Below are 56,115 nucleotides of genomic sequence, written 5' to 3' on the forward strand. Positions count from 1 at the left end.
TCCATTCTTAGCAAGGGAAACAGACTAGTCCTTCTCTCTCTGCCCAGCCTACCTGACAAGGTTGTTGTGAAAGGAAGGCAGGATGTAAATCTAAATGAGAGAGTCTCTGCAGTGCACTGGGGAAGGTGCTGGATTAGGAGTGGGGAGCTTCTGGTACCCCCTCGGCCACCAAACTCCCTGGGGGACTTTGGCCCAGCCCCTCCCTCTAATAGGACCTCTCCCAAGGTAGTTGTGAGAAAACATATAGGAAAGGAAATGCATTACATACTGCCTTGAGCTCCTGGAATATCCATCTAACAAATCAATAATAATAATAATAATAATAATAATAATAATAATAATAATAATAATAGTAAGGCATTCCATTATTCCTGAATTTGGGGGCAAAGATTAGCATCAAACCAGGGGTGTCCTTGGGGGATGGAGTCAAAAAAACCAGGGTGGTGGCTGTCAATGTACATTGCGCACATAAAAATGTGGTGGCCCTTTGATTGCATAGCGGCGGCAGCCATCTTGACCTTTTTGACCATGGACCTCCTGGCCTTCCAGCCACCTCCCCAGGGGCATGGCGCTTCCTTGCAACCTTGTCTTCCAAAACCTGAACGATGTTTAAACTCAGCTCTGAAGTTAAACCGTTTCGAAATGTTCTGTTTTCCTCCATCTTTAGCAAGATGGATGAAGCACCACCCTAGTACGGGCGACACGGTCTGTCATTCATGAGACACTCCCTCATATGGCCATTAGGGGTTACCATGCAAAACCTTTGCAAAGGCTTCACTTTTTTGCAATTGAATCTCTGCAATAGCCAAGCGCCCGCCTCGTACCCTTGCCAAGAACATTTCGTGCCCCCCTCCCCCAATTTCCATCAGAAACGGCACCGCTCCTCTCCCTGGGCGCCAGGCCTCCCATCGCCCTCTCGGTCTGAGAAATGCAAAGCCTCCCGTGAAGTGGCAGGGCTGTGCGAGGCGTCTGCGCTCCTCTTTATTGGAGGCAAATATTTCCATAGTTCAGCAAACACCGTCTCCTGACCGGCTGTGTTGACAGATGGCTATTCAGCGGCAGAAGAAAGGGGGACCGTTGGGAGAGAAAGTGTTTCCTCGTCCAGCCGTGAGCACCAAAGTCCCCGGATCACGCACTCAGATCTGCGATGTGTGAAGCTGAGTCTTTCACACAACGCTTGGGGACCGGTGTTGTTATTATTATGGTTAGGCAAACTGCGATGCTTATCTCTGATGGCAACTGCTGGAGACGGAGGCGCTGATTCGATGGGTCCCTTGGAGGCACGCAGGGACCTTGGTGGGTTTCAAAGGGGGCTGGAGGTTATTCCTGAGGGTCCACTGCACGGTCCAACTGAGGGCTTGGTTGTCACCTGGAATAGGAGGGCGACCGAGGCCTTGGATCAGATCACACCCATGAGCCCTCTTGACTTTTTTGGATCCTGTCACTCTCCATGGTTTATAGAAGGCCAGAGGGAGATGAAGAGGATTAAGAGACACCTGGAGCACCACTGGTGGAGAATGAAGAATGAACTCGACCAAACACAGGTGCGAGCCGCTATAAAGGCCTACCTTGTGGAGGTAACGCAGTGAAGCATCAGTAGTTCTCTGCCCTTATTGTGCCCATGAATAGTTCTCTGCCCTTATTGTGACCAGTGGCCCTGTTTCAGGTGACCAGAGCCTTCTTGGGTAGAGGGGACTCTGGGATACATCTCCAGGGCCACGCAGAGAAGTTTGCAGAGCATCTGTTGGGCAAAATCGCTCAGATTCATTCCCAGCCAGATGCCAGTCTTGGTACAGGTCCTGTGGAGATGCCTGAGGCAACGTCTTGCCATGTTATCTGGGAAGAGTTTGAACCTGTCAGGCCTGGAAGCGGACAGTGAGCTTGGCCACCTGTTTATGAGATCCATGCCCTTCTTGGTTGGCAAAAGCTTCCAGGGAGAGAACATGTGGCTGGGTTTCAGCCATGGTAAATTCTTCTCTGGGGAGGGTGCCAGCACCCTTTAAAGAGGCGTTGGTCCACCCTCTCCTCAAGAAGCCATCACTGGACCCAACCATTCTGGACAATTTTCATCCAGTATCCAATCTTCCCTAAAATGTTGAGAAGGTGATCTCATCACAGCTTCTGAGGGTCCTGGATGAAGTGGATGATCTGGACCCCTTTCAGTCAGGTTTCAGGCCTGGGTATGGGACTGAGACAGCATTGCTTATGCTTTTTGATGACCCCTGGCAAGAGCGGGATGGGAGTAGTGTGTCCATCCTTGCTCTTCTTGACCCCTCAGTGGCCTTTGATACCATCGACCATGGTATCCTTCTGGACCAGCCATGGGGTTGGGAGTGGGTGGCCCTGTGTTGAGCTGGTTCTCTTCCTTCCTCGGTGGCCGGTTTTAGTCAGTGTTGTTTGGGGGCAAGAGGTCCCATCCTCAGCCCCTAAATTGTGGGGTTCCACGGGGTTCAGTACTCTCTCCGCTCCTGTTTAACACCTACATGAAGCCACTGGGTGAGGTCATGGGGTGAGGTATCATCAATATGCTGATAATACCCAATTGTACATCTCTGTCCCTGGTGAATTAAGCGATGTGGTGGACATTTATCCCGGTGTCTGGAGGCTGTGAGGGTCTGGGTGGGGAACAACAGGCTTCAACTGAACCCTGGTAAGACTGAGGGGCTTTGGGTTTGGGGGCCTGCTGGTTCAAGGACTATACCTTGATTCTCAACCTTTTTGAAGCTGCCGCCCCCCTAAGGAGCGGAAAATTTTTCAACGCCCCCTCCTTTGTGAAAATCCTGTAATTTAGGGTATGGGGAGGGGGGGGGAGTTACTGAATTATAAAAGGCAAAAATTTTAAGTAATTTTTTTCAGTAGACTTACACACCAGATTTGTTCGATTTAACTCGATACTTTTGCCCTGGAAGGTAATTGCATTCCTTTTATTAAAATTAAAATGACTAATGCAAAAAAAATGAACCGAACGAAAAGCAACTCAAGAAACATGGGTCAAATCAAACATTCATATTGAAAGGATGCTCAATGCACGCGCTGCGATTAACCGCGCGGGAAAACAGCTGACGCATGCGCCGTGCTGGTTGGGATCGGAGAAGAATCGTAGTGTCGAGTTCTTCAAGGTCAGACGAAATACAAATTCGTCTCACCATTCTTAGAAGTGCGTGAGGGCAGCCGTCGCGTAAGTTTGTTTTATTGCTGGTACAAATGGTGTAAACCGGATAATCGATTTAATAAATTTTGGGGGGAGTTTAAAATTAAGTTCGAATGCCAAAACATGCTCATCGCCCCTCTACCGCCCAAAACATGCCCACCGCCCCTCAGCATCCTCCCACCGCCCCCGTTGAGAACCAATGGACTATACCATCTTGGGTTCTGGATGGGGCTGCGCTTCCCCAGAGAGATCCAGTGCGCAACCTGGGGGTCCTCCTGGACTCATGACTCTTGCTTGAGGAGCAGGTGGCAGTCGTGGCCAGGAGGGCCTTTGCACAGCTTCGAGTTGTGCACCAGTTGTGCCCATTCCTAGATCAGGAGGCTCTACACTCAGTCACTCATGCCCTGGTCACCTCCCACATGGATTACTGTAATGCGCTCTACGTGGGGCTGCCCTTGAAGAGTATCTGGAAACTTCAGTTGGTGCAAAATGTAGTGGTGCAGGCAGCTATGTGCACGCCTAGATCTGTGCACGTTACACCTCCGCTCCAGAAGCTGCATTGGCTCCCAGTGTGCTTCCGGGTCCAGTTCAAGGTGCTGGTGATAACCTATAAACCCCTACATGGCATGGGGCCAGGTTATTTGAGGGGTCGCCTCTCCCCAGTGACATCTACCCGTCCCATTGGGGCCCGACCTTGACGACCTTCCAGAAGGGCCTGGAGCCCATACAATGGCTGGACAGTTCTTGAATGGCTGTGCTCTCCCAGTGATTGCCCTGTGTGGTTTTTAATTGTTTAATTGTTTTTAAATGCTTGCATCATCTGTATGGCTGTTTTATGTTTTTGATTCTTTGGTACTGTCGATGTTTTAATTGTCGGCTGCCCAGAGCCATGAACGTGAGAAGGGCAGCTATATAAATTGAATGAATGAATGAATGAATGAATGAATGAATGAATGAATGAATGGATGGATGGATGGATGGATGGATGGATGGATGAAGATTCACAGGTCAAATGCTCTCATCCAGTCCTGGTGGGGGCCCCCAATTTTTCCTTATTTATTGAGGCTAATCCCACCTTTATGGAAAGTGTTGTGGCTGAACCACTGAACCTGTTTCATCCCCCGTTTTTTAAACGTTGCGGAGGATTTGTTTACACTCTATTTGCGCTAATTGTTAGCATTCTGTATTTCCTAAATTTCTCTCAGGACGACTAGCCTGGGGGAGACAGGGTGTAAGGTGGCCTATTCACTAACGCTCTCCTCCCTTGAAAGTTCAGTTTGCATCAAGTTTCTAGTCCCTTTGATTTCTGAAGATCTGACCAAGAGCACCAAGCAGTGTTCTACCCAGTTTCTCCTTGCAAAGTAATACTGTTAAATATCTTGAAGGATATTGATTTTCATATTTTGTTGTTTAAGGGTGAACTTGACTTCCACTGCCTCACCACAAAACATCTGAGGGGAACATCTGGTTTCACTGTCTTCCCAAAGACTCTTAATGTCTTTGGGAACTGCAAAGTAATTGTGTTTTGTCTACAGGTCATGTGCAGGGAAATGCCTGTGGTGAGCGCTCACACACCCACCAATTTAACACACTACAGCTGTTTGCACACATTTTGCAGTGCTGCAAACATGTTGCCTGTGATCATGCAACACGCGATGCCATGCCCACATGCACACAAAATTAACCACAGTTAGCACAACCAAATTGATCCTGTGTGAACGAGTGGAAATTCATGCACATTGTGAATGTCTTCAAATAGATGTACTTTTAGAGTGTGTTGTTTTCTAAAACGTGCATATTTGCAAGCAATTTCCCGTGATGCATTTTAAATGTCTATCTACCGCTACACAGTTTTGTGGCTACCTTAAGGGCAAACACCCTGGGGTAACTTAAACATAATAAATATAATAAAAGGCATTCAATCGTTAAAATATTCCAAATGTTAAAACACTCCCCTAAAATACTACAACTTCTATTCCATCCAGAATCCCAGGAATCAGACTAAATCAGGGGAAAACCCCAAAGCCATATACTTCCTCCTAATTTTTTTTTTTTTTAGCACATGTTTCGAATCGTAGAGTGCCTCTCCAAATCTGGACTCATGCACTGTCAAGGGTAGGTGAGGTTTTTCTTCCTGCATTGATTTGAAGATCCAGACTGGGAATAAAATTGCACTTGAATGTTTTTCTCCGTGGATGACAAAACATCGACAGTGCTTAATGGGTGGGGGCCTTGCATTTGACCTAACAAAATATTTGGACAGGGAACAGCTCAGATGTTGTCATCAATGGTTAAGTAACTTTACAGATCTAGTAAAACCAGACTCCAGTGGAGATATCAACAAGGTTGGTATTTATCTTCATTGGCAAAACAAACTGGTTAAGTGTCATGCTCAGTCCCTTTACTGATTCAAACGTTTCGCAAGGGGAGACTTGCTTTCCAGACCAATTCATGGAAATCCATTCTTTTAAATGAAATTGTAACATGAAAGCGGGGGGGGGGGGGAGCTTGTTGTTGTTTAGTCGTTAAGTCGTGTCCGACTCTTCGTGACCCCATGAACCATATTGCGCCAGGCCTTCCTGTCCTTCACTGCCTCCCTGAGTTTGCTCAGTTTCGTGCTCATTGCTTCAGTGATGCCATCTAACCATCTCATCCTCTGCCGTCCTCTTCTCCTTTTGCCTTCAATCTTTCCCAGCATCAGGGTCTTCTCCAAAGAGATCTCTCTTCGCATTAGGTGGCCAAAATATCTGAGCTTGAGCTTCATTATCGATCCTTCCAATGAGCAATCAGGGTTGGAATCCTGTCATCTCCACTAGCTTTGTTGTTAGCAATGCTTCCTAAGGCCCACTTGACTTCACTCTCTAGGATGTCTGGCTCAAGGTCAGTGATCACACCAGCGTGGACATCAGGGACATTAAGATCTTTCTTGTATAGTTCTTCTGTGTATTCTTGCCACCTCTTCTTAATCTCTTCTGCTTCTGTTAGGTCCCTGCCTTTTTTGTCCTTTATCATGCCCATCTTTGCACTAAACGTTCCTTTCATATCTCCAATTTTCTTGTAGAGATCTCTAGTCTTCCCCATTCTATTGTTTTCCTCAATTTCTTTGCATTGTTCATTTAAGAAGGCCTTCTTATCTCTCCTGGCTATTCTCTGGAAATCTGCATTCAGTTGCTTATATCTTTCCCTTTCACCCTTGCTTTTTGCATTCCTTCTTTCCACAACTATTTGTAAAGCCTCATCAGACAGCCATTTTGCTTTCTTGCATTTCTTTTTCTTTGGGATGGTTTTAGTTGCTGCCTCCTGTACAATGTTACGGACCTCCGTCCATAGTTCTTCAGGCACTCTGTCTACCAAATCTAATCCTCTAAATCTATTCATCACCTTCACTGTGTAGGGGGGGGAGCAAAAGGCAATAATTTAAAATCCCTTTGAACAGGAGCCGTAAAGGAAAACTGCCACCAGTCACTGAATATTTACTAAGGATTAGGCAGTCACAAATAATAAATTGGCATCTGGCAATATTTAATGGAGAAATCAATGGGCGTGCCAACCCAAATCTGAAACGTCGGTGAGTTCAACAGGACAGGAGCCCTGCAGTCACAACCATGGTTGCAAATGGAGGGGGTTGTTTCTCGATATTTTAAAACTGTAAGTCCTAAAATAGACAATGTAGTAGGAGAAAACAGAACTCTGAAATCTCAGAAAAATACCCCACAGAATGCTGGCCCTGCTCATGTGGCATTATACCTTGGCCACTGCAATGCCAGGCTACCCCAACGTGTGCAGAAAGCCCCCAATAAAGGCAGCCCAACCCTCTGCTCCATATTAAAGCTTCCCAAGAATTATTTATTACATTTTAATTTGCTGATCCAAGGAAGCCCAAACCTCTCCAATTTACTGGTCTCCAGGAAGCTCGCCTGCAGGGCACAAAGCCAGTGACCTGCTTGTTGCCCCACCTGTTCAGATAATGTAATGGCATGTGGGAATGACCTCGGGAGACGGGGCCAAGAGGCACTGCCAAGGGAATGGTCAGATAAGAGGGGGCATAGCCCGCAGCTGCATAGTGGACAGGGCAAGAGGCTCAGAAGGGACCCTCCCTAATTTCTCGGCTGCAAAGGAAACAGCGGGAGATTTATACTTTCAGACTTGCTAGATTCTGCTAATGTAGCTTTATAATAAAGCAGAATTAGCTCATCTGGTCATGTTTCCTGTCTAGTCTATCTGGTAAGGCTAACATCAATCTGCCCTAGTTTCTCAGGCTGTAAAGGAGACGGTGGGAGATTTGTACTTTCAGACTCGCAAGATTGATGTCTACCAAGGTCTTTCCCACAAATCATTACAGATAAACTCTCCTTGCTGGTTCTTCAGCCCAGTGTTTCTCAGCCTCAGCAATTTTAAGACACGCTGGCTAGGGAATTCTGGGAGTTGAAGTCCACAGATCTTAAAGTTGCTGAGATTGAGAAACGCTGCTTTAGACTGGGTTGGCGTCTTCGTAGCTCAGTAATACGCAACACCTGCCCAACGGGAAAGATCCAACTCTGCTCAGAATGTCCATTTTACCTGTTTCATTTGCAAAAGCAATAAAGGGACTTAGGGCACATTAATGACAGACATGCTTATTAAATAAAGTCCCCTTCAAGTGGCCCTTGACTCCTGGGGACTCCACCGACAACAGTACTTTCGTGGAACCACAGAACTATAGAGTTGGAAGGGACCCCAAGGTCTAGGCCTAGGCCACCCCCTGCCATGTGCAGGAAAGCCTATTAAACCATCCATGAGAGGTGGTGGTCCAGCCTGTTCTTTAGCCTTTAAAGAGATGGAGAACCCAAAATCTCCATAGGTAGTCCAGTGGGACTAATCTTACTATGAGTTAAGGTTAGCTACAACTTGTACCAGTGCACTGTTAGAAGATCTGAAAGACCAGGTTAGGGACAGATCGTCATGGGGAACATCTGTTTATGTAGTTGCTAAGAGTTGACAACAACTCAATGGCACATAATCAATCAATCAATCAACAACTTGTACCCATTACTTCCGAGCCTAGTTCCTTTGATTGTGGAAAACTGTTTTTGACCATCTTCTCTTTATGTACCCAAACATGGCTAGCATCTCCCTTCTAGGTCTTCTCTTCTCCAGACTGAGCCTCCCCAGTTCCTTCAGCCTGTCCTTGTAGGACATGTTCTTCCATCCATTGGTGGCCCTCCTCTGAACCTTCTCTAACCTGTCAACATCCTTCTGGAAATGTGGTGCCCAGAATTGCACCCAGCACTCCAGGTGTGGTGGTCTCACCAGTGCAGACTGGGGGGAAGAAGGATTTTGATGCTTCTTCTGATGCAACCCAGAACTGCCTTAGTCCTTCTAGTGAGTATCTCAAGACAGCTTTCTTGGTGATAGAGATCTGGTTTGCCTTCTTCCAGGACTTTCTTTAAACTTTAGTTATAACCCTGGATTTCCTGCTTATCTCCATCCAAATACTAACCAGATCAGCATCCCAGCATTAGATGATGTTACGATAATAAATAGCAACAAGTGAAAAGTCAACCTTTAAGGTGGCCAATGCAACATATTCTCTCAATATATTCTGCGCAATCTATTCTCTTTTCCTGTAATGTGCAAATGTTTCCTCTTCCTTCCCCCACCCCCACCCCGACTCTATGGGAGAAAACTGGGGTGATTTGAAAGCAGGGGGGAAAATGAATTTTGCCTCCTTGGCTGACACTGGAAATACTTGTGTTGGTGACTTCTAGCAAGGCACATTTAATTCTCCTGATCTCTCTTAAAAAGAGATTTAATCCTCTCTTTGCTCCTTTACATTTTCTCTCTGAAAGGAACTCGTTTGTATTAACTGGAGCAAATATGTAAGATGAGGGTTTATAATAATATGGATATGAATAACAAACTGCAGCAAACTTTTCCTTGGACTCAAACAGAACAGCTCCAGCAAAGATGAAAGCAGAACTTCAGTCTCTTTCCCTTTTTTTGAGTCTGAAAATTTGGGGGAAATGAAAGATCTTTAATCAGCTCTCTGGGAAGAAGCAAACTTATTTTAGCAGTTATGCATCCTACCTCAAACTATAGCCAGATCAAAAGGAGGGCTGCAGAGGACTGTAAAATGAGCTGCTGCAGAAGTAGGTGCTCTGTTAGGGTATCTACAAAGGGGTCAAAAAAGTCAAGATGGGTGCTGCCCCATCCTCTTAACTTTTTGATCTCCTTGCAGATGACCCTAGGCCACAAAAAAACGTTTGGGAGATGCATGGGGCAGGGCTCCATGGCTGCACATCCAAGACTGAATTGGCCCCTTCCGATTGTATAATTCTATAGAAATAAGAGTTATAAATAATACATCTCCTTTCAGCTGGATCCAGATTTTCATTGAATGAAATGAGGGTCAGAGCGGTGCATCAGTAGGGTTTAATTTTTCAAGCAGGCCTGCAACGTCAATGGGAGGGGGATTATTCCTCCCACCTTATGCTCGCCACACGCGTGTTGATGAGGACTTGAGTCACATCAGTTTACATCCTGCTCCGCTGTTCTAAGTCAATGGCTTGTAGCTGACGTGGATGCCCAGCGCGGTCCAAAGTCAACACAAGCTCTCATTTTCAGGAAGAATTGAGAAATGCTGCTTTTGTCCCCAGCTCGCTTCCCAGCAGGACTTTGATCCATCAGATCACTTTTTAAAAAGTTGCTTAGCTTTTGGCTGGGATGACTCCTTGGTTTTGGATAAGGAAGATCAGAGACACAGTTCAAAGCCCCATATTTCCTCTCAAGGAAGCAAAAGAAGCCGAGGTTGAATTGTGGCAAGACAGAGGTGTTGTTTGTGCAGAGACAACAACAGTCCCTGGGTGTCTCTACCTTAGCTCAAGATGTGATGGCATGCTTCCCAACTGAGGAGGACCACAAAGGTGGGAGGGCTCCTGGACTTACCGTTCCACCCAGATCAACAGGTGGAGCTGTGACCAGACCTGAAGCCCTTTTTTGGAGCAGGAGGCTTTCGCTATGGTGACTCAGGTTCTCATTACCCATAGATTGCTGCAGTGTGGAGTCCTTGGTGCTCTCTGAGCTTGATGGCTGCCTTTCAGACATGTCATTACCCAACTAGGGAACATCATCAACAACATCATCGCCAGTCACCCAGCTCAGGAGCACCAAGAACTCCGCAGTTCAACCCTGAGCTACAGAGATTATCTTCTAGTGTTACTCCAATGTGCTCTACTAGGGGCTGCCCTTGAAGACTGCCCAGCAACTGCCTGGTGGGCAGTGGTTTAGCAGGACCGCACCTCTATGGGCTGCCGAGGACCATTCAAGGTGATCCTTTTAAGCCACAAAGCCCTTCAAGCTGGGGGTCCAGGATTTCTATCAGGTTGTCTTCTCCAAGATGATTTTGGTTGGCCGGCTTGTTCTACTCACAAGAAGATGCTCTGAGTACTGTATCCTCTGTCTGGGAGGTGAAGGGGAGGGCGGTCACAGAAGAATTCTTCTCCAGGATCATGGGGGTGTGTGTGGGTGTGTGTGACTGCATTCATGCAATTGAAGCCTTGCCTCTTTAGTAGGTGCTTCATGGAGCTTTGATTTTGTGGTCATGGCTGTCATTGGACTTTTCACACACACACACACATACACACACCCCAACAGTCTTGCAGCTGACACTGAAATATGTCTCAGAGTACCGACCTGGCAGATGAATCTTCTTTAAGACAAAACTAGTCCAGATCAGCCCCTGCCCCCTGCTCCCCCCCACCGCCACCAGGCCAGGGCTGCTGTTACTTAGAAGAAGAAATAATGGCCAGTTTAAGACTTTTCCCCTTCTTGATTGGTAGGGAAAGGATTCTGTTCTCTTCCTCGCAAATCCAAGTTCTCATCAAATGGAAGGCTTTTGCCAAAGGAAAAATTACATCCAAGCGTGCCAAACTCTGGGTTCTGATGAAAAAAAGATAATTAAAATTATGGCTGGTGAAGAAACATTCAGTAAACACAGCTCCTTTCTCAAGCAATTATCTTTTAAGAAATGACCTTAAATGCATAGTGGGGATCTAAGCTTGTAGACGAGGGAGAATGTTATTTGCTTCTAGAGGTTTGGTTAAAAAAAATGGGCAGGGTGAGGGAAGAAAAATCAGTCTAATGTATAATGCAAGAGGCAGGGGTTTTTTTTCAGGGGTTTTGGCTTTAAAATGCTGTGGGTTCCTACAGTTTTGCAATTCCGTACCAACGATTGAGGAAGTCTGCTACTTGTAAAATTTGGCAACTGGAACAAATGGAGGTAAGTAATTTGCACACACTTTGCACTAATCTTGGGGGGAGTTAAAAGGAGGCTGAATGCCCCACCATACCCAGGAGAAATCTACTTTACTGCCTGGTATTGACCGATTGATGGTTTATATGCCATCACATCTTAGCACCCACATCTTCTCCATGATTTTCTGTCCCCAACCTGGCCCTTCAAGCCTTCCAATGGTGCACCCATCGCTGCTGTAACTGACTTCACCCTCTTTGCTGCTGGTCATCCTCTTCTTCTCTTTCCTTCACCTTTTCCCAGCATTATAGATTTCTCCAGGGAGCTGGGTCTACGTTGATTGATTGATTACCTGCCATCAGGTCACTGTTGACTCTTAGCAACCACATAGAACATGAAGATCTGCCCCTAACCTGGTCCTTCAAGTCTTCCGATGGCGCTCCCACCCGCATCGCTACTGTGATTCCTCCACCTGTTGGCCACTCTCTTCTCTTTCCCTCCACCTTTCCCAGCACCAGGACCTTCTCTAGGGAGCTGGGTCTTCACATCATGTGTCCAAATTGGATAATTTGAGCCTGGTCATTTGTGCCTCAAGGGAGAACTCTGGGTTGATTTGTTTGATGATCCAATCTTTTCCAGCCTGTCCACAGCAAGAAATATATAAAGGGACATTATGCAAAAGCTTCAGAAGATGACTTTGGAGAGGGTAGCTATGGAATGGATGAAGTTTGTAAAATTACGAATTCCTTGATGCTGCCCTTTGATTGACGATACGAAGCACATCATCAGCCAGTGTGCTAATGGAGTTCCCTGCCAATGTTGTGGGCGAGAGAATGAGATCCAGTCACAGAGCAGAGGGAGAAGAAACAGGATACTGGTTAGATGGACCTTGGATCAGAGCTAGCACGTCCCTTCATATCTTCTTCTGTTCTTAAATGTTATCTGTGCTGCATTTAAAAAAAAGCAGAAATTGGCAAGCTGAATCCAAACAGCCCACCAGAGTTGGGTCATCAGAAATCGGTCAGAAGTGAATCACCAGAGGTTGTTCCCACCTCACCCTGGATCTGGAGACCTTCCTTTTTGGGGCTGTTTCAGCCAAACCACCCACCTGACCTCCATCTTTCTGAATGGCCATGAGATGGTGTTGGATAACCACAGCCCTGATTCAGGGACCCGACAGGATGTGGCTGAACACGTTGCTCCAAAAAATCTGAGCGGTTTGCTTTTTTTTCAGGGTCTGGAGAAGCTCAACTTTTTCTTGTTTTTCCCAAAAGGGAAGGAGCACAAGAGAGCAGCTTTGTACTTCAGAGCTGCAGTGGTTTCTGCACAGACAGAAGGCTGATTAACACAATTCGTGGTGTTCATCCAATAAACTTAACCCGTTTCCTGAAAAAAAAAACACATCTGGATTCAGGCAGGACAATGAAACAGAAGGGAACCCAAAGGCTACGTGTTCCCAACAGGCTAAGCCACAACTAAGCTAATGCAGACAGTAGGTTTGTAGCAACCATGGTGAAGCGAGTGTGTTAAGCATGGCCTGTGGATGGAGGGGAAAAGCCACCGATTATTTTCTCTTAATGGGTGTAGGAAGGGGCTGTTCAGCCACTCTCAGGTCTCCCCAACTAACAGGTTGCACCTAGGACATTTCAGTCAAGCTATTTCTGAACACGGGTCTAGTGCTCTTTTGAAAGCATGCTAAACATGTCCAAAAATTGTCTGGCTCACTGTTTCTCAACCTTGGCAACTTTAAGATGTATGGACTTCAACTCCCAGAATTCCCATACTGGCTGGGGAATTCTGGGAGTTGAAGTACATACATCTTAAAGTTGCCACGGTTGAGAAACACTGGTCTGGCTGATAGGTCACAGGTCCGGAAGAACAGCATGGGGCGAAGCAGGAGGGAGCCCCCCACTGCCCTGAGAACCCCACGAAGAATGTCCAATTCTCACTTTTGCCTTTATAATCACCCAATCTTGGGGGCCGTAAAGGGTTGCAAAGGGGTGTTGAGGGGCCACACGCAGCCCAGACTAGTAGGTTCTCCACCCCCAGCTTAGATTCTGTGAATTTGGGCTTGACGAAGAATTTAGCCTCCTCCAACTGCCTTTTTCTATTCCCGGTGATCTATCCCAGCCAACAGCTGCAAAGGATTGGAGGGCAATAAGATTGGCTCTGCTTCATCAGTTTAGGCTTGTGTTACTCTGTCTGGTTAGTTGCTGAGAGGCTGAAGAGGAGAATCTTTTGTCCTGCAGCATCAAATGCTCTGAAAAAGGTTGAGCGGGGCAAGGACTGGAACACGCGGCCCCCGGATTCTCTTGTGCGGCCCCAGCAGTCGGTGCTGAAAATCCCCAAGGCTGTTTCTTGTGACAAATAACATTGTGGGGGTCCTGAAGGAGAAAGCCTAAATTCAGCCATGACTCTCCCCAATTCCTCTGGGGAAAAAAATGGAGAACAGGGAGGAGGGGCTGGATTTATTCTCCATGTAACCAAGGACAGGACAAGAGCCAGCCGGTGGAACCTTTGCAAAGAGAGACCCACCCTCAAAATAAGGAGGAAATTCCTGACCACGGCAGATATGGACCAATGGATCAGCTTGCCTCCAGGAGTCATGGAAGAGTTGCAGGGGTTGGACTAGGTGACCTCCAAGAACCCTTCCAACTCTATGGTTCAGCTTTGCCCCTGCATGTAACATGATTTCACCCCTTTGGGTCACTCCCTCTGCCTCTGACATCTCTACTCCCCCAAAAGGGATCCACCCCCAATGTTGCTTACTGTAACATCGCTTTTCCCCTTGAAATAAGCTTCACAGTGACTGCATTCACACAACTGGGTCAGCAAAGGAGGTAGAGGCTGCATTCGCACGTGTGAACCTTGGTTAGTGTTAACTTGGTTTATTTTTTGTAACTGTGTTGGGCAAACCTAGCCTGTTTGCTTAGTTTATCATTCAGTGCATTGTGGAAATCCAGGGTGAATTCACTACAGGTCATCCTAGTTTAGCAACCACAATTGGGACCAGAAACTTGGTCTTTAAGCAAAGTGGTCGCTAAGTGAAACTGCCACTGCGCTTATGACCTTACTTCAGCTTTCCTTTGCTTTACACACCTGCGAAGGTTGTAAATGTGAGGATTGGTCATAAAGTTACTTTTTCATCACTGTAGTAACTGTGAATGGTTGCTAAATGAGGCAGTTGGTAAACAAGGACTACCTGTAACCTGATTTAATGTGTTGTGTGAACACAGTCAGAGTTAGGACACCATTCATGCACTATGTCATTTAGTTCCTCCCTGATGTTCCTGCAAAAATAGGAAGACTGTTACTCTGAATTTTGTTTGATTTCTACTCTTAGATTTTATCATGTTTTTAACGTTTTTATGTAGGACATCCAGATAGTATTGAACATTACTAATTTTGATTGCATAAGCAAAGCAGCTGCTGCTGCTGTTTTGGTGGTCCTCCTGCATCTGGAAGATTGGAAGTCATGTGTGGAAGAGGTTGGCTGCCCTCATCTCACCAAGGTTGTTGAAGCTGCTGAGAAATGCCAGCTGGGCCAAGCAAACTGACTCCCTCTGCTTGTGGACTGGCCTTAAATTGAGCCCACCAAGGCCAGCTGCGCTTTCAGGAGTTTGGCAAACAGCTTTTCTGGTTTGCAAGACAGACTCAGTTTCATGTTCACCTGGTTGGGATGCTGGGATGGGAAAGAAGCATTTCCTCCGGCAACAGACAGTTGAGGCTGGCTTAGTCCCTCCCTTCCTTGTTTCCTCCCTCCCTCTTTTCCTTCTTCTCTCCTTTCCCTCTTCCCTTCCCTTCCCTTCCCTTCCCCTTCCTTCCTTCCTCTGCTCCTCCTCTCCTCTCCTCTTCCCCGCCTTTCCATAAGACGCGAAAGCCCACCGCGGACCCCGGAAGGGCGCCGGCGAGCGCTCGAGAGGGCTCCTCGCCCCGAGAGAAGCGCCGGGCCTTGCCGGGGCCTCAGGGCCGGGGCGAGGGGCGCCTTCCTCCTCCTCCCCGCGCTGGGGTCCGGCTGCCGCCTCCGCTGCGGGAGCCGCGCGGCCTCGTGGAGCGCGGAGATGCTCGAGCCGCGGAGATGCTCGGGCGGCCGGGCGGCGCGGGCTGGACCTGCCGCAGGACGCGGAGGGAGACCCGCCCGGGCGGCTCCGGCGCCGCCGCCGCCGCCTGCCCGACCCCCGGCCCTCTGCGCGCGCCCGGTCGAAGCAGCCCCTTTCGTGCCTTCGCGGCTTCTGCCAGTCCGCGGGGAGCCGCTCATCGACCCCGCCGCCGCAGCCCCCCCCGCCCCTGCGCTCGAGGCTTCCTTCAGCGCAAGTGCGGGGCCCCCGCGCACGGGGCCCCTCGAAGGACCCGGTTCAAGTCCCCAAGTTTGCTGGGCCAGAAAACGGCGGGGGGGGGGTGCGGGGAGAAAACAGATCGTCACCATCATCGCCGCCCCCACCACCATCTTCGTCACGTTGGCGTTCGCGGTCTCCAGATTTCTTCGCAGGGGGGAGGAACGGCGTTTCCCGCGGATTCAGCGCAGTTTCTGGCATGATCAGCGCCTCCCGCCTGTCCGTGGAACTGGAGAGGAGATTTAGGAAGCGCCGGCCTTTTCCGATCTCCTGGGCGCCTCTTTCGGCGTCATTATGACGCTTTCCATAAACATCTGATGAAGAGGAGAACCTCCTGGTGTGCCTGGACCGGTGATGCTAAAAGCGTCGTCTGAGTCGGTTTGCACGTGTACGTGCTCCATACAAGCAGGGCGGTCTATAGGGCAATAAGGCGTCAAAAAAGATCAAGTTGGCTGCTGCAACTGTGTAATTGAAGTCTTCCTCCTCTTTTACCTGTGTATGTCTTTTTAACATTGTACACACCCAGGATTGTTTTGAACTGAACGGCTTTACAAATTCAATACATCAAATTAAATTAAACTAAGAATGGAATTAATTTTATATTAATAGTATACAGATCCTTTTTTCTGTTTTTCCTTAATCTTTTCCTTATGCTTAATTTAATCACTGAAACGTGTGTTGTTTTTTAAATTGTATAATGATTTATTGATGTGTTATTTTTTTATTGCGTGTTACACTTCACTACTTAAAAAAAATCTATGAATAGCAAAACTTGAAGCCTCATTATTACTTCATTCAGAAGCCAGAGCAAAAAGGGTATTTCAGTTTAATGTCATTATTGGTCCAGAAAGGTCTGCTCAGGTCTCTGTTACACTGCATTTTTATCATCTCATGGTGAGTGCCAAGAGGTGACTTGCACATATGAACATTATGCAAAATGTACTAAATTAGATATGTTCTTGGTTTCTGTTTTTATATTTAAAAGGTTGAAGTCATTTTAAAAATAAAGAGGACATATCTTGAATCTGCTCTTTAACAACAGGTGTTTTTCCATCTATGTAAAATAATCCTCTTTGCCAACTTTTCTGCATGCGGCAGAAACTTATCAGCAGTGGTGTGTAAAAAACAGGTAGCTTCTTTCCTAAAAATCTCTTCTAGTTGCTTTCATGCCAATGGCTGGGGAATTCTGGGAGCTGAAGTCCACACATCTTAAAGCTGCCAAGGTTGAGAAACCCTGGTCTTGTGGTGAAGGCCCCAGGCTAGAAAGCAGGAGGCGGTGAGTTCCAGTCCTGCCTTAGGCATGAAAGCTGTCTGGGTGATTTTGGGCCAGTCCCTCTCTCTCAGCCCAACTTACCTCACAGGGTTGTTGTTGTGGGGAAATAGGAGGAGGGAGTATGATGTATGTTCACCACCTTGAGTTATTTATAAAAAAATAATAAAGGTGGGATAAAAAAACCTTTAAAAAAAGCTCCTGATCTCACCCTTGTTCTTCTGGCCTGTTGACAGGAAGCAACTTCTAATATTTTGTGATCCAATGTTGGAGGCCATTCTGTGAAATTTTATTCTGAACACAACATCAGTGTGGGGTTTGTTTCTTTCTTTTGTGCCAGCCTGGGCAAAAACCTGATCAAGATCCCTGGGTGTACTTTGGGAACCCTGACTCGTGCGAAAGCCACCTTGTTCCCATCAGCCGAAAAGGTCTTGCTGATGGCATCAGATGGCATATTCTGCTAGTGAGGCTGGTCCAAGCAAACGAGGCGTGAGAAAACACACACTTTCCAAGCGGGAGGCATGGCCTTTCCAGGCTGGCGGGCATGGATCACATGGCCTGGGTTTCATTTATTTAGTTATTCATTCCTTTGGATTAATTAGCTGCCCAACTCCAATGGGTTATGGCTAAGCAGGCAGGTGGGCAATCTTTGTGGCAAGGACATGGGGGAGAAGTGACTGACGTTGGCTCCGATCAGGAGTGCAAATGAGACAGGAGCAAAGCTTGAATGGTTTCTGGATTCTTCTGGATCACCAGTAGAAGAAATCTTATTCCTTTCAATATGTTGTGGGTCACGCTGCAATTCAGCCCAAAATGTGGGCTATGCAGCAGGTTACAAATACTAGACTATTATTAATAAAAGATTAGGTTCCCTGTAGGAGCAATAGTCATACTCTTCTGGAAAGGCTTTGTTGCTTTTTGAGGGGTGACTTCAGGGAAGGGGTCAAAAAAGTCAAGATGGAGCCCACAACCATGAGGTTGAAGCTCCGCCCCCTTTTTTAACATGCATCACCGTGCATGTAAAAGGAGGGGGTGAAACTATCTATATACATCCCATATTAATCAAACATTGAACAAATCTCTACATTAAGAAAGAATAATGTTTAAGAATGATTCTCTAATGTTACAAGATATCATAAAATCTATGCCATCGAAGAACATATTGAGTCATTTTGGATTAGCCGATAAAATTGCCTTTTCAAAAATGGATACCTTACACATATCTTGAATCCAGTTCTTAATAACAGGAATATCATTTTTTATCATCCTTTTTTAATGTAGATGGGGAAATGGGTTTGACATTTGATTAATATGTGACCTATATAGATAGGTTCCCCCTTTTCTACCTATTATTTTGTTTTTTGTTAACTTGGGTGCCTGGGTTTTTTTGTAGTTTTTCATGTATTTCTTTTTCTGTTTTTTGTGTATTGTATTCTTTTGTATTCTTTTTCTGTTTTTTTGCATAAAACTTGTTAAATATATATATTTTTTAAAAAGTGAAAGGGGTGGGGCTTTGACCCATGTTGCGGCCCAACATCTTGACTTTTTTGACCCCCCGCGCACATCCCACTTCAATTGAAAATTGAATGGGACAAAGCTGGCTATTTCCTATCACGGAAGGTCCTTAATGGTTAGAATCGAGTTTATGTATTCTTTTTTTCTGGCTTAGCGCGTAATGTGAACACAGATCAGTAGGTTAGTTTATGATCTACCGTGTTTGTTCTGTAAACTTCCCCCAACGGTTTAATTCCATAACCAGGTTAAACATGTTGTGTGAATAAATGCAATGAACGCTTTCCACTGAAAAGCTGAACAGTTTGATTTTCAAAGTTTCTTGCAAAGATGTCAAAGCAAGGTGTAGAGAGTGCAATGCTTTTCTTTTTAGGCAAGAACGTAAGAAACCTTTCGCCACCCCGATCTACTCTGCTGAATGGAACAGAGAAGATACTATGCAGAAGGGAGAATATTTTCATCTGTTGTTCTAATGAAGGGTGGGGTTTTTTGGTCTTGAATTTTGTTTTTCCTTGCTGCCACCTTGTGGTGAATCTGGACTCTAAACTCTGAAAAGCGAGTGGATTTATATTGCTAAAATGCTGGTTGCTTCCTCAATCCTTCCGTTTAACATACAGGTGAAACTCAAAAAATTAGAATATCGTGCAAATGTTCATTTATGTCAGTAAGGCAACTCAAAAGGTGAAACCAATATATGAGATAGACGCATTACATGCAAAGCGAGATATGTCAAGCCTTACTTTGGTATAATTGGGATGATTATGGCGTACAGCTTATGAAAACCCCAAATTCACAATCTCAGAAAATTAGAATATTACATGACATCAATAACACAAGGATTGGAAATAGAACAATATCGGACCTCTGCAAAGTATAAGCATGCATATGTACTCAGTACTTGGTTTGGGCCCCTTCTGCAGCAATGACTGCCGCAATGCGGCGTGGCATGGATGCTATCAGCCTGTGGCACTGCTGAGGTGTTATGGAAGACCAGGATGCTTCAATAGCGGCCTTCAGCTCTGCTGCATTGTTCGGTCTCATGTCCCTCATCTTTCTCTTGGCAATGCCCCATAGATTCTCTATGGGGTTCAGGTCAGGCAAGTTTGCTGGCCAATCAAGCACAGTCATCCCATGGTCACTGAACCAGGTGTTGGTACTTTTGGCAGTGTGGGCAGGTGCCAAGTCCTGCTGGAAAATGAAGCCAGCATCCCCATAAAGCTCGTCTGCGGAAGGAAGCATGAAGTGCTCCAAAACCTCCTGGTAGACGGCTGCGTTGACCCTGGACTTAATGAAGCACAGTGGACCAACACCAGCAGATGACATGGCTCCCCAAATCAACACAGACTGTGGAAACTTCACACTGGACTTCAAGCATTGTGCATTGTGCGCCTCTCCATTCTTCCTCCAGACTCTGGGTCCTTGGTTCCCAAATGAGATGCAAAAGTTGCTCTCATCCGAAAAGAGGACTTTGGACCACTGGGCAACAGACCAGTTCTTTTTTTCTGTAGCCCAGGTAAGACGCTTCTGACGTTTGTTGTTCAGGAGCGGCTTGACAAGAGGAATACGACATTTGAAGCCCATGTCCAGGATCCGTCTGTGTGTGGTGGCTCTTGATGCACTAACTCCAGCCTCAGCCCACTCCTTGTGAAAGTCCCCAACACTTTTGAATGGCCTTTTCCTGACAATCCTCTCCAGGCTGCGGTCATCCCTGCTGCTTGTGGACCTTTTTCTACCACACTTTTCCCTTCCACATAACCTTCTATTGCACTTTGGGAACATCCAACTTCTTTTGCAATTACCTTTTGGGGCTTTCCCTCCTTATGGAGGGTGTCAATGATGGTTTTCTGCACAACTGTCAGGTCAGCAGTCTTTCCCACGCTTGTGATTCCTACTGAACCAGCCGGAGAGACCATTTAAAGGCTCAGGAACCCTTTGCAAGTGTTATGGATTCATTAGCTGATTAGAGTGGGACGCTTTGAGCCTAGAATATTGAACCTTTTCACACTATTCTAATTTTCTGAGATTGTGAATTTGGGGTTTTCATAAGCTGAACGCCATAATCATCCCAATGATACCAAAGTAAGGCTTGACATATCTCGCTGTGCATGTAATGCGTCTATCTCATATATTGGTTTCACCTTTTGAGTTGCCGTACTGACATAAATGAACATTTGCACAATATTCTAATTTTTCGAGTTTCACCTGTATTTTGAGACACTGTTGATTTGCAATTCTTTAAAAGCAGCACCATAGTTCTCCAGTGCAGAATTTAATAAGATGCTAAATTCTTTTTTAAAAGACTAAGATCCCCACACACCAGCATATGCACCCAAGCAAAACTCCAATAAGGGAAGGATGGGAGAACGGAGCCCTTCTTCTGATAAGTGTACTTTTGTTAAAGTCTTCTGCGCATGCTTACTTTTCTTAAATAGTTTCTGTACAAATGCAGAATTTTAATAAATATATTTAATTGATCTAAAGGGAGAGGAGATCAGCCATCAACAGTAAAGGAACCAGATGACAAGAAATACGCTGCAGACTAGCACTTGGTAGAGCAGCCCTGAAGGCCTTGGAAAAGAGATTCAAATGCCATGATGTCTCTATCCCTACAAAGATCAGAATCATGCAAGCCATGGGATTCCCTGTGATCCTCTACAGAAGTGAAAATTGGACTTTGAAGAAGGAGAGGAAGAGAATTGACGCCTTTGAACTTTGGGGTTGGAGGAGGCTCCTGAGAGGACCATGGACAGCCAAGAAAACAAACCGATGGATCATCAAACAAATCAACCCAGAGGTCTCCCTTGAGGCACAAATGACCAGGCTCCAATTATCCTATTTCCGACACATTATGGAAAGATCTAGCTCTCTGCAGAAGGCCCTAATGCTGGAAAAGGTAGAAGGAAAGAGAAGAAGAGGAGGACCAGCAGCAAGGTGGAGGGACTCAGTTACAGCAGTGATGGGGACACCATTGGAAGACCTGAAGGACCAGGTAGGGGACAGATCCTCCTGAAAAAGGTCTAGCCATGTGGTTGCTAAGGATCAACACTGAGCTGATGGCTCATAATCACGTCAGTCACAATTACAATTCTAGGTGCCTTACAGAGTATAGATAATCAGGGTGAAAACAATAACAAGGAAAGACAAATCAACAATTAAAATTGCTAAAGCCTACATCAAGGAATCCACAAAACCTGTTACACACCGTTAAAAAAAAACCCAAAAGGGAAGTCACAACACATAAAACGTTAACAATATGATCAAAGAAGGAACAGGAGATCCTAGAAGGAAGTGAACACTTCTTTTAACACAAGGGAAGAATAAGTTTCTTTTCAATGTAGAACCACAGAATGGAAGTGACCTTGAAGTTCTTCTCATCCAACCCCATGTCTGGTACAGGAATCCATGACTACAGCGTTCCTACCAGAAAACCACCTAACTCTGTTTAAAAACTCTGTTTAAACCTGTAATGGGTATGTTCCGCCAATGTCACCTTCGAAAACAAATACAGTCATTCTAACTTGATCAAGACAGATGGGGCTTTAATCCTTTGTTTATTTTTGCACAATTGTCAGTCATACATATTACCAAATTGTTTGAAGTCCCTTGCTCAGTTTCGTTACGGGTCAAACATTCTGGAGTCCCTGTGTGAAATGTACAAAAACTTAGCTGACAACATTTTCTCTGTGGCTTTGAATTTGTACCAAGAAAGATTTCTTCTGCCAAGAAATCTTCGTTGGGTTGTTCAAAATAGGCCCAAGAGGAAGACTAACAGGAACACATAGTAGCTAGAACGAAGTCCTTTGTCCAGATTAACATCCAGTTACGCCCAATGGTCAGTTGTCTGCAGGGGACAGTCAAAAGAGTCAAGATGGTGCAATCATGGGTGAAGCTTCAATTGCACCTTGGCGGCTACCATGTTGCCTGCTTGGACCCCCCCTTGCATACACCCCATGAAATTTCTTCTTGTGAATAACAGCTTTATTTAAAATATCAGCAGCCACTTTCTCCCTTCCAAATAGAGTACGTTTTTAAAAACAAAGATTCCGAAAAATAAGACAAAACAACATAGAATCTTTAAAGAATCAGCGTTAACATCACGAATCCCAGCAAATGCTTAAGATTTCATGAGGAATGAAGTAGCAGTCTGAACAAGGGACCTCTTCACATCTGGTGGGGAAGGATTTCAGGGGTTAAACCCAGGGAAGGGAGACCTGGGTTCAAGTTCATCCTCAGCCAAGCAAGTTCTCTGATGTCAGGTCAGCCCCTCCAAACCCAGCCTACCTCACAGGGTTGTTGTTGCAGGGGGAAAAAAATCAGAGAAATGAGACCCAGGGATGCTCCTGGAGAAAAGATAGGATACAAATCGGGTGAATAAATAAATAAAAAATAAATATGTCAAAGCAGGGTATTCAGTAACTGCACTTTAAGCCATGTCTTTATGCTGGCTGTGTTCATGCCACAGGCTTAAATGGGTCAGTTAAAAACTTAGCCAGGTTTCTGAAGCACATCAGCCTCAGATTATGAGGGTCATATGTCTGAAAATCCAGCCCAGTGCCTGGAAATGACACTAACCCAATGCTGTCTATGTTCACACAACAACCTCAAACCAGGTTAACAAAACAGAATGATTTTCATCCACAAATCACCTTGTAATACAGGTAGTCCTCGTTTAGCGACCCAACTGGGGCTGACAACTTGGTCGTTAAGTGAAGCAGTCACTAAGTGGAAATGCAACTGTGCTTATGATTTTCCTTCAGTTTTCCTTTACTTTACAGACCTGTGAAGGTCATAAATGCAAGGACTGGCCATAAATTTACTTTTTCATCACTGTTGTAACTGTGAATGGTCACTAAACGAGGCAGTCGCTAAATGAGGACTATCTATAATCTTAAAACAGGGGCAGGCCACTTTTTCCTCATGTTCAGACGAACTCAGCTTCACAGGTGTGGACATAGCGGTTCCATTTTTAACCAGGCCTGGTTGAAAGTGTTGGGCGAACTCAGCCTGTGAGTTGGGGCATGGTGCTCGAGAACAGTTTGCCTAAGGGTGCCTGGTGGGTTTTATGTCTGGGAAAGGGTTAGAGTCAGGATTTCCAGCACACTGGTGTTGCCAGGAAGAAAGGAAAACGTCTCCTTCCAGGATCTTTCATAAACAGTTGTTTGGAAATGGGAGTTTTAATGGGCCTTCATTAGGCACCGTTGCTTGTAACGTTCTGCAGGAGTCAGTGTTGTTCAAGGCGACAGGAAGAGCAGGTGCAAAGGTGAATTACCTTGTTCTGCCTGAACTGCTTATAAAGTACTTAAATGGCCCTCTTGGGTCCTTTCAGGATTGCAGCTGGCAGATCGCAACTATGCACCTGAATCGAAACTTTCCAGTACATGAAAAATTGACCAGGGGGATGTGGAGGGGGGTCTCAATCCTCTAATCCAGTGTTTCTCAAACTTGGCAACTTTAAGATGTGTGGACCTCAATTGTGCTGGCTGGGGAATGCTGGGAGTTGAGGTCCACACATCTTAAAGTTGCCAAGTTTGAGAAACACTGCTCCTATTCCCTTTTCCACCCCTCTCGGAGACTGAATTCTTACAGCCCAGGAAAAAGCAATACCAATACAGTGAGAACCTTAATTTACGGACCAATTGAGGGGAAAGGGGTGTCTGTTAAAGCCAAAGGTCCATTAAATCAGAATGTAGATAATTATGTAAACCTCACGTATGTAAATATTACATAACTGACGTATAGATTTTTTGTCATTGATATTCAAATGTCTAATGTACAGAAAATGTAGGAATGTTGTCCAAATTTAGATTTTGTCCACTGCATCCGAAGTCTGCTGAATGGAGGTCCATCAAATTGAGGATTTAATGTATATAATCTATTACTTGTGCAATGCTTTATCAGTTACAATACAGTGCCTAGATGTTCAGGTAATGTGTTAAAACCAAGTTAAGAGAACTCAGTGACTAAGCTCACATCACATGTTATGATCCAACAAATAAATCATGTTGCCTGAAACATCACACTTCTACAAATCATTGACCCCAGAGCTAACCAGATCGGCTGAATTTACACCACACTTTGAGCCACCAGAAACCTAATCAAAGTTAAGGCTAACCAAGTTTTGCAAGTTGGGTGAATATTCCCACTAGGTCTTTTCTTAACCCAGTTAAAGATGTTGTCTAAACGCAGCCAGAATGACTTAGCACAATGGCTTGGTTCACACAACATGTTAACATTGTAGGAGAACAGCCGTGTTAGTCTATGGTAGCCAAAAATCAGAGTCCAGTGGCGTTTTTTCAGACTAACACATTTGATTAAAAGGCAGAAGCTTTCAATGACTGAATTCCCACATCATGAACCACAACATACTATATTACTACCATATATTATGATATTGTTACAACTGTTATTTCTATTCTATTCCATCTTTCAGGAGGAGAATCCTTTCAAAGTGTCTCAGAGGGAAACTAACCGGGGGAAATTGTCCAACATTGCAAATGAAAAAACCATGAATATTATTTAGGAACGCACAAGCAGTAAGACCTCGGTGACAGCTGTTTCCTGCCGACCCTGGTCTCCCGTTCTGTGTCACATTTGAACCCTGTCTCTGTGTTGTGTGAACCCAGCCAATGCCTGATTACGATTCTTGTTTTTAAGAAATAACATTTCTCCTCCAGTTTTATAGACAACTGACCTTCTGTGGCGCAAGACACAACTTGCAGATTTAGACAATGTGCTCATCAGTGCTTTGCTCTCCCTCCATCCCTCTCACAAAAGTCATTTAAACAGTGAACTTTTGACATGTCTGTTTGTACCATTTGTACCAACTTTGACTGAAGACACCTTCCAGAGTTTCAGAAGCCCTCCTTCCTCTGGTATGAGCGTCTTCCCCATAGAAAATATTTGCAGAAAAGTTAGCAATGAAACTGGTTACGACACCCTGTTTTTCACTTTCATGGCTAGATGGTCTCTGGCCCGCAAGTTGCAATGGGGTACAGTGCTTGAAGCAGACTGGGTACCACTTTTCGCCGTGGTCTGGGAGCAGGCAAATCTGACAAACTTTTGCCCAGCCAAAAAGTACAAGATGGGGTCCAGGCAACTGTTCGTGCTGGCCAGCGGGCGGGTGAGTTTGTAGGCCAGGTTGATGGCGTTGAGGGTGGGGCAGCTGAGATCCCAGCTGCGGAAGGAGTAATACAAAGTGCGGGTGACGTGAAAGGGCAGGAAGCAGACGATGAAGACCACCAAGACGATGATGATCATCTTGACGGACTTCTTCTTGGAGCTCGACATGCGGGTGGTGCCCCGCGTGGGCTGGAGCAGCTTGTGGGCCATCATGCAGTAGCAGACGATGATGAACAAGAAGGGGATGCAGAAGAGGAGGACGAGCATCACAGAACTGTAGATGATGAACTGGCCAAAAAGTTCCTTCGCGGACGTGTCGTGGCAGGTGATGCTGTTGCACCTCTGGCTGGTGGTGACGAAGAAGAGCACTGGGGACTGGCAGGCGATCACCACCAGCCAGACCCCGGCGGAGACCCAGCGGGCGTAGCGGACCTGGCCCCACTCCAGGGACCTCAGAGGGAGGCAGACGCCCATGAAGCGGTGGGCGCTGATGCAGAGGAGGAAGAGGATGCTGCAGTAGAGGTTGGTGTAGAAGAGGAACCGGACAATCTTGCACAAGCCCACGCTGAACGGCCAGTTGTCCTCCATGGCGTAATAGTACACCAGGAGCGGCAGGGAAATCACGTAGAGCAAGTCGGACACGGCGAGGTTGAACATGTAGGTGGTGGAGGCGTTCCAGGTCTTGATCCGGAAGATGAAGACGTAGAGGGCCAGCAGGTTGAGGGTGAGGCCCACCACGAAGACGATGCTGTAGGAGACGGGCAGGAGGATGTATTTGAAGTCCTCGTCAAACTTGCACTTGTAGGGGTGGTCCTCCTCGCTGCACCCGCCCTCCGAGGAATTGGTGCTGGCGTTCAAGGAGGACAGCAGGGATGTGACGTTCGCCATTGCCCTGGGAAAGCCCCAAAGAAAGCCACAGTGAAAAATGCTAGCGAGGGAGCAGCACGGCATTCATACAGAACACTCACCTGGCTTTTCCTGGTACGCTGAATCAACAAAGAAGAAAAAGAAAAGAGAAGAAAAACCACTTTCCCACAGGCTGGGTTTGCAAAGTGAGTGAAGACGGGGAAAAAAAAGTCAAACCTTAACCAAGCGTTGTAGATGATCTGAACAGGACTCTACCTGGCTTAACGAAGCAGGTTTGTGTGAACAGAGCCATCCGGGACAAGAGCTGATCAAGGTTTATCATATTCTCAAATGTTTTTTTTTTTTTTTAGTGGGCGGGGGGGAACAGAGAGAGAGAGGACTTCTTTTGCCTTCCAACCCCAAAAAATGTTGGAAATGAATGATGAAATAGGGCTCAGATGGGCTCTCCATCTCCGTCCATTAGCAGGGGAATTCTCTGGAAACTTAAGAACGGGGCCAATTTGGTGTGGAGGGAGATGGAGTTCGAAAACGGGGCAAATCAGGTGGGGGCCTGCGCAGAAAAAATATCCCCCGTGCACCCCTGCGGGGCAGCGGTTCAAGATGCTGCCAACCGCTCCAATCTAACCCCCGCCTGCCCATCTACTGGTCGCGTGACCCAGAGCAGTTCTGCATCTCTTCCAGCCCGGTGCCCTCCCTGAGTGCCAGGACAGCAACTCCCAGAATTCCCAGGGGCAGTTGCCCTCTGTGGAGGGAGCTTGGCTAACAGAGGGAAATATCTGAAGCCGGCAGGCTTTATAGGCAGTGGCAGGAACCAGCACAGCCTTGAAGAAAGCGCCCATACTGATCCGATGCTTTGGCACAACCACCTTAGAGTCTTTCCTTGGTCAAAACCGGTCCTTCTCTGCATTGAGGATAAAGGAGGTCCATCCACATGGACAAGGCCTGTTCTCCAAGCATAAATATGTGCATGTTTCGAGTGGGACCATGCTTGGCTCTTCTCTATTAATTACATGAAAATTCGTTAAGGGAATATGCACACTGGAAACATGAGTATTCTTTATTTCTATCCAAGTGCCTTTTCTCTTTCTGCAGAAGTAGCTGGGGATGCTGTTGTCATTGTTCTAAATCTGTGCTTTTCAACCTTGGCCTCTTTAAGATGGGTGGACTTCAGCTCCCAGAATTCCCACGCTGGATGAGGAGTTCTGGGAGTTGAAGTCCACCCATCTTAAAGTGGCCAAGGTTGAAAAACACTGTTCTAAATAAAGGCGCACCTTTTAAACTTTCTCCAGCTTCTTGGTTGCTTCATGAGGAACAGGGGTGTCTCCAGGGGGTGGTCAAAAAAGTCAAGATGGTGACCATGACAGCATGCACATCACATATATAAAACAGGCAGAGCTCTGATTGCACCACCATCGCGGCCTTTTTGACTTTTCTGACCACCCCCTGCGGACACCCCCGACTAGGGATATTCCCCAACACTTCCCTGTATAGAGTAAATAACCTATTAGTAATGTTAATTACTAATGGTGGTGGTGGTTTTATTAATTGATCCTAATATTTATCTTTTGATTTGTATCTGATGAAGTGACTCAAGAGGCTTGCCAAACTACACAAAAGCTATTACATCATCTTCCCATGATTGATTGATAGATAGATAGATAGATAGATAGATAGATAGATAGATAGATAGATAGATAGATAGATATTTTTGGAATGGGAGGGAGGGCAACTTTATTTTGGTACAGAATTTGCACTCTGTTCTCTGGAGCCTTTCCTATCTGAAATTCAGCAAGAGCCAAAATATGTTTATCTTCCTCCTTGCCAGCAGAAACGTCTGGATTGAGGAAGTGTTTGCTGAGACCGAGCTGACCCTGCACCAACAATTCTCAGATGAACATGACAAAGTCTCTCTGTGCCCTTCGGAGAATTGCACAATCTACATTCCTTCCTTGTGTGCCATCCTGCCTGTAAATGCCTCTTTCTGGGTCTTGCCTTTTAATGATTAACTTTCGAAAGGTACTTGCCAGCTGTTGCAAAGAGTGAGAAGATGCTAAAGGAAGAGGTCAAGAGATAATCTTTTGCATGCACCCTGATTTCTGGAGGTGACAGCCAAGTGCCAGAGGGAACCAGGATTAAACCACAATTAGATCTCAGGGCTTCCAAGACCGAATGTCCTATTGCTTCATCTGACCAATTGTTGCAGACCACTGATATAGTAACTGATGGTAACTGATATAGTAACTAATTCTCCCTGTAAATCCTTCTGCGATCCCTCAGTGGGCACGCTATGGCCAGAGACTCAAGGTGAATTCATGATACAAATGCAAGCTTGTTGGGAATAAACGTCCTTTTAACTTTTTGAGTTTGAAGCTCAGAAAAACGCAGCCCATCTAAAAACTCGGTCACTGGTTTAAAAATGTACTGCATTCAGAATGCAGTGTGAAAATGTCATTTTACTGTCTATATCAGGGTTTCTCAACCTTGGCAACTTGAAGACGTGTAGACTTCAACTCCCAGAATTCCCCAGCCAGCAGGGAGTTGAAGTCCACACGTCTTCAAGTTGCCAAGGTTGAGAAACACTGGTCTATATTATAGGTTACCAAGAATTCACTACAGTAACTGTTGTGCAGGGGGTCACCTGGAGAGGTCCCAAAAGTTGAGATGGCAGTAGTGCCCCCATGAGTGAAGCCCCACCCCTTTCTTATGTGCATTGCATTTGCACACATGTAAAAAAGAGTGGGGTTTCAATTCCACAGTCACAGCCACCATCTATGTATCATTGATATCTTTTCAAGGACACATCCAGCCCTACAGATGTTAAACTATGAATAGAGAAAGGACAGTTTCAGTCGGCAGAATCCTGGTTTCTTTGCCAAATGCCATATCCCTTCCTTCTGCCAGAGTGATACGGTTCGGGCACCAAGCTAGCTCCGTTGCAACAAGGCTGGCATTGTTCCTGGATGGCCCCCAAAACACTTGGATTGTGGATTGTTGACTTCACAATCTGCCACTGTTTGATTGCGGGGAGATGGCCTTCTTGTTTCTAAATGCTTCATTTGGGGGCGAGGGTTGGCATCTGCGTGCCTGGACTTTCAAAATCCTGCCAGGGTGCATAAATTCACAAGGCTGAGAGGAAGCGGGCAAAAGAGAAGGCCGCTTGCATCCAGAGGCATTCAGATGACCTTTTCCTCTGGCCTGGGGGTGGGATAGTGAGAATATTTGTGGGGGTTCATGAGCTGTCTTTCTCCAGCCATAGCCAACGAGAAAAACAGGAAGAAGATGCTGGCCGAGAGCCCTTGCTGCTTACTTTCAAGTTCATCCCATATCCTGCCTGGGATGTGAAACCTTTACAGTCAGAACAAATTTGCAGTCCTCCAGTTTGCATGGGACTATCATTCCCATCATCCCAGACCAGGGTGTCTGCAGCAGGGCTGAAAAAGTCAAGATTGTGGGTTGCAACCGCACCTTTTTTAACCTGGGTACACCACGTAGAAAAAAAGCTTCACCCACAGGGTCACCACCGCCATCTTGATTTTTTGGACCCCCTTCAGACCCCCTTTCCCCAAACCAGTGGTCTTGTCAGTTACGTGTGGTTCACTGAGACAGCTGACAAGCCACGTCGGATCCCACGTAGTGTTTTATCTATACAGACATGCGTAACTCTTGCAAGAATTGTAGAAACATCAAGTTGGAAGGACCACAAGGAGCATTGATTGAGTCCAGCGTTTCTCAACCTTGGCAACCTTGAGATGTGTGGACTTCAACTCCCACTCCTACAGAGTCACTCTGTAGTGAGATGGGCGCTGACAAATTTGAAATATAAATTAAATAAATAAATAAATAAATAAATAAATAAATAAATAAATAAATAAAAAGAATGCCTACATACAGTAAGTCCTTGAGTCAGCAGAAGGAAGGTGTTAGAGGAACAGTGTTCTAAATAAATAGGGGCGTAAATACATGTCTAAAGCGATTGAAAATTCTGGAACATCTTTAAAACTCAATGCTAAAACCTTCAAAATGCAAAGGTTCATGAAGCTTCCCCCCTCCTGGTTTTTAGAAGACCTTTAAAGACAGTTTTATTTCACCAGATTTTCAACCCTGGCTAAGTTGGATTAGCTTCTGTTTTGGAAGACGGAAGTTTATTGATTCTTAGCGTTGTTGTTTTTATTCATCAGACCTGGGAGGACCTCCTGGTGGGATGGCGGATGGGGAGAGAAGAGAGGACCTCTTCTCATGAGCGTGCCTGTTTCATATCTCACAGCAGAAAGGTTTGAGAAAAGGTAATTTGGGAAAAACTGCCATAGTTGCCCTACATATTGCAGTGGGTTGGACTAGATCAGTGTTTCTCAACCTTGGCGACTTGCAGATGTGTGGACTTCAACTCCCAGAACTCCCCAGCCAGCCATTCTCCAACTAACAGATAAAGGGGTGCATTAGAGAACTGGTATGGTGCAGGGTTGAGGCGCTGGACTGGGAGTGGAGAAACCCAGGTTCAGGTTCTCCCTGGGGCATGGAAGCCAGAAACTGGCTGAACAATGAAACTCCTCATTTTTCGTGATTGATAGCTTTGCTCTACAAACCACGGTGAGGGCACGGCAATGTGAGCAGATCTTGAAAGCAAGCAGAAGAAACCTTAGGGAAAGTACTAAATAAAGGGGTCCCTGCTTCAGGTCTACCCTGGGCTGTGGAAGCCCCCCAGGGGACTTTGAGCCAGTCCCTCTCTGTCTAGCCTACCTCACAAGATTGTTGTGGGATCTGAACTGGGGAGACCCAGCTTCTGGTCTACCTCCAGCCACATACGTTCCCTGAGGGACCAGTCCTTCCCTTTCAGATGCTGGACCAGGAGCAGGGAGACCCTGGTTCTGGTCCCCCTTCGGCCACAGAAGCTCCCTAGGGCAGGGTTCCTCAATGTTGGTGACTTGAAGATGTGTGAACTTCAACTCCCAGAATTCCCCAGCCCGCCATGCTGGCTGGGGAATTCTGGGAGTTGAAGTCCACACATCTTCAAGTCGCCAAGGCTGAGGAACCCTGCCCCAGGGGACTTTTGGGCCAATCTCTCTCTCTTCCAGCCCAGCCTGCCCTACAGGGCTGTGGCAGAAAAAGGAGGAAGGGGTGCCATGATATGCTATCTTGAGCTACTGAATGTAAAGCAGGATATAAGTCCAACCAATATGGATATGAAGAATAATGAATGGGTTACGAGAACCTTCTAGGCGTGATGCAGTTATTGGGGACGACTGTTACATGTGGTGGCAAGTCCCAGAGAATCTTATTGGCCTATCGATACAACCTCTGCAGATCTGAATTTTGCTTTCTTTTTTCCTACTTTTCTTCTCAACAAAGAATTAAAGCATTCTGCTCATTTGCGTTTGCTCGGGGGCTCCATCGATTAATCCCCCCCTTGTGCCCTTTTTTCTCTTGCACACACTGCTGGAGTTGGATTTCCATGTGCAAAGCCCATGTTTGACCCCGAACGACGGTGATTCTCAAACAGGATCTGGACAACCACAGGAGGGGCAGAGGTCAAAAAAGTCAAGATGGCAAGAATTTCCCGACTGATCAATAAGGAGGCCAGGAAGCAGCCAGCTTTGATCCCACGGTCGTAGCCACCATCTTGACTTTTTGGTCAACCCCCCCTGCGGATGCTCCCCTCTCAAGGCGGATGCGCAAAGCTTCATGAGCAACATTTTTCTCGGTATTGTGGGGACAAGATTAAAAAAAGATGCAAACATATTTGATAGGTACAGGGACCCTATTTTCTTGGAAAAAAATAAAGGACAAACCCAAAAAAGGGGCAAATCTGAAAGAGGTTCATGAGAATAAAAAAACTTGAATTGTTTATTCTATCTATCTGTCTGTCTGTCTGTCTGTCTGTCTGTCTGTCTGTCTGTCTATCTATCTATCTATCTATCTATCTATCTATCTATCTATCTATCAATCAATCAATCATCAGGTTTGTATAGCCGCCCATCTCACATACTGACTCGGGGCGGCGTACAAATTAACTTTGTACTTTGCTTTACAAAGGAAAATTCAAGAGCAAAGCCAAGAAAATAAATAATTAAACTGAATACATCGAGAGGGCAGCGTTCTGAAATAAAGGACTGTTCTTCATAATAAAGGACACACAGTCCCTGTAGGGATTGGGTGAATCAAGGCAGTGCCAATTCTGTTTCACTTCTAGCCAAGTGGACAGTTTCGCTCTTCCGGTCTGAGTCTCCGGGAAACTCACGGCAGCTAAAAGAGACCCCACATCCTCCTTTCTTATCCAAGGCCTGTTCGAGTCTTGGGGAGGGCGAGGGGGAAGGCCAGCCTTAATATTTATCTCTTTTCAGCAGCATTCCCCAACCTCCAAAACACTGGGGGGGGGGGGGGGGGATGGCAATTCCCGGAAGACAGCAAGCAATCAGCTGGGTGTAGGGGGTGCAAAAATAGGGGGTGACAGCAGGTCCCTTGCAGGACACCCTACTTGTGAATTCAAGGGGCGGGAGGGCTGGACTCACTGTGAGGGGCCCCAGCAGGTCATAGCCCTTCCAGCTGCCCCTCTGAATCCTGGGAAGACAATTTCTGGTGGGGAAACTGAGGCAGCTTGGCACGGTTGGGCTCTCCGGGGAAGAGAGCCTCAGAAGATCAGGATATAAATCTGTTATCCAAAGCCACCCTGCCATCCGTCCCCGCCTGCATCAGCCGGGGGCCCAAATCTGCCACGCTGAGCAAGAACGGAACACCTTGCCTGGGCAAGCACGAACATTTGCCTCTTTTAATCCGGAGGATGACAAGTCGAGGAACAGCCAGAACTCGCCAAAGGCTGTGCAAATGTTTTACCTTGTTGTACACCCTCTCGACTCATATTCTGGGCTCGCCCATCTGGGGCTAAACTAGATTGTGTGGGGCTTAGTACATCCTGCCCGGGCACTGCCTCAATCGGAGCTTATCAGGGGGGTCCGGCGGGTGTGGTCAAAAAAGTCAAGTTGGTGGCCACAGCAGTGCGAGCAAAACTCTTCTGCTTTTCAAAATGGTTTTTATGATTTATCTGAGTACACCCTGGGGCTTATTTATGTATTTGCGTAACTATTTGTATAATTAGCCTGCCTTTCTTCCTGGAACCCAAGGTCTGGATGCATTCCTCCTTCCTTCCATTTTTCCCCCACAACAGCTCTGCAAGGTAGGATGGGCTGACCAGCTCAAATCACCCAAGGAGTTTCTACGGCTGAATGGAGACTAGAACCCGGGTCTTCCCGGTTCTAACTCCTGAATCCCTGTGTTGCAGGCTCACACGTGTTGTAAACCTGCCTAATGCAGTTGATTCCGATAAAAGCAGTGGCTTCGTGAGATGGGCGAACCCAATCTCTCTGGGATCAGCAGCAATTAATTCAGGAACAACCCCCTCATCCTGATCCTTTATTGCCATTAAACTTATTCTGGTATCTATAAAACGCTCACATTTTCCTTGACTTCTGGCAGTTTAGGGGATGACTTCCTTGCCAACAGGTTCGAAGGGTCTCCACATGATCTCCTTCCAGAACATCGCCTAGCCTAGCTGAAACCCTGGGTTTTCCCCAGGCTAACTAGGCCCAGCCTAACCAGGGTGCCCCAAATTTGGTCGGGTTTGCTATGGCAATTGCATACCCCCCGGCTTTTTCTCCTGTCTCTCGCTCGTGCCCCTGTTTTTAGACGTCGTCCCCATCAGGTCAAGCGTTTGTCCCCTCGGTTCTTCCCAAAGCGTCACAACTTTGAAACTATCCATCCGATGCCCTTTAGAGAAACCCGTAGTTCTTCAGGGGCCAACGGCCTTTCAAAGAGTGAAATCACAGGGATACGTGGCCAGAAGCCCAGAGAATTGCAGGCGGCCCCCGGATATCTGCAGTGTATGGTCAAAAAAGTCAAGAACACGGGCACGGGGGCCTGGTCAAAGCTCCACCTGTGTTTTGTGTGCTGCGATTAGGGTGCAAAACAGACTGATTCCTTTCTCTAATGGGCAGGTCCCCTCCTGAACAGCTGGAAGTAGGAATCTGAGGACACAATTTTTACAGATGTTTACTTGTTGATTGATTGATTCAGTTTATTAGGGCTATCCAGAGTTTAGAATATAAGCCTAGGCCAGTGTTTCTCAACCTTGGCCACTTGAAGATGTGTGGACTTCAACTCCCAGAATTCCCCAGCCAGCATGGCTGGCTGGGGAATTCTGGGAGTTAAAGTCCACACATCTTCAAGTGGCCAAGGTTGAGAAACACTGGCCTAGACATTGCACTGTTTTTGGAGACCCAATCAGAGCATTGCACAACTCAATGAATTTGGTCCTCTCTTTCTGTGGATACCCAAATATCCTTATTTGGCTGTTATTACAACAGGATCTTTCAACAAGATCCTAAACTAAGATTGTGTTTACCCAGCACAGTAAATTAGGGTCTGCTTACGCATAATCTGTTGAATAAACTTGACAGCTCACCATGCTGTTAGAAGGTTGGGGCATGTAGACATTTTTATATATTAAGGCATTTAGATGTTTAAACATTTATCTTTATATATTGTATAATATGAAGTAAAAGCAGGCCTAGCAAAATGCCAATATTCCCTTTCCTGTATGTATGGTTGACTGTACTTTAGATTATCAAAAGGTTGCATATATAAAAATGTCTACATGCCCCAACCTTCTAACAATGCCATAAATTATGCTTTACAAACTGCCTTGGTGGGGTTCTGATAACCTGCTAAAGGCAAGCCATAAACCATATTCAGGTTTGATACAGCTTATCTGCCAAAGTAGTAGAATTACATAAGCTGTGTTTGCACAATATCCTTAACGTAGTGATTGAATTAGCTCCTTTTCTGGGCTTGCAAATTAGACTGAGCCAGAAGCTAACCAAGTGGTCTGGATTCCCACAACACTGTAAGCCAATGAAAAACTAACCAAGGTTATCACTAACCAAGTTTAGCATGTTGTGTGAATGTGCCTGATAAGCAGGCTTGCAAATACAGCCATTGCAAGGAAGGAAAGTACTATGAATAGATGCCATTGGCCTTTGGATCGTCCATGCAATGGACATCTAACTTCACAGGAACTTGATTTTTTTCCAGGGTCCATCTGAGAACTCTGCATTTCTGCTTGTGGACAGTGGTTCTCCAACTAGTTGGCTCATGTCATGTTGTTCTGGGGGACCCCAGGAAAGAGAAAGCAGTTGTAGACCCCCAGGGCATTCTAGGGTCAGGGATCACAGAACCCAAAGGGAGAAATCGAGAAGCCCTTGAGATATCAGAGCTGGAGAATCTCCTTTGCAACCGAAAAGACCTTCCCTTGCATTTGCGAACAGCGCTGAAGACATCCTCGATTGTGAACAGCCTGCCTGTAAATATACAGCCTCTTTATTTTCCAAAAGGCCACGGTACTTGGATACTTGGATACTTGGCACAGTATCTCAGCAGGTTTTAAATCAGTGTTTCTCAACCTTGGGAACTTGAAGATGTGTGGACTTCAACTCCCAGAATTCCCCAGCCAGCATGGCTGGCTAGGGACTTCTGGGAGTTGAAGTCCACACATCTTCAAGTTCCCAAGGTTGAGAAACACTGATTTAAATTCATCTCTTCCCAGATCCTGCTGGCACCATTGCTTCCTCCTTGGAGGGTCTAGTAAAACCAGAGCCCCAGCTGCTTTTCTGAAGCAGGGTCCTCCCCGCCGAGACTTGCATCGGCTAACAAAAATCTGCCAGAACAGCACAAAGGCCGCAGTCTGTGTGTGGCATCCTGGCAACTCGGGCTTCCCCCCAGCTACTAAGATTAATAGGGTCAGAAGGGCAGGGTGGTTAGAAAATTATTTTTATTCCCAGGCAGGATCCCACAGTCCTCACGGCCTGCTTTTTTAACTGACTCTTCTCCAGGCGGGCATGCTGCAGATGTCCTGGGACTACGCCTCCCAGGCTGGCCTCGGGCTGGGGATTCTGGGGCTTGGAGTCCCAGTGTGTATCTGGAGGAGGTTCGCAGGTGGGAGGATGAAGACCCCACCGCCTGCCCAGGACAAGGAATTGCTGCTGGACGTCCTCCCCCTGGTTTGCGCTTGGCCCTCTCCAAATTTTATTTGTTTGTTTGTTTGTTTGTTTATTTGTATTTCAAATTTAGATACCGCCCAACTCACAAAAAAGTGACTCTGGTTCGCAATAAAGCAACAATAAATATTAAAACACAATCAAAACAATATGAAAATACAGTAAAAATAGAATAAAACCAAATGCTAAACCCACGTATTGAAACATCCCTTTGTGGATGCCAAAATGCAAACCTCCCTGTTGTGATGCTTGCATCTTCCGGGCAGAGAATGAAAGAGAGGCTGGCTATAGATGAGTAACTCAGGCAAGAGGTCAGGTTTTTATGACGTCCCGTTTCCATCCTGTTGGGATGTCTCATGGGGAGGCAGAAAAGTCAAGATGGCGGCTGTGGTGGTGCAATCCAAGGCCGGCCCCCTTTGTACGTGCGTGGCACGTGCTTTTCTTTTAGGGTGTGCCATTTCATGCTTTGACTGTTTCCCCGTGGACCCTAGTTACGTTTCATCATTGCATCCCTTTTTCCTTCTTCCATTAAAGCACCAAAAGATTCTTGTTGCCTTAGAATAAACTGAGATAAGATGGGGTGGAAACCAGACAAGGTCCGATTTTAGACTCTCTTTAAAAAGACTTTAACGGGTTGTGTCAGATAATAACAGTTATAGAGAGAGTTAGTGAAGCCTCCATTTGCAGGAGCAATCTCTCTTCAAGTGCTAATTGATTTAAGGACAAATTCCTCCAAGGTCAACTGCCTGACCACAATCTAAAAAAAAAAATGCAGTTGGATGAAAATTTGGCTTCATTTCTCATTTTATCCTATCCTGTATTTCATTTCCATTATTTGTTCCTTCCACTTTTCTTCTTCACTTCAGAGTTAGTCATCCACATTGACTTCACTGATTTTATTTATGGCACTTTAATCCTATTTTCACATCTAGGCACCATCCTTTAGGAAGGAGGAGAGAAATGGTCCAGAGAAGGGCAGCGGAGAGGATCAGGGTGCGAAAATCTGAGCCCCACGAAGCGAGATTGAAGGAGATGGGCGTGTTTAACCTTGAGAAGAGAAGACTGAGGGGACAGGCGTGCCCCCTCTCAAATTGGAAAGGACGCCTCCCAGAAGAGACTCAAGGCCCCATTGCTCCAGAAATTCAAGACATGGAGTAAAGGGTTCAGGTTACGGGCAGGCAGAGTGCGGTTGAATGTTAGGAAAAACTTCCTAAGAGCAAGTACGTTCAGCAGTGGATCTAATGACCAGAAACCTGATCGATTCCCTTCTCTGGATGGGTTCAAGCCGAGGCTAGACAGCAATTTGTCAGGGGGATGTTTTAAGGTGAATTCTTCCACTAAAAAGGGGTTGGGCTAGATGACCTCAAGACCCCTTCCAGATAAAAGATTCTAGGGTTTAGGACACAGGGACGGTCTCCGGTTCTGGGCACCGCACTTGGAGAAGACCTCTTGGAGTAGGTGCCAAGAAGGGCACCCAGGAGGATCAGCGGACGAGAATCGAAGCCCTGGGAAGAGAGCGAAGGAGCTGGAGGGGTTCAGAAAAGAGAGGAGGGATCCTGACAGCCCTCTCAAATGCCAGGAAGGGTGTCTCACAGAAGGTCAAGAATGCAAGACAGGAAGGCAAATTCTACTTGATGGTTAGAACAAATCTTCCTAACAATAAGGCAGTTCAGCAGTGGATCCAGCCACCCAAAGTGATCACGGGTTCCCATCTTCTGGATCTATTCAACCAGAGGCTGGCCAGCCATCAGCTGAGGATGCTTTCACTGGGATTCCTGTGGGGGTTGGGCTGGATGGCCTCAAGGGTCCCACCTCAAGGATTCTATGAAAAAACTAGTGAGGGCATCAGTTCTTAGTCCTGGTCCAAGTTCACATCCATGTTTCTCCCACACTTTTGTAATTATATAGAACTGAGCAAAGGTTGCATTTCTCTTTCAGGGCTATGTCTGCAATGCAATCGCCTATGGAAAGACTATCGTGGATGGAAGTTCTAGTGTGGCCTTCCTCAGTGGTGCTCCTTTCAGCTGCACTGGGACTACAATGCCCAGAATCCCCTGCCAGAACAGTCTGTACCCCTACTGACTTGGAATTCGAGGAGCTGCAGTCCCACAGATCTGGAAAATGTGCAGCTGGAGACGGCCAAGCTTCTGGCAGGTTGAGAGCTAAGAGGAAGCAAGGTTTGAGGATGATCTCACATTGCTGCTTTTTTACTTCATCACAAAGAGACAATTGTGCAAACTCACCGGCACAAGTGAGTCTCTCTAGCACTATCTCAGCAGTGAGATTCCTGAGGGATTTGCAAACGTCCATTTGTGGAACTTGGAATCCGTGTGGAATGTGTTGAGGATAGCTGGATTTGTACCACCGTAATCCGCTCGGCACTGTGCTTGTGCACTGTGTGTGTGAAAGCCACTTGGTGAGATTAACTTGCCAGCAGGAACAATTCCCACAGACACACCCAAATTCTACTGGTTGTCGCTCTGACATTGTCCTCACCTTTGGTTTCATGAGCTCGTAAAAATAACATCCCAACATCTCCAATGCTCTCTGGTGGTTCGTGTGATCTGGTTCCTCCTTCTGCACACAAAAGTGAGAGGCCTCAGCTCACATTTTCCTCGTAAAACTATTGGCAACAACTTTCTTAAACAACATCCGTATCATGTTTTCCAAGGACAAAAGCTGAGCTTCGCGTCTTATCTATCAACCTTGGCAAATCTGCTGCTGGGGAAGATTTTGATGGCTGCTCGGAGTCTGCAGTTTGCCCTGTCCCTTAATATAACTTCCCAGATTCTAACTGAAGCCCTCCAGATGTGTTGGGACTTCAACTCCCAGAATTCCCAGCAGTAAAACCTTATGCAATTCAAGTTCTCACTGATGGAACGCTGATGTTCTCTTCCAATAACCTTTTCAACCTGGTGCCTTGCAGATGAGTTGATGGCTGGGATCTCTGGTGCATTGGGATCCCAACACATCTGGAGGGCACCAAGTTGGGGAAAATAACTTCAAGCTATCTGCCCCATATATCAAATTCATCTGATGCCAAGGCCCACCAATCAAACTGTTCACTGTAGTGAAGAGGAGAGGCAGAGCATGGCACGAAAGCTAGAACAGGCCTGTTTAGAGAACACATTCACTGATTTATTCCTGAGATACAGTATGTATGTGCATCTTTTCAGTAACATATTAAGAATTGGGCCAGGGTGCATGTAAACCAAAGTATCAGCTCGATATAACGCCATTGAAATGCTCCACAATTTTAAGCAGTTGGATTGAACCCATAGCTTGAGAATGACCATCCTATTTGCAAACTTCAAATATTGACAGCTCCTTGCCTAACATATTGCATTATCTAACAAGCCAGCATCCTTCTCAGAAGATATCCTGTTCAGCAAGCTCCCTATCACCTTTAATTACAAGCTTCCTGCTTCCTGCCTCTGGTGCTAACTGATTCCGGATTAGAATGGCTACCACATTGCTAATGAATTGCCTAAAGGAAGAAGATTGAACAGTGATCATTTGCAAATCATTAGTCGAATTACGAGACAAAGCCAGTATATGAGTCTTCACTCTTTAGGCAGAAAGGATTCACTATTTAAAAAATCATTTAAGGGACAATTGGTTGGATTCATGCAACACATTTAACCAACTTGTTGAATTCACCTATTTTCTGGGTTTTCGGAAGACACTGAACTAATCAGGGTGAAAACAGACTGTGCTTTGCAAATGCAGTCACTAGACCAGTGTTTCTCAACCTTGGGAACTCAAAGATGTGTGGACTTCAACTCCCAGAATTCCCCAGCCAGCATGGCTGGCTGGGGAATTCTGGGGGTTGAAGTCCACACATCTTCGAGTTCCCATGGTTGAGAAACACTGCACTAGACCTTTAAGGGTCCTGATGAAGATGTTTGAACCAGGTAGAAGCTACGTTAGGAAACCTTTAATGTAAAGGCCAGTAGCCCTTAAAAGTCTCAATGCTGTTTTGCTACTCCTGACCAAATATGTTGGCACTGCCATTCTTTGTCAGCCCTTCGAGGTACACCAGGTTAGGAAACCAAAGTCATGCAGGGTAATACTACTTTTATTATAAGGTTACGGTAACAGAATCTTGCAAGTCTGAATATGCCTCCCTCCCTTTATCTTCATGGAAACTAGGGAGGGTCCTGTCTGAGACACTTTCTCGGGTTACAGTTTTGGCCCAGACTCAGGTTTCTTTTATCTGCCTGTTGTCTTGATTGTGGCTCTTTCTCCTGGGTTATTCCTTCTGCCCATTCTTCAAGGGTACAGATGGGAAGGGAGAACATTGTAAACGAATCTGCTGCAGTTCGTCAGTTATGGTTTCTTTTCCAGATTTATTGCATGTTCTTCTTTTCAATGCACTGTCGAACTACAGAAAGTTGATTCTGATGATGGGGGTCTATCCTGACCCGCCTTTTGGGACATCATCCCCCAGCGATCAGATTGGCCCCAACCCTGGTGGCGGCCTTCAAGACATGGTTTTGCCAACGAGGTTGGGGGGTCTGGTTTGGCGGCCAAGCCCGGGCAATGGGCATATTGATTTGTGTTGGGTGTTGTGTCCTACCACGGCTGCTGCTTAAGTGTGTTGTTTTTAAAATGTTGTAAGTTTTATGGTGTTTTTAACTGTTCTTAGCCACCCAGGGTCATGCATTTGGGTCATGCATTTGAGATATGACACGGTTTAATGGTTTTTCGTGGTTTTGTACAGTATGGTTTGTATGGCTGTTTCATTCTGTCTTGTGGGGTATTGTTCATGTTTTAATTGTAAGCCGCCCAGAGTGAGAGGCGGCTATATAAATTGAATAAATAAATGGAGTAAATAAATCAATAAATGGGAGGCCACCTAAATCGAAATACTCAAGAAATGAATGAATTCGTTCGAACAAACCCATGGAATGTCTGCGGTGCTATTACTGGGATTTTTATCAAAGAGGGTTGGTGCCCTTGGGCATCGACGTGTCTCCAACCACATTCTTCAACTATACCCCAGCCCATACAGGGGCAATGGGTGAGAAGAACAACAGCTTCAGACTATTTGCTAAATACGTGTTTTGACTTCCAAGTAGCTGAGATATTTTTTAGGCTGCTCCCAAGGCTGATGAGAGCTGGAGAAGGGAGGTTATTTGGCTCAGCTAAGCGGACAAACCAGCAGAATCAAAACTGGAGGTATACTCTGGTCTGGAACATCTTGTTGGTCCAGGGCAATCCAGGCCCATCAGTTGATGAAGCCAACCCTGGGGTTGCTTCAGCATTTTGCTGACATTAACAGCAAATTTCCCCCCGGCCTTTGGGGGGCCGGGAGGTTTGGGGAGCCCCATATGGACTGTCATGAGCTGGAAGATGAATCTCAACAACATTGTATTATTTATTGATTATTTACACCATGTTTTTTATGTATGGCCAGCCACCCAGAGTCCCTGAACTGAGATGTGCAGCTGGATTAATGCCTGAAATAAGTACATAAAAATGGTTAAAGAAAGGAAGGACATGAAGGGGGTCTTGGATTTTCAGATCTTTTCCCAGCCTAAATATCAGGCACAGACTAATTCTACACCCTAAGGGTGCAACTTATTGGTCTAATAAAATTTGGGGAGGGGTGCTACTTTGGGGACACCCAGATGAATGGGTTGAGAGAGTCATGGGAATATCTACTGGTGCTCATGGGCTTAAAAGAGCTTGGTCACATTTAACTATGGTTTACTCCTCATTTGTTAGATTGTGGTTTGATTGTGCATTGGTGAAGGGTATGGTGTAAATCAGTGTTTCTCAACCTCAGCAACTTTAAGAGGTGTGGACTTCAACTCCCAGAATTCCCCAGCCAGCCATGCTGGCTGGGGAATTCTGGGAGTTGAAGTCCACATATCTTAAAGTTGTTGAGGTTGAGAAACGCTGGAGTAAATAAATATTTTGTCAATCTGTTTGCTATAGTTCCTTTAGCATTCTGGTTGCATCTTGAAATTATGTAGAATCACAGATTCCCTGCATTGGAAGTACCCTCCTGGAGGTCATCTAAGGACCGGAATCCTAATCTTGCTTCTCTGACCTCCTTGCCCATGTTCTTCACTTGCGTCCACCCTAGTTTTCCACTTTTTACAAAACCTAGAAAACAAGCAAATCCTGTCCCTGAGCAGATAGGCAGATGGAAGGTGCAACCAGGTCAATTTTGAGAGGGCAGTAATTTTCAAGGTGAACTGAGCTTGGGGGGATCCCCATCAGGATCCAGAGCTTGGCAACATGTTCTTCTTCCTAGCTTTCCTCCAATGGGTGTGTACTTCTCACAACCTTGCAGTCTGATCTCATCCAGAGCAGCCATACCCATCTCTCTTGAGATCACTGAAGAGAAATGATGACTGGATCAACATTTCATCTAGATTATGAATGAGTGCAATGCAAATCTGGAAGAAAATTAAGATTTCATGCAGTCCTCCGGGAAAGCCTCTTGCTTAGTTGATCATCTCTGGGGCAGGGAGTGGATTGACTGATCTTTTGATGAGTTGACTGGTCCCCTTGATCTAACTGTGATTTAAGCCTGGGGGAGCAGGATTGGCTCCATCTGTCATCGTGCTATGGAAAAAGAAAGACTACTATGCCCACATTGGTCTCTAAAGGGGAAATGGAGATGTGATGGAGAAGGCTACAATCTTTTCTGGCATTGCACAACATCATGCAATGGTGTGTGTTGGCATTGACAAAGAACCCCAATTTTATTAAAAATTAGGGGCCAAAAATGTACAAGATCTCCAAACTCATAAAATTTCAGCCATGAACAGTAAAGGAACCAGCAGTCAAGAAATGCTCCACAGACTAGCACTTGGTAGAACAGCCATGAATGCCTTGGAAAAGAGACTCAGATGCTGTGATGTGTCTATACCTGCAAAGATCAGAACTGTGTAAGCCATAGGATTCCCTGTGAAACTCCATGGAAGCAAAAGTTGGACTTTAAAGACACAGGATAGGAAGAGTATTGAAGCATTTGAACGTTGGTGTTGGAGAAGACTCCTGAGAAGACCATGGACGGCCAAGAAAACAAACTAATGGATCATCAAACAAATCAACCCAGAGTTCTCACTTGAGGCAGGCTAAATGACCAGGCTCATGTTGTCCTACTTCGGACACATTATATGAAGACCCAGCTCTCTGGAGAAGTCCATAATGCTGAGAAAGGTTGAAGGAAAGAGACAAAGAGAACCAGCAGCAAGGTGGATGGACTCAGTTACAGCAGTGATGGGGGCACATTTGCAAGACCTGAAGGACCAGATTAGGGACAGATCTTCATGGAGAAAATCTACCTATGTGGTCACCAAGGGTCAGCAATGGCTTGATGGCACATAATCAGATCAAATCACTCCCAAGGCAGGGACATCCACAAGAAGATAAATAAAAAGTCAAGATGGCAGCTATGACCCAAACTACACCTCACAGAAATGTACATTGCGCCGTGGCTACTAATGTTGGTTGTCATTACACAATCACAATCCCAATGACATCCACTGGCCACAAAACCAGAACTGGGCTTCTTGGTCCTTGGTCCCAGAACTAACATTCTTCTGCAGAATTAATGGAGGATGGATCTCACTTGTTTCTGGTAGCTCGCAAGCCAACTTCACTCTGCCTTGTTTCTCACCTTCTACTCTCAGCCAGGCTATTTTTGAACTAGGCTGAGCACTCTTTCAGGGGAGCCGTAGACCCATGTTGAGAAACAGTGCAGCTGCCAGGTCACAGGAGCAGAGGAGGGTTATGACTGCTCCCTGTTTCATCCCTTCCTGCTCCCCAGCTTGACAGGTTGCTAAGCCCACCGTCCTAAGCATCTGTGGAAAGTCGCCTCATCCCATGATAGAGAAAGCAGTTGGGGGTTCTTTGTCCCACTCGTAGCCGGGAAGAAAGATGAAGCCAGAGGAATCCACCCATCCCTTCCCCTAACTGGGGCTCATCAGAGGGCCTTAGGGACCCTCCATTTGTCTGTTCTCTTTCTTGCAGAAGGATAGGACCAGCAATGGGAGCCATTCAATTTGCGCAGCAGACTTTTTTGCTAGCTCGGGAACTGGCAAATAGCAGTTTAATTCACCCCTCTGGAAAGTCCCTCCCTCTCCTTTCCAACAGGCTGGAAGAAACATCTTTTTCTGAGACACAATTCAATACTTCTTCGCTCGCCTGTCCCATGGTAGCCTCAAGAGAAAAGACCATGGTGGGAAATTAGCGGTAAAATAATATTATGGGAACTCTAGCTGCCTTTCCTCGCATTTCCAGTCTGGAGAAAATGAAAGCCGGGCATCAGCATTTGGAATATGTTAGGGTTCGATATTGAAAATGCAACACTATCCTTGTTTGAAGGCTGGCCAGGAAATCATGGCTGCAGCCAACTTTTCAGACAGAGATGCCCGGAGCTGATCTGCAGCACCCCGAGCAGATCGCCCAATGAAATTGCTCGACTCCTCCTGAGCAATAAATCCAAGGACTTGATTGTTTTCTAGGCCAACCGCAGCTGTTGATCGGGAGAGCTGCGCGCTGGGGAGGGGAGGGGTGGGGTGGGAAGGTGGGGGTGGGGGCCAAAGTCTGGAATGTTTCTGGCTCAGAGTGCCAGGAGTTATTTAGAGAGCAAAGGGCATGTGGGCAGCCCCAGCGAGTTGCTTTATGCACTAAGATCCACTCACTGTCCCTGTCCTGCCCACCGTTATGCACTCAGTGGTGTTATTAGTGCTCGCACGTGATGGAACTACAGAACTATTTCAGCTCTACTGCTGAAGGGATGGGTGAGAGTCCAGAGGTAGAAACAAAATTTAAACCTTTATCAGCAACCATTAAGCAGAACGGATTAATAAAGTCAACATGGCAGCTGTGGCCGTTCAACGGAAGCCCCGCCTCTTTTGGGGGTGCATGTAATAAGGGGTATGACTTTGATGGAGGGGTTCCAGTTGCCATCTTTACTTTTTTAACCCTCTCTCTGGACATCCCTAAATTGTCCACTGATTTTCAGGTCAGGGTGCTCAAGGAAACAGGGTTGTTGATCCCCAAATACAGATTGTCCTTGTTTAGCAACCACAACTAGGACCGGCCACTCGGTCGTTAAGTGAAATGATCACTAAGTGAAACCGCGACTGTGCTTACAGTTTTCCTTCAGCTTCCCTTTGCTTTACAGACCTGTGAAGGTCGTAAATGCAAGGACTGGTCGCAAAGTTACTTTCTCATCACCATTGTAACTGCAAAAGGTCGCTAAACGAGGCAGTCGCTAAACGAGGACTCCCTGTTGGCTTGAATGAAATCCCCCCAAACTCTGCCAAACAGGAAAAATGTTTCCTCCAGTATTGCTATCCTACCGCCATTAAAAATGCGTTTTTAGAGATTTGGCCTCTGGACTATTCAAAAGCTGCCACTTGCAGTGGAAGCTCCAGGCTGATATTGTTGAGTAAATCTGTGCAAGCTTCTAATTGATCTCCTTTGAGCACCTTCAGGATCTCCTTCTATCCCTTGAATTCCTGCAAAGGAGAGCATGTTTGGACCGGCTCACTCCCTGGCTCTGTGCATGCAAGGATCACCCTTAGGGGCAGCAAAACGAGCCAGCCGTGAACGCAACACGCACGTCAGAGACACGCATCTCCTCGGCTAAACAAACAAGCCAAAACAAAACCAAAAAGAAGAAGAAGAAAAAAAAAAGAGGAGGAAAGGAAAGATGGCAACTGTGCCAAGGATTCAGGTGGGCTGAAGGGGAACTATGCAAAACTGGGGAATTTCCAGCTGACTTTTTCCTTCTCCAGCACCACGTGCGTGTGCAGAGAAGGAGGAGGGCAGGTGGGACAGAGCGAGTGTGGAATTAGGCTATTTTAAGAAACCTCCCCCCCCCCGCCTGCCGCCAAAGTCGCTTTGGCCAGAGGGGAAAATAAAAGAGGGGAGGGGAATCTCTTGGGGGGGCAGGAAGATCAGCAGGTGCAGGTTGGCTGGCCCCATCCTTCCACCCACGGTTGTTCCGGCACAAAGCTCCCCTCGGTCTCAGCCTCCCGGTCCTTCTACAGAGAGGGATTAGGTGCCCGCATTCAGCGCAGCCCTGCTTTGGATGCCTGGTTTCTGATTTCTTTTCTTTTGCTTTGCTTTACAGCAGCACCTTGCATTCCGGCAAGGGAGGGCATTTGGGGACATCCGCAGCCGCGATGCCTGTTCAGGATTTGGTTTCACAGACCATCGTCACTCCCCCCCCAGCAAAGAGGGGGTCTTTGAGGACAAGGGAGGATTCATGACCACCCCCATCCTCATGGGCTCCTGGACTGTCATCATCTAGTGGCTTTGACACAGGAGCGGGAAGAGGCAGTGGGACCACTGTGCTGACCATCCCAAAGTGAACTCCCTTATGTGCTTTGCATTCTGCCTCCTTTGCCCTGATTGCCTAGCCCTGGTGTTCACATGGAACCAGGTGGAATTCAAGAGACTTTGAAGGAAAAAGAGCCCCCAAGCACCCCCTAGACTCCTTTTAAAGCAGGGTTTCCCAAACTTAGAAAGTTTCAGATGTGTGGACTTTACCTCCCAGAATTCCCCAGCCAGACTGGCTGTTTCTGAGAATTCTAGAAGTTGAAATCTGGAGCACACAAAGATTGGGAAATATTGTTTTAAAGCTTCAGAATCAGGTAAGGGTTGAGCTGTAGCTCTTAGTGAAGCAAAGTGCATGAACTGAGCTTCCCCCTTAAAGAATCATAGAATTAAAAGGTGCCTGAAAAGTAATCTAAGTCAGTGCTTCTCAACCTTGTCAACTTTAAGATGTGTGGACTCCAACTCCCAGAATTCCCCAGCCAGCAAGTTTGAAAAACACTGATCTAGTCCACCCCACCCTGCAATAGCCTCCCTCCCCTGGCGAAAAACTGTAAGAAAAGTCCACCACCTTCTTACTACAAATACAAAATACTAGACCAAGACGAGACCAAATATCAAAGACTATGCGTTGTATCAACATCTTACCCCTCACTTTGTGGGCCTCCTCGCAAGCTGATGTAAAGTTTTAATGCTTTCTGCAGACCACTTCCTGACCAGACACAGACCTTCTGGTCCTCAAGGAGGCCGGGTTCACAACAAATGTTTAACCTTAAAATTGATTTAAACAAAATACGATGGCTGCCTTCACACAGAATGCTACGCAAAACAAATACTCCTTCAAGAAGATTAACAAGATTCTTAAAACACTTGTTAAGATTCTTAAAACATCACAAGACATTGGCTGGGTTTCCACAACACAGTGACGCACAAACCCCTTAGTTAGGGGCCATAGAGTCAAGCACAGCTGCTGGTGATTGCCCAGCTTTCTCAACTAGTCTCTAAAACCATCTGAAGCCTTTGTCAAGCTACACAGCATATTATAACCTACCCTAGCATGTGTGAACCCTACTATAAAGATTTTCCTCAAATCCCTTCAGATTATTCTTAAACGCACTAGTTCCTTCGTCTACAAAATTAAGTCTAACATAACTGATTATTCTTCATTGTGTTTAAGTTAGATGCCTTACTGATCTCCTGCAATTTTGTGTTAGGCTCCATCCTTAGATGCTTTATTAAAAACAGGGGCTCTGCTTTCCCAACTCTGCTACTAGATATGACATTGTCTGCTCTTCTTGCTCCTCAGTTTTCCAATAAGTTCTGCAAAATTTGTGGATTTTAGATTTCATGACTTAACACTTGGGGTGTTTCTCAAGCACTAACTAAAGAAATTTTCACTTCTCTTTCTTGCTCCAGTTTGGCTCTGGAAGACTAAGTCCTTCCAAGTCTCTTACTCAGTAATACCTTGCCATTCTCCCAAACTTGAAGCCAACAAATGTCCCCAACTCATCTTCAAGCCCTTTGAAATTTGGAGGAATAGTGTGGTACACAAGAACTTGGGCACTACTGTAGATTAATCAGTCAATCCAAGTTAACTTTGGTTCAGTTTTGAGCATATGCCCGTGCCTTGGTCTGAATAACAAATTACTTTGTCAAAGAATTTTTGAAATATGAACTTACAAAGGGAGGCTGAGTATGATGCAAGAAAAATTAACAGCAAATTACTCATAGCATATTGCAATAGGAAGGGAGGGCCCACCGATGAATCAGCGTGGTCGTAATGCCCTCCCAACTACATAATACTAGCCTGCTTTAAAGCAGATGGCTGTGTTTCTGTACAAAAGAATTTCTGCAAACTGGAGAAACATTGAAATGACCAAGGTGACCCAATCCAGGGGAGTTTAAAGCTATACAGGCTGGAACAGAAAATTTTAACAAGAGTGCTGGCGTTGAAATCTGCCTCAAGGTTGTCATGAACACCCACTGATGCCTGAGGTTCCCAACCAATTATTTGTGAAAAAGCATTTCTACGTTTATAACCAAGACCACATTTCTAAACCTTTCCCTGTTTTCTTGAGTAAGCTTCATAGTGGATGATGTCACCCAACACCCTGGATCAACCCATCAATCAGAAACTAGCAAAATACAGGTTCCACCACCCACAAACTGAGCAGTTAAAACTAACCATGATTGAATGAAGTTGTTTGATCTTTAACTGACCTGCTCAAATATCTTCTGCATGCTCAGCCAAGGGCTGCCAGGAGCCAGAAGGTAGAATAGAATGAGATGACAGAAGAGATGACTCAGGTTCAAACCACAGAGGGGGAAAAAAAAAACAGTTTGCTCAAAAATAGCTTTTATCTATGGAAAGCGGAGCAGAATAAAATTCCCTCGCAGATAGAAATCTAGCAGGTACAGGGCTGGGCTAGATTTTTCCTCCCCTGCCTGGGAGGCTTCTATTTAAGGAATGGCATGGAGGTGTGTTCTTCAAAAAAAGAGAACATGTTTGAACATCACATGCGTAACACCGTTCACGTGGCACAATCCGTTCTGTCGTATCATCCGTCTTCTAATCCTTCACGCCCATCTCCTTTGAGGCAACCGAGAGATGCAAACTCCAGGCGATCAAGAACCCAACTTTTCCACTACTTGCCCCTCGCACTTTGCACACTTTCAGCACTGTTTTGTACCATTCGGGACAATTCTACAGGGAAAGCCCAAGAGAAAAACCATATTTCTGCAAGCACAGCACGTGTGCGTGAAACACAAGCAATAGCATCCTTTTTAAAGCAGCTCTAAACACGTCATCTATGTAGAGCATTGGACTACGAAAAAGATTCCCAGAATTGGGCAATTCTTGCCAAATTCACCTTGCAGCAGGAAAAAGCTGGATTTCTTTAATGCAAGTGATCGATTGATATATCGGTTAAATTTAGTGGCCGCCCAACCCTGGAACGACTCTGGGTGGCTTGCGTGTAAAAAAATAGCAACAATAAGAAAAGAAAATTCTACACATCCAGACCAAACCACACTTTGTAAAATGCAGTCATCAGGGGCCCTACCGGTACCCTACCCCAAGGCGTGGGAGAAGAGCCAGGTTTGTAGAGACTTCTGGAACAACATCAGGGTGGGGGTGACATGGATCTCTGGGGGGCTCCCGTTCCAGGCTCATTTTGCCTCTCAAAACAAGAAGAAGGGAATCCAGTGGAAGATGTCCATCCTCCTGCAGCCAGCATTTTGCAAAAGCCAACTCAGTCATTTTGGGGGGGCGGGGGGCAAGGGGAGACACGCCAGGGCAACTGAGAAAGGTTTTAAACCCCTTGCAAGGATCAATGAGAAGGAATGCAAGTAAGAAACTTAGCATCAGTTCTCGTGACATGTAAGAGGGCCTGATTCCAAAGAGAAATGGTCTCCATTGATTTCAGAGCCATTGTTCGGCAGCAGGGCTCCGATACTCCAGATAACAAAAAGCTGAATGCTGGAAAGGTCAGGCCCCCGCCCCACGGTGACCCACCGCACGTCAGCAGAGGAAGAGGAAACAGGTGGATCGGGCTGCTAAAGGTCCAGTTAGGGATGGATGAGAAGATTGGGGCACCTGAATTTTGATGCCAATCTCCTCTTTCCACCCCACAGAGGGTCTGGAATGCAGAAGCCGGGTGCAAGCGCCCCTTTCCAGAACTGGCAGGTATTGTCTGCTGCTCAAAAGGAGATGTAAAGCTCTGTCTATTAAGCGAAAGTGCACAGAAAAGCCTATTTCTTGGCAGACGGATCATGCAGAAAGTGTGAGCAATAGAAAGAGCATAACCCAAAATGCATCCTTTAGGGCAGTGTTTCTCAACCTTGGCAACTTTCAGATGGGTGGACTTCAACTCCCAGAATTCCCCAGCCAGCCAGGCTGGCTGGGGAATTCTGGGAGTTGAAGTCCACCCATCTGAAAGTTGCTGAGATGGAGAAACACTGGTGTAGGGCCTGGAGTGATGGATTCAGCTTACAGAAAAGCAGATCCTGATGACATCTTAGAAGAAATTTCCTCAGCCTAAGAGCAGTTTGAGGGTGGAATCAAGGATGCAGAGAGCTGGAGGCGCCTTTGGGTGGGATTCATTCAGGGGGAAGCTGGGTAGCCCTGTGTCTGGGAGAATTTAATTTGGATTCCTGCCTTCAGCAAGGGGTTCGAGTAGATGCTCTCAAGGGCTTTTAAAAATTGAATTAAAAATAAAATAGAATACAGGATCTCACAGAGCTCTTCTAACTCTAGGAGTCTGTTAAAAAAATAAGGGGATAACTGACTTATCCAGTTATAGAACAGGCAGATTTCTACACCGTGCCAAATGCACTGTGAAAATCTACATATCCAGGCCAATCTTGGTCTTTCTGGGTGGTTGTTTGAGATCTGCTCACGGATTGGAATTGGAGTCCTGTGACCGTGCCTGACAGACTTCTGGTTTGCAAGAAGTGATCTCAATTCCTGTAATTCCCCCCATTTTGCACAACTTCCTGCTCCTTCATTGCCTCTTTCAGAAATGAATGGCAATGCACGGGATGAGGGAGAAGCTTTCTTTTAAAAACCACCACCACCACCACCACCACCACCACCAAAACCACGATAACCTTGTTCTGGACCTTGCTGGCACCACACCAAGTGTGATTTCGTGCACATGGAAATAAGATGAAGGCCAGCTTTGCTTGGGTATGCCTGTTTTTCAACATCACAGAGCGTGTGCATGTTTGTGTGTAGAAAGATTACATCATATATTCTCACGGAGTTATACTGGATGGGTTGGATGGAGAAACCATCAGAATATTTTATTCTCCAGAAGTACCAAACGGGTGACCACTAGGGGCCAGCAAAGAGTTAAGGTTTTCAGGGTCTCTTTATCACCATCTTGAGGACATCTGGATATTGCAGCCTCCATAATTTTTTCTCTATGTAAGCTTACCAGCATGGACTCAAATTGTTCAGAAAACACCACCTTTCCCCAGTTATCACTCTCTCACTGGAAACAGGACCAGACCACTTTGCTATCCCCGAGCCTCCTCAGTACCAGATTTCCCCCAAACTAAAGTCTTTGAAATGCAAGGTGCTGAATAGAGTTTTTATAGGTCGGTCAACTGACCCTTTTGCAATATGCTTGCAAACTTCCGTCTGCTGCTGCTAAACTCCTAAACCATTGGTCCCATATTAAGCAAACGAGCCAATTAAGTTTAAATTTAAATAATCAGGGAGGTCTGTCTGCATATTACATAATCCAGACAGGAATGCAGTCCGTGTCATCCACCAACGATGCAACGTTCACACCACTGAGAAATCCTTTGGGGCCGTCGGGCTGGCGTGTTAGCCAAGGATGTACAATTATTGTTGAGGGCTGGGTCTGGCCTCCAACCACTCCACAGGGTTTTGCAAAGCCCTTTTCTGTATTTGGGTTTCTGATCAGCACGTCCTCCCCAAACCAGACATAAACCTGCAATTAGAAGTGTCTTCCTAGCTACCCAGAGGGGACGATCCAGTTTCAGTCGATCCATTCTCTGGTGGAATTGAAAGGTAGGATCTCATTAAGTAAATAAAAATTTTCTTCCCACTGATCTCAGTGGGTCTCTTTCAGAGTTCTCCTCGGCCTTCTACTGCTTGCGGGGATTATGGGGACGGTGATGAAACCCAACACCATCTGGAAGACGTTGGGCAGAAGAAGGTGGCTTTATTTAGTGAGGACTCATATTAGATTTCACTCATTGAAATGTTCACCTATTGAAACGTTCGCTCTGCCAGTCAACAGTAAATGCTTCCTTCCATATTAAACTTCTGTGACCCAAACATCATACCAGAACAGACGTGGCGGTATATAATGCAATAAAAATGCTTTGTGTTTTCTTTAAAAGTGGACTTTTCTTCTTCAGATGGTCCAGGGAGGCTGAAAATTCTTAAAAGATGTAGTCTTTTTAAAGGCAGTCTATTCCAATAGATACAGTAGCAAGCTTTGGAAGTTAATTAACATGTAGGCAGTTCATTGTAATTTGTGAGGTTTGGTCTGTGTTGTCTGCTTTGCATGGTTCTTGTTAAGGTGCAATATGATAATCGTGCTGTTATGTTGTGGTAAGCCGGTGTTTTTCAAACTTGGCGACTTTAAGATGTGTGGACTTCAACTCCCAGAATTCCCCAGCCAGCCATGCTGGCTGGGGAATTCTGGGAATTGAAGTCCACACATCTTAAAGTCGCCAAGTTTGAAAAACACGGCTAAGCACTTTGAAGCCCCAGGTGGGAACAAGTTGGCTGACTCTAAAATAAATGGGCAATAAACTTTTTTATCTTAACTTTTACATCATAAAAAAGCAACCAATCTGAAGCGGCCTTAGAATGCTTCCGGCAGCAAGAAAATAGATTTTTTAAATACCATTTCGAAAATTCAGCTATAACATTTCCAGAAGAATTTGAAAACACTCTTTGCAGGAGGCTAGACGGAGGCTGAAGTTAGCTATTTCCTGGTGCAGGGAAAAAAATATCTAATGGGACAGCTGTAGTTTCAGCACGCCCCCCCCCCCGGCGGCTGGGGATGATTGGAATTGTAATCTAGCACACGTTGAAATGTTAGTATGGGAGGATTTATTCTAGAGCTTTTGCAAAGCTTATATCATAGATCAATGCTGGGCAAGTCATAACCTATTTAAAGGCAGAGGTGGGAGAAATAGTATCCAAAAATAGTACAAGTTGGGGTGGGGGGAACCAGGGAAGGGAAGAAGGAATAATCAAAAACTCAATGAGGTTCACCTTCCACAAACTGGAAACAAAAAAAAAACAGAATAAAATCTAGAATGGACAAGGTTTGGGGGGGACAGATTATAGGGGGGGAGTTTGTTGGTGCAAGGTCTATGAAACTCTTGTGATCTCTAAGGTTGTCCCTTGGGAACTCGGTGCCCAAGTGTGCCGGAATGCGCCCAGAGGCAATTCGAAACACGCCGCACCCGATTCGGTTCAGCAATCTGTGCCCCCCCACCCCCCCCATATCCCTGAGATAGCTTACCCTTCCAGGGTTCCCCCAGGCGCCTCTCACGTGGCCTGGCTCCCTTCTCGTCCCATGTTCAATCCCTCCCAGAGAAGCGCGTGTTTGTTTTCCTCTGCTGGACCCTCCTTTTGTCCTCACGAGACGCTGCTTGCTCCAGCCCCGGCTGGAAACAGCCGCGGCTGCCACAGAGGTGGTGAAAGAGGAGAAGAAGAGGAAGAGGGAGGCGTGCCTGGTGCCCAGGCCACCCCCTGCCTGGATGGCTGAGAAGGGAGGACCAGGCCTGCTGGGTTGTTTTCCTCTCTCCCCCTCCCCAGCTCCAAAGTCTCGACAAAACTTTTTGCAATTTCAACCCCGGTCTCTTCTTGGCCGGAGAAGGGAGCGGACGCCCCCGAGTTCCCATCCTGGATGAGGTCGGAAGCAACTCCTGGTGCCCCCAGGTGTCCGAGCCCAGAACTGACTCTCTTGCTCAAGAGGAAGAAGAGGGCAAAAGGCCGACCTTTGTCGCTTAAAAAGGACCCGGAGTGAAAATTTCACTCCTCTGAGCTGAAAGGCTTTTGGCTGTTTTGGAAACCCTCTTGAAATTTTCACCCTAAGGGAGAAAGGAAAGCTGAATTGGCTCTGAAGTTTACGGAGGGGCAGAAATGTTGCGGGTCCCATCGCTGTCCCTTTTCGTAGAAAGTAGGGGATGATGGTAGCGACACTGGCTGAGCCTGGGCTAAACCATCATACCTAGTTTGGGCCCAGTGTTTGATTCTTTTGGGCTTAGTGTGAAGGTGAGCCTGGTTACGGTGGTTCGTATCGATGATTTACACCTTTACATCTCCCTGTGTTGTGGAAACCCGGCCAATTGTGGAATATTCAATAAACCATGGTTAATCAGATCATGGCTTCATGGGGTGCACAAACTCAATCTTTCTCATCCAAAGGAAGGACTATTGAGGGAGACAGCAGAAACCCTTCCAGGTGGAAACAGGGGCGTCTGCTGGGGGGGCAGTCAAAAAGTCAAGCTGGTGGCCACAGACATGGCCACTATTACTGACTCTCGAGGGGTGGGGCCCCACCTTTTCTTCGTCTTCCCTTCTTATCATTTGAACAAGTGCAAGCCTATCCCAAAGCAACAGGAAGGGACGACCACAAATGATTCAGAGGGTTTCTCATTCAGGAAAGAAACGCTGTAATTTGCAACGCTTCCTCTCAGCTTCTGTGCAAGCCGGAGCATTTCTATATGTATTTGATTTGATAATAGTTTCTCATCATCATCCTTTGAATCTTTCTCCTTCCTTCTCACTCGTGTTTGGACGCGCCCCTCGTGAAATGGCTGGATTTAATGGAACGAAAGCAAATAAGGGGGGAAGAGAATTAGTTTCACTCTTTCACAAGATGTACTCAAGTTAGGTGGTTGATCTGGTTACTCATTCATGCACTTCCTGGCTTTGCAAGATCACCGTTTGAATCTAAACTCACTGATGGGTTGGGTTCACACAATGTGCTCGGCCATAGCCAACCAAACCAAGATCAGCACTAACCAAGACGAGCATATTGTGTGAGCAACTTTAGTTCTGGGAGGAGTGCCTTGAGTAAATAGAGCTACCATGTTAGAACCTGGGATCATCTGCTGAAATTAGATGCAGGAACATCTGCCTCCAGTGGACGAAGAAACTTCTCCTCCTTATCAGTGTTAAGGAATCTGCTGGCTTTATGCATCATGCTAAGTCCTAAGCTGGTTTGTTGATTTTGACTTACTGTGTTGTATCAACCCAGCCATTATGGCTTGCAGATCATGGTTCATGGTGCTCCATCTGACTACATCACATGGAACACCATGAACCATGTTCTACAAGCCATAAGCAAGGACAGGGCTTCAGTTGCACAATTGTAACCACCATCTTGACTTTTTTGACACTTCCTCCATCTCCAGCAGATGCCTCTGGTTGCAGCCTCCAAGGAAAATGAGTGAAGTCTTGGGTTCTGGGGTGCTCCTCAAATTTAAATTTCTTTTCCCTCTGCTGAGTTGCATATGGAGCTAAAATACAGGTTGCCAGGAAAGGTGAGATGGAAGGACGAAAGGACATTGCCAGGAAAAATCAGTAAAAGGAGCATGGGAAAGGTTTATGGAAGTGTGTTACTCCAGTGACAAAAATTACAGAATTTTACAAAAAATTACAGCGTTGTGGGAACGCTTCAGAGATAACAGCTCCCATCATCTGCAGTCAAGATGGCCAATGCCATGCTGGTGGTGTGCGTTTGTGTGTGTGTATGAAAGTTCTGTGCATTAGGAGGGCACAC

At 46.1% G+C, this 56,115-nt stretch overlaps 1 protein-coding gene and 1 long non-coding RNA gene across 3 annotated transcripts; both read right to left on the reverse strand.

Annotated features, from left to right (window-relative positions):
* Positions 1 to 4,938: 4,938 nt before the first annotated feature.
* LOC148216034 (uncharacterized) lies at positions 4,939 to 16,738 on the reverse strand. Its single transcript, XR_015796067.1, has 3 exons — positions 15,805 to 16,738; positions 12,490 to 12,767; positions 4,939 to 12,328 (listed from the first exon to the last, which is right to left on the reverse strand). It is a non-coding gene; the product is annotated as an uncharacterized LOC148216034 (long non-coding RNA).
* Positions 16,739 to 21,931: 5,193 nt separating this feature from the next.
* P2RY2 (purinergic receptor P2Y2) lies at positions 21,932 to 54,203 on the reverse strand. 2 transcript variants are annotated; one of them, XR_015796066.1, is made up of 3 exons: positions 53,848 to 54,203; positions 25,189 to 26,508; positions 21,932 to 22,837 (listed from the first exon to the last, which is right to left on the reverse strand). XR_015796066.1 is itself a non-coding variant. In XM_007442473.4 (2 exons), exon 2 carries the CDS (start codon positions 26,502 to 26,504, stop codon positions 25,425 to 25,427), a length of 1,080 nt encoding a protein of 359 aa, XP_007442535.1. In that variant the 5' UTR covers positions 26,505 to 26,508; positions 53,848 to 54,203; the 3' UTR covers positions 21,935 to 25,424. The 2 variants fall into 2 exon arrangements, 1 of the variants encoding a protein (XP_007442535.1); XM_007442473.4 differs by having other exon boundaries at positions 21,935 to 26,508.
* Positions 54,204 to 56,115: the final 1,912 nt, after the last annotated feature.

Source organism: Python bivittatus, unplaced genomic scaffold (genome assembly GCF_059951505.1).
Source record: "Python bivittatus isolate LINGU-HERP-01145 unplaced genomic scaffold, Pbiv_v1 ctg000340_np1212, whole genome shotgun sequence".
Taxonomy (NCBI): Eukaryota; Metazoa; Chordata; class Lepidosauria; order Squamata; family Pythonidae; genus Python; species Python bivittatus.

Bases quoted from the DNA above. Each gene is read 5' to 3' on its own strand.
- P2RY2 (XM_007442473.4), bottom strand. From the start codon at position 26,504: ATGGCGAACGTCACATCCCTGCTGTCCTCCTTGAACGCCAGCACCAAT.